The sequence below is a fragment of the Maniola jurtina genome, chromosome 1 (genome assembly GCF_905333055.1).
Source record: "Maniola jurtina chromosome 1, ilManJurt1.1, whole genome shotgun sequence".
Taxonomy (NCBI): Eukaryota; Metazoa; Arthropoda; class Insecta; order Lepidoptera; family Nymphalidae; genus Maniola; species Maniola jurtina.
In genome coordinates, this window is record NC_060029.1 from 17,235,922 (window position 1) to 17,302,698 (window position 66,777).

The 66,777-nt window shown below is 44.3% G+C and overlaps 4 protein-coding genes across 5 annotated transcripts; 3 read left to right on the forward strand and 1 right to left on the reverse strand.

Moving 5' to 3' along the window:
* Positions 1-28,482: 28,482 nt before the first annotated feature.
* On the reverse strand, positions 28,483-29,685 carry LOC123867429 (lipase member K-like). The gene has a single exon (XM_045909446.1). The coding sequence runs from the start codon at positions 29,683-29,685 to the stop codon at positions 28,483-28,485; it is 1,203 nt and encodes a 400-aa protein (XP_045765402.1).
* A 17,202-nt stretch (positions 29,686-46,887) lies between these two features.
* Positions 46,888-49,585, forward strand: LOC123880350 (dynein axonemal intermediate chain 2-like). 2 transcript variants are annotated; one of them, XM_045928487.1, is made up of 7 exons: positions 46,888-47,504; positions 47,599-47,746; positions 47,820-48,557; positions 48,736-48,914; positions 48,983-49,115; positions 49,181-49,285; positions 49,352-49,585. In XM_045928487.1, exons 1-7 carry the CDS (start codon positions 47,308-47,310, stop codon positions 49,547-49,549), a joined length of 1,698 nt encoding a protein of 565 aa, XP_045784443.1. In that variant the 5' UTR covers positions 46,888-47,307; the 3' UTR covers positions 49,550-49,585. The 2 variants fall into 2 exon arrangements, with proteins under 2 accessions (XP_045784443.1, XP_045784511.1); XM_045928555.1 differs by lacking the exon at positions 49,181-49,285 and having other exon boundaries at positions 46,889-47,504.
* A 651-nt stretch (positions 49,586-50,236) lies between these two features.
* Positions 50,237-56,497, forward strand: LOC123867442 (F-box/WD repeat-containing protein 5-like). The gene is made up of 9 exons (XM_045909484.1): positions 50,237-50,450; positions 52,039-52,202; positions 52,306-52,489; positions 52,556-52,698; positions 52,776-52,849; positions 52,949-53,078; positions 55,549-55,704; positions 55,869-56,058; positions 56,481-56,497. Exons 1-9 carry the CDS (start codon positions 50,237-50,239, stop codon positions 56,495-56,497), a joined length of 1,272 nt encoding a protein of 423 aa, XP_045765440.1.
* A 560-nt stretch (positions 56,498-57,057) lies between these two features.
* LOC123867449 (atherin-like) lies at positions 57,058-59,634 on the forward strand. Its single transcript, XM_045909497.1, has 2 exons — positions 57,058-57,441; positions 58,151-59,634. Exons 1-2 carry the CDS (start codon positions 57,058-57,060, stop codon positions 59,501-59,503), a joined length of 1,737 nt encoding a protein of 578 aa, XP_045765453.1. The 3' UTR covers positions 59,504-59,634.
* The last annotated feature ends 7,143 nt before the right edge of the window (positions 59,635-66,777 follow it).

A 66,777-nucleotide genomic window follows, 5' to 3' on the forward strand; every position in this document is an offset into this window, starting at 1 on the left:
ACGGTTCTCTCGCAGTCAGGTAATGGGTTATGCAAGGAACTAGTATATGCTTACGTTTTATCCCGGGGAAAAATGAAAGGATTTTGAAAACTGAAATACATTGAGTCAAAGTTGCGAGCAAAGCAAGACAGCAATGAAGTATAGTTACGTGACAGGTCGACACTACGGCAATCGGAGTGGGGCGCCCCGCACCCCCGCACAGCGCCCACGCGCGGGCACGTGCGGGCGTGCGGGGCGTCCACCCGCCTCATATCCCCATTGCCATCTCGGCCAGTCGCGAACTAAACTTATATCAACTTTACATCCTGATTGATAACATAGACTCGTGAACAAGTGAGCGAGGCTGTCGAGGCAAGAAGCCAGTGTGGAGCGGGATTATTGCTCATTACCGGTCGTTAATTACTGCACCCTCGCACCCCCCCGCGAGTGCAGTGGGGGGGAGGAGCTCACTCTCAACTAAATCCTTCGCTGGTACAGCTCGTTAATTTCCCTCAACGAAGCTTAGTGCTTCACTTTTTTTAATTGTTAAATTTTCATTATGTTGCCAGGCGGAATGGATCGTTCTTTTCTAATTTTTAAATAATTATGGAATTAATTAAAAATAATAATTGATACTACATCCCGCGACTTCGTTCGCGTGGATGTAGGTTTTTTAAAAATCCGTGAGAATTACTCAACGAACGAAAAAAAACTTATCTAAGCTAATTCTGTACAAATGTCAAAATCAAAGTCAGGCTGCATTTGTCGTTCACACTACGCTGAACATACGCTGTGGCTGTAGCTACGTAGTCCGTAGCCAGGCTGCGCCCGGGGCGCCTACGACTCTACGCAGCTACGCGACGCTCTACGATTATTTATTACTAACGACTCGCCCTGGTTTCGCACGGGTAGATTAATACAATTTTGGTAGGGATCTCTAATTTTTTTGAATATAAAGTATAGCCTATCTTACTTAGGAATAATGAAGCTATCTAATGGTGAAAGAATTTTAAAAATCGTTTCAGTAGTTCCAGAGATTACCGCATATATATAAACTTTACCTCTTCATAGTATTAGATTGAAGACTGCGCCTCGTAGACATAATAAATAATAATAATAAATAAATCGGTCGCCGGAGTCAACGACTACGTAAGTATAGTTGTGTTATCGGTCTGATGTGACAGACAAGTGGAATGTAATGGCTGCAAAGCAAACGCTGGCTCGCAGTCAGCGGCTAATATGAGGTGAAAATGCACGCAAACTCATTTTCCCTACAAAATACAGTAAAATTCGCCAACACCAATTTGAATTAGATAGGTACAAATTGGAGGAAGTTACAAGTTTTATAAATCAGTTAAGGGTGTGCGCGGGGTGCGGGCGGGGCGGGGCGGGGCGCGGGAGGGGGGCGTGCAAAATTGCCATCTCCATGTACATTAATATTTCCCCAAATCTGTTTGTGTTCCTGCGATTTGCATTTATATTGAAACGAGAGCTGCTCGTTTCGGTTCAACCGAATCCATTTACAGTCCAGGCTTTTGCGTGGAACTGCCTCCGCAGAGCCGCTAATGACTCGTCTATCCGACCCCTGCCTAGCCTCTCCTAAGAGCTCTTCCGTTCAAACATTACGTGAATAATATAATATGTATTAGGTATGGTTAAATGTAATCAGACGAATATTATGCAAACTAATGTATAGCCGCTTAGATGTATAAAATAATTGTCTATAAGTTGGCGCTAAAAACTAGAACTTCAATTCACGAGGTGTCTATTCTGCTTATCATATTGTGGCGTTGGTACGGCTGGGATTTCCTCGAACAAAAGAACAATCTATAAACATAAATAAAAAATAATGTTTAATTAATGATTAAACGAACTTACCTGTAAGTGAAGTTCTATCATAATTATACGAAGGCTTCGTACGAAGAGATTATATAGACTAGGTAGTATACGCGTGCATAGTGGATACCGTTCACTTTATTGAGATTTATGAAATATATTTATTAAAATAGGGTAGGTTGATATACTATTGCCTTAACGCCCGGACGTCGCCTACTCATTTAGTTTAGAGTTTAGCTAATAATTATTATTTGTCGCCTCATATTTTACGATAAGGGTAAACGCGTAGCGTGAGGGTGGGAGGGTTATTATAATCTCTTCGTACGAAGCCTTCGTATAATTATGATAGAACTTCACTTACAGGTAAGTTCGTTTAATCATTAATTATACTTCATGCTTCGTACTCGAGATTATATAGACTAGGTAGACTTTTAGAGATAAGATTCGTAAAATATGAGAAAGCGTGTTGTTAAAAGAAAATTTTGATTTAAATGTTACAAATTATCTACTATATTTTTAACAAATAACTATAAAGAGTATTCCTCTAATCATAAACAATAACTATTGAGTTAATATAAGAATCCATTAACAATTTATATTTCTTTTGAGTCATTTATAATAGACCTGCTAAAACAATAAATGTTTGGGCCTTAATAGGCCGAATGTAAAAGCTAGTAAGTATGGGAACTTGAGTTCCAGCCTGCAGTTTCCATAATTTGATGCACTCACTGACAGACCTAATCTTTGCGCAGCATGTCGGAAAAAAACATAGAAGTATCAATTCCGCTTTGGCTCAAGGAAACTTGATAAAGTTTGTGAAAAAATTGTTTTTTTTTTTTTTTTAACTAATGAACAATAATTGTTCTGCAGTTTTCCAGAGTGATTTAGTAATTTTTTTTTTTTTTTTTTTTTAGTAAATCTAGTATGTACCGTTATTCCCGGACTAAACTGTGATTTCTTTTTAAGATGCAGGAATGACTAAGAAGGGTTGGTTTATTCCAAGCATCTAGGGTTTTAATAAAATCTAGTATATTTATTTGATATCTGATAGATATACGTTACAAACTTTTATTGTTGATAAAGTTTGCACCTTTTGTGCAGTAATGAGTGCTAAAAAAGTAACTAATTTTTAAGAAATCGTTTCAAGATTTATGATTTAATTAATGTATAAGTTACCTAGGTAATTTAAGACCAATGACGTATCCCATGTGTCGTCATACTTTGGCCGCGTTGATCAAGAACGACAAACATCCTTAAAAAAATCTTTTAACATCGTCGTTCAACGCTATAGCTGACCGATATGAATTTAATGTCCCATATCGAAAAAACTAAGAAAAAAATAGTTACCAAAGCTTTAATATCGGGCATTGGTACTTCAGACATATTCAAATTATTCTGATTACAATAAAGGAGCCACTTTTTGTAGCATTCTTCATATTGTTTATAAGTGTTTTCTGACAGAGAGCTCCTAACGATATCCAAAGATGGACCTGGAACACTTCTCCGAATGGATAAGACTCCTGCCACCAGGTAGAGTTGCCTACGTGGAGGCTACTGCAATCTTTGGATAAGATGGATTAATCCATTGTCAGCCATAAACATTAAAACGTTTCTAACACTAAAATATTTTTAAACAGTGGATGTCATGGCTGGGTAGGCCAGTCTATAACAATCATTATACCTTTGGAATTATCATAAATAATTTAACATGACGATTTAAAAAACCATAGTAAATGGAGGAAATGCATAAAAATAAAGATTAAACCATGAAATAGTAAAAGCTGCGTACGCACGTGGATCACTGTGCCATGAGACGTATCTCTGACATTTATTATTCAACAATCGACTTGTAAATAAATCTATATTTGGAGAATCAAGCTTAAATATAATTTAAGCTTTAAGCGTAGGTAATCTACAAGTTGCCATTCAATATTTGGATGCACACTTACGTCTAGACTCTTGGTCTGGTTTAGAGTTCTCCGAAGAGCTAATAAATGAAGTAAAAACATACAATTTTCGGTTTTCACACCATTGCCACAGCTGGTTTGTATTATTTTGTATTAACATTTGTCAAATGTGTAAACCCATTGGATTAACGTATGAAATTGCTGTGGTTGTTATCAATTAGGAAGTGTAACCTGTGTGTAAACAGTTTTTCGGCAAATATTTTTAGACGAAGGAAGGGAGCTAAAATTTCCAAAAAATGAATTTATGCATTACATTCATTGTCATTCCATAAGCCACTAGCTCTTTGATCTCCACAGGCAAGGCCACCCAGTCGTTGAGACATCAGAAAAAAATTATCCAGGTAATTGTTTAATATTAATTTTACATACTGGCTGGCCAGTAGTACGATCCCACCATTCAAACTCATGTTTTGATGTACTTTGTATATTCATGAAATTTTCAAAATAACTTAGGTACTTACACCTATTAAAAAGTTTTGTATTAAGCCAACCGTACTGAACAGCAGAGCAAGCAGATATACCAATAAACGAAAAAACTGGCAAACACTCTAATTTACGTTTGATTTTCGAAATTTTTATAATTTCTGATTTGATTCTATTAAGTTTTGTGACTTGAAAATTTTCTATGTCTACTATATAATATCCTGAGAACTTTTAACATGGATTAAAATTACTTTTCTCATTATTTATAATGAAAAATAGACTCATAAACAAGTTTCTGGTTTGTTGTAAGTTTCGATGACGTTTCATAGTCGTATCCAATAAGACAAATATCGTCTAAGTATAAAGTAGACATGTGTTAGCATGTTTTCAATAACTACTCCCGTTTTCATAACTTTATAGAACACAAAAGGAGCAATAATATTTTAAGCCAAAAGGCCTTAAATTCATAAATAGAATCATTAAACGGGAACTTGAGATAACTTTGATTATCCTCATGTATCTTAAGTTAAAAAATACACGTCTTTTAAGTCTATTGTGCACATCAAACTATTATTTTTCATATTAATTTTAGAAAAGTTCTTAATTCTTTCAGCTTGAAATGATTCGTATCTGTTTTGTTTAATGATTTTAAATTATAAATAAAGCACCTCTATCCATTAATTATGTAGGTATTAAAAGAATGTTACCTACTGAGCTTTACATTTTGAAATAGCGCCTAAGCTATTAAATCATTTACTAATAGCATCATAAAATGTACTCTTTGTTTGCTATAATATACATTATACACGGTTGCTAAGAGGTACTCTTTGGACTGGTATTCGTGAAAAAGGAATTTTGTAATCCTTGACGTACCACAGGGCTTGAACCACAGGGTCGTTAGTGATCATATAGACCATACCTTAAATAGATTTTTTAGCCAGCAGGTTTTACCATGTTTATCGACGTTTATAGCTCGCTGCAGTGCTACTGCTTCGAGTAGTCTTGCCGACTGTGTTTGACTTGCCGATTTGAGGCCATCGCTGGTTCTTGTGGGTGTCACTGGCCTGCGAGCCGGGCCTTGACCCTTCTAGTATGAACTGGCAGAATTTGGAAATATCTTGGGTACTGGAGATCAGTTCCTGATCTATTTATGGCTTTTGCCGACTTCGACTCTCGAAAGGTCCTCGCCGTAAAGAAGGCTGTTCCTGGAGCTCTTTCTTTACTCCGCACATAAGATAATTTCTCCTTGCAAGGGCGCTTTCTTTGCCGTAAAGCGCCGCGCCCGTTCATAGTTTGAGCAAAGTAGTATATCTCTGTTTTAAGGATAACAGTGTGATTCATAATTACAACTAATAGCCGAAGACATATTAGCTTGATTGTCTTTTATTGCTTTATCGCGTTGTTACAGTATATGAAACAGTTGCTTTTATCTCTGCGTTTAATATTGGCGGATAGCTATCAACTTGGAAGTTTCAGAAGTTAAATATTTTTCATTTAGCTACTTACACTAAGCTTACACTGTTATTTTATTAGACTCACAGTGGTGCAATACTGGAATTTAATACAGAAATCTTTTTGTACTTCCTTGCCATATTTTTTATCTACCTATCAATGGTTCTATACGAAGAATATCTAGATACCAATAATATCCACAACTCACTATCAAGTCAAGAGTTTTCAGCTGTAAGTATTCCGAATAGAATATTCCGAAGAATCAGTTTTTATTCATAAGTTCTTTAGAAGAACCAGATTTTAGCGGAAGTTTGGATAGAACCGCACTTGAAGTACCCGGGCTTGAATTTGGGTTTATTTCCGGCTCTTGTTCGTTAAACTCCGTTTAAGATCCTTAAACTCCGTTTAAGATCGGCGTGACGTCATCATTCTTTTATTCTATTACTTCTTTACTTTATTATTCTTGTATTCTACTATTCATAATTTTAATAGATAATTACTTCTTCTCGTACTGTCCGCATAGTAAGTCATATAGTTTAAATAGACTTCTACTTAAGTGAATCATATGCAGTGAGAAGCAGTCCCAATACAAAAGCAAGTACTGCCCACAAACTAACCAATAAACAGTAAGAAACAGTCCCAATGCAAAAGCAAGTACTGTCCACAATACTGTGTGTTTCGTAAGAAAACACATTCACTAAGGTTTATTAATAAACAGTAAGAAACAGTCCCAATGCAAAAGCAAGTACTGCCCACAATACTGTGTGTTTCGTATGAAAACACGTTCAATCAAGTTTATTAGTTATCACGAGTAAAATAATCAGTAAGAAACAGTCCCAATGCAAAAGCAAGTACTGTCCACAATACTGTGTGTTGCGTAAAAAACATATTCACTCAGGTTTATTATTTATCACGAGTAAAATAAACAGTAAGAAACAGTCCCAATGCAAAAACAAGTACTGTCCACAATACTGTGTGTTTCGTAAAAAAGAAACATATTCATCTAAGTTTATTAGTTATCACGAGTAAAATAAACAGTAAGAAACAGTCCCAATGCAAAAACAAGTACTGTCCACAATACTGTGTGTTTCGTAAAAAAGAAACATATTCATCTAAGTTTATTAGTTATCACGAGTAAAATAAACAGTAAGAAACAGCCCCAATGCGAAAAAGCAAGAACTGTCCACAATACTGTGTCCCTGCTCAAGGGTTAGTACTTATTCACAAAATTAACCGTCTCGTGTAATTATTGAAGAATCAGTCACAACGTAGGTACTGCCTACGATACTAATTTCTCGAGTTCGTATCATCCATCAATCGTAATATCCAACCTTACCTTGATAATCCAACGGTGCATTTTAGCATGTATGTGAAATCTACGATGAGCCAAATCACCATCGAGTATTAAAAATTAATACGCTCGTAGGGTCGACGCTGTTTTCGTCGTAATTTCCTTCCTAACTTTTTGATTTTTTCTTTAATACTTTCACATTTATCACCATTATGTTTAAACTATATAAAAATGATACTTCGTTACCTTTTTTACAGTTTAAATATCACTTTAAATAACACTTTCACAGTAAGCTAGGCGAAGGCGTAGTGGAACGGTAGCGCACTAAAAAGCGAATGAGTAGGCGACGTCCGGGCGTTAAGGCAATAGTATATCAACCTACCCTATTTTAATAAATATATTTCATAAATCTCAATAAAGTGAACGGTATCCACTATGCACGCGTATACTACCTAGTCTATATAATCTCGAGTACGAAGCATGAAGTATAATATATGTATGTATGAAAGATCTTCAAGATCATCATTTGGGAACGGCTCGGCTTTTGCTTTGGATTGACCGAACAACGAATTTGGCTGTTTTTTTTTTTGGAAAAGTCGAAATGAATCATATCTCAATACACTTCTTATTTATTTTTTTGTTAAAAACCCATGAGAAGCCGGGGCGAGTCACTAGTAGTATGATTAATAATGAGATCAGCGCGCTTTGCGGCGCGCAGTACATCCCTAAATAATAGTGAAAGGCAGAGCAGAAACAACGGCTAATATGCAGAAATGAGTAATCGCCGGCCACGAGCCCGCAGAACCTCCCCTCCGCGCGGACCCCCGCTAACCCCCGCTAACCTCCGCTAACCCCCGCCGACCCCTGCCCCCGGGATCAAAACTACGTCATTCACGTTTGTAGTTGTTTTGTATTTGGAGGTCGGTGAAATCTGGAAAACCACAGACATAGATATTAGTTTCTAGAATATGTCTGCAAAATTTCATGGACTTTGGTTGCTTAATATTCAAATGAAATTGGAACTACGATTGTATGAAACGAGTGACGGAGAGAGCCCTCTTAAGAGGGCTCTCTCCGTCACTCGTTTCCACTCGTTTCATACAATCGTAGTTCCAATTTCATTTGAATATTAAGCAACCTAAGTCCATGAAATTTTGCAGACATATTCTAGAAACTAATATCTATGTCTGTGGTTTTCCAGATTTCTGTTAAAATATTCGGTTTCAAAGTTACGCGGTCTTAAAAATTTTCATACAAATCTTGGAGCCCCTGTAATTTTAAAACTACATATTTTTGGAAAAATCTAAAACACCACAGACACAGATATTAGTTTCTAGAATATGTCTGCAAAATTTCATGGGCTTTGGTTGCTTAATATTCAAATGAAATCGGAACTACGATTGTATGAAACGAGTGGAAACGAGTGACGGAGAGAGCCCTGTTAAAAGTGTTCAAAAGTGCTCAAAGTGTAATAAACGATTTGCTTCCAGATATTTCTAAAGACAGATAGGTAGGTACCTATATAAGCATACGAAGATTTCGATTTTATTGCGAGGTGTGAAAAGCAGAGTATACAACTTGGAGATAATGCTGTCTTAGTCTTGGGCACCTTTAAACCCCGCGCTTCACTCAGGATTCTAGATGTAACACCCTCGCTACGCTCGGGAGTTACTCTAAAATCCCTCGTTCGCTTGGAATTTATCCAGGTGCCCGTGACGTAAGACATTACATTATCCCCATGTTTCATAATCTACTATTAATTTCTGTCTACTTTTTTTTTATGTAGAGTTCTACATAAAAAAAAAGTAGGCAGAAATTTTCTACGCGTAATCTCGAAGTACTATTTATTTATCGTAAATAACAGTCGTTATTGACAATGCAATTTAGGAAACCAAAGAGATTTAAAAACTTAAAACTATGCAGACGAAATTACGTGCATTGGCTAGTTGAAAATGAATGAAAATGGCCACAAAATACAAAACATAAAAAGCTCCAGTGTTTCGTATTTAATGCGCAGCCGCGCAATGTACCTACTCGTAATATACTTCCGTCGGCGCTGTACGAGAGCCGCCGCGCGCCGCCTCGCGCCAACTCACTGACTGACGGAATCATGCGGACAGTGACACCAATATAATTGAACGGACAACGACAATACCACGTTATTTCTGTTTTAACCCATATTTTAAAGCGTTCATTTTATTCATTCTGGAGTACTGCTGGCGTAGTTCTGTGACACTTCTATGGCTAATCTTTGCTGATTCCACATCGCGTCAAATCAAAACGCAAACTTGTGCAAAGCATCGAGATGAGCAGAGCCGAGTATTTGATGCCAAGTATTTCCTCGGCTCTGTTGGGTTCAGATTTTTCATCCACCAAGGTGGATGAAAAATCACACTTTAATGTCCAAATAAATTAATAAATCTAAACACCTTGTTCGTCCATAGCAGCACTCCAGGCAGAAATCGATGGTACTGAATACATTACACCTTAGGTTCATTTAACTCTAACGTAGTGTTTTCGACGGTCGAATTTTATCAATTCGGTTGTAGAGACACAAACATACATACTAGCCAAGCAGGCACGAGAGATACGAACTCATCAAGAAGAGCTAAATTGCCGGAAGAAGATGCGTTTTGGCCGCAGTCCTGGCTAAATACTCTGCGCCCGAAGGTGAGCGGGAGTCGCGAATGCCGTGGAACTTTGTCTCGCGAGGATACGAAGCCAATCTTCGCTAGTCTAAAACACACTCGAAGAAGAAGATAAAGAAGTTCCTACATTTAGTCAGTTTCAACAGCGTAATCTTGATAGTTTACACTGAGTACTTTTTAAACAAATAGCGTAATATTATGGAGCGAGAAATTACAAAATCAAAATGTATGAAAGTATAATATAAATACTAATCGGTATAATGATTGAGTTATTATAAATGAACAAAGCAAAGTAACAACACCGGAGAGGAATGTAGGCGGCGGCGGCGCCGGGGACGAACTTTTATACACAATTTATAACTTTGCGTAATTTCTTACTTTGTACAAATTCCTTATTCATAAAGACGACCACTTAAGTTACGTAATTTATTTAATTTGTACAATCTTTTGAAATTAACAATTTGTTGTGAATTACAATTACGTCATTATTTTTTGTGCACGCTTTCTGCTCTACGCGTCAGTGACACACACTCGATAGCTCTAAGAGAACTTGTTAACATTTCTAAACTCAATTAAAGGAGGCTGAAATCTGTTTCGTACACATTTACAGAAAGTGTCATAAGCGAGTCCTGATAATCATTTGTATAAAAGTAACATAATAATAATTAATATTAAGTCAAAAGTAGCTTTTGTTTGCGACATCGTAGAATTAGGTTCATAAAATCCCGTGCGTGTGTCCAAAATTCGTCCTTAGCGAATGCTTACGTTACAGCTATTGATGGATACAGTGGAGGCATACAAATTGCTGACACTCGGACCTACCTGAATGTAGAGGCGTACAGTTTATTACTAATACCTAACAGAGGTTATCATGACGTAGTCCGAGAGGCAGTGGTTTAGGTTTAGCGCTGACGGTTCGGACTTAAAGCCTCCGAGTCGTAAAAGAGCTCTTAGGCAAAGAGCTCCATTACAGCGGCAGTTTAGCGCGAGATGGTCTAAGGCGCGATTTACACAGATCTGGCGAGTACTGGCGAGTGGCGGGACCTTCAAAAGAAGAGTGAAAAGGCACTCTAGGCAGGCGTGCTCCACCTTAAGCTGCATTGTCACCTACTTCGATGTAGGTTTGGTAAAAGAAAGAACATGCTGCTTCGCTATCGGTAAACTAAGGATTTCTTGGATATTATATTACTTCCATAGACTTGCACAAGGCGTTAGGTATAGAAAGAAGATGTGACGCCAGCACTGCCACGGAGCTACGTATGTAGGCCACAGTTTCGCTCCTCGCAGCTTCTGTACGAACCGCACCTAAGGTGAGGATGGTTAAGATTCGCGGTCGAACTCGCTCTAGGTAGGTATATTCTGTTTTACTACTTCATTAAACTGGAGCTCTGAAAGGTTGAAAGTCTGCGTTTACTGCCGATAACACCGAGCCGGAAACTTTGAAATTTCCTAAACACAAATTTGTATCACCCTCGAACGGAGTTTCACAACGAAAGCCACGAACACATTACTTATTGTGTAAAACTTACCTTCTTTTTACTTCACGATAAATACTGAGCTGGACTTTGTCATACTTATTAAATGTAGCAATAATGCCTAGCGCTTGTGAGCATGCAGGTATGTCGAGCAAATCGTAGTCGATTTTCTCTTAACATATTATTGCTAATATAGGTTCTGAATTGCTAATATAGGCATTGATATTTCAAAACCGACAATGATAATTTACACAGATTAAAATAAATTAGTTTTCACAGAATACAATACAAGTGGAACCTCCGCAACTCCCACGCTGTGTCGGTCTGTGCGGTATTTATGTTAACAGCTAGGACGATAACAATCACTTTGATAGCAACAACGCTTACCCACTCTTTGTTGTCTCAAGTTTATATTCAATTACTTTGATCGATTGTGTAATTAATCAGAATTCTTAAAAATTATCTGACTACAAACTAAATACGAAGCAAAAACAATTTTGAAGAAAATACTTAATATTCTTTAAGTTTATTGGCAACAGCTGGCCCCTATTACTTTATTCAATTTTCAACTTAATAGTCACAATTTTACACGCACGAGTGGCAAAGCTAACTCCATTCATGGAAAATGTCTTCGAATATTCCTTTTGCTCTTGCTCTACATAAAATTGGACATATCTCCCAAATAAATGAAACATTGATCAAAAACAATTCTACAGCCACGCTGAAATTCTTATATACCAGCTATTTCATTACAAGCTCTACACCTACTTTGCATTGTAATGAGCGGCGACAGTGCACAGAAACTCGTCTGTTTGCTTTCCGACGTGTCCCGCCTCGCGGCTCGCGGCTCGCGCGAACACGAGCGGTGAGCCTATCCGAGTGTAGGCTGCGGGAATGCGGACAGAATTACGCGCTATCGCGTGTATTCAGTTCATATTGTGGTGAGTGAGAGCCGAGCTTAGAGGCGAGGGGTTAACATCCGTTTCCACTAAAACGGAGACAGGTAGAGGTGCGAGAGGTAGCACGAGATGGTGCTTTCACTGAAGCGTAATGAGGGACGCTCTACGAACCACAAGCTTAATTTGCTCCAGTCCCCCAAAATAGACAAATCTGTGCGGTAAAGCAACATGCAGCAGGCAATATGCACCACTTTTGTGACGCTCTCTACTCATGCGAACTTCGGTGGAAATGCATCCTAAGGAGAGGGGAGGTGTAGCGAAGTACCTTTGAGTTGCAAATATCACTCCCACTCTAACCAGTGCGAATGAAATACTTGTGCTTTTGCAAGTAAGCTCACCTCGCTGCCTCGTCGTCTCGTCACCTCGTCGCCTCGTCGCCTCGTCGCCTCGTCGCCTGTCGCCTCGTCGCCTCGTCACCTCGTCGCCTCGTCGCCTCGTCGCCTTGTCGCCTCGTCGCCTCGTCACCTCGTCGCCTCGTCGCCGGGCTGCCTTGTCGCCTCTTAAACGTTACACCACTCCGCCCCCAAAACATTTCAGCCAAAGTGTAAGTATGCGAGTCAGATGATCTAGTTAACATTCCGTTACTTCGGCCATTTATATGAGGTTCCAACTCGTAGCTTTGAGGTGCTCGTCTAAAATACTGAACGCTCAACTCAAGCGCTAGCTGCAAACCTTTACACTGTGTAACTCAAAAACCTTTAATATTATTTAAGAAACTTAAACCATTGACATGAAATGAGAACGTATAAAACATTATCTTACTCGCGGACTGGGACTATTCCAAGTCCGTCACCTTATCTAAAAATTTATAATAATATCTGTCCAAACCTATAGTGTTAAACATCTCCAAAACTTTAGGATTACATGTCTTTGAACAATCTTCAGTATATCTATGTTTTTCTTTGTGATGTCTTAACAATCGTATATCAGTAACACTTGTTTGTTTTGCATGCGCCATTGTACCATATTGTACCAATCAGTCCAATCTATTTTTAGTCGCGAATGAAAGAGTCCCAAGTGAACCTTATTGTAGTGAGCAATATGTAACTTAACGACGTAATCTATCACCTGTGCCCACTGTCCAGCCGTGGGCGTCTGTTGGTTGACGGTGATGAAGATGATGAATTGCTTTTATTGGTGACAATTTGTAAATTGTACCATTCACACTGCACTTATTTTAGAAAGTGACACAACCATTGAAATAAAATGTAGTACGTAGGCAGATATCGCTGCACGCTGCGGCGCGGGCGCTGCGGCGGCGCGGGCGCTGCGGCGCGGGCGCTGCGGCGCGGGCGCTGCGGCGCGGGCGCTGCGGCGCGGGCGCTGCGGCGCGGGCGCTGCGGCGCGGGCGCTGCGGCGCGGGCGCTGCGGCGCTGCGGACCTTCCACGAGCTGACTGACCTTGAGTGACACAATATGTGGTAAGTAACGTACGTAGCGACTCCGCGGTGTTGTAATGAACTTGCCTTTCATCGTGCCCTACTAAATAATGAAATACATCATTAAAATACTAAGTCTGAAGCGACGCGTGAGGAGAATTTCTGCGCGGCAGGACGTAACACTGACCGCGCGCATACGTGTGTACGATTTTCAACACATCATCAACTTGGCTCTACGGATTTATGTTACGAGTATGTAAACGTCCGTATACAATTGTTTGAATTACTACTGCAAGGAGACAAGTTGGACAAGTTTTCGTCGGGCGTTGTGTTTATCCAAGGTTTTAACTTTAATAATCCACCTGCTTCACTTTGCGGGCGGACTCGGCACGAAAGCTCACTCTTTGAGACCGCTTTTAATAAGTTTGAACTTGTCCACGCTCTCCGCCGACCGAAAGTGTAAGATGTGCGCTCACGCGGCGTGGACACTGACAACCACAACTCGGCAAAAATCAACTCACAAACTTGCTGTTTTGAGCATTAGTATTCATACAAGTATATCTCACTATAGAAAGGGCTGGCCAATTTTAAAAGTTTATGCGCTAAGCCGCATATCACGAACTGGTGACCTCGTCCGATTTAATTGGATAAACTTTACCTTTACAGTGAAAATTGTCCTCGCATAGTCCGGTGAATGGCCTGTTGGCCTGTGCAGTGTGCAGGATTCTACGTTACGCTATGAATACACCACAGACCTATAGTATATTTACATTAGTATCCAGGATTAAGATATATGCTGTACAGAAGCATGCGGGTATCGATGATAACTGATAACCCTTGAAGTGCGCTGTCAACCCACACACGAGTGCAGCGTCAAGTCTGTGTCGGGAGATGGTACAAGTAGAGCAATAGAGAGGTATTGTCTACTGCGGAAGCCATCGAACTAGCGAGTTAGCCGACGCGCGATAGACAAATCTTTACTTTTTGGGGACGTGTAGGGGGTGCCGAAGGCTGCCAACGGGCCCCCATCACTCCGTCCTCTGCTGTTCGTCTGTCTGTATGTCAACGGCCTGTATTTAGTGAACCGTAATGTTTCGGCTACATTAAGGTTAACGTCCTACGCTATAATTATCGCGATAATCAAAGCGGTAAACTGAGTGGTCACGCTTGAACGGTTAACCTCTATTGGGATTAAAATCGTCTAATGCCAAATGGCATCGCGAACGGCGCTGGATGGTAACGCTTCGTGTGCGAATCCGACTCGCAATTCACCGATGTTTTTATAGCTTGCATAAATTAGCGTACGATAATAATATGACGTCCTCGATGGCTGGAGAGGAGGTCGTTTAAAACGATATTGCAAAATTAACCTTACCTAACCCGTATGCCTATTTATAGGCATCTACTTACTTAAACTTTATGATTCGGTACCAATACGTTTAAAAGCTTAAAGATGCGACGGGTTGACTTTTCACAAAATTGCGTAGATGTCCCGCTAGTTTGAAAGCCTCGTTGGCAACAAGCAACAATACCTCAAGGTGGCTGCCGCGTCGCCACGCACCCACACGTGACCTGGTTGTAGGCACGCACCTGTTACCGCACGACGACGACCGCGGCTCCGAGGCTCCGAGGGGCGATTGCGGTGATCACGTCTTTGTTCCTGCGGCTTTTGCATTGCGAGGGATTGCTTTGTCACGGAACAAAGGCGCAGAGCAATATCACATCGCACGACAACTGTACGAGTGACTACTACACCACGCAATGATAAAGGCTCGACTCGACGACCTCTTTAGTGTCAACGGTTCGACGACAACTCTCAGGTCTGCCGAGAGGTGTTTGGAAATATTACAATATAAATGCAGAACAGATTTTATTGAAAGTTAAGTGGTGAGGAGCTAGAAACCTACTATAATATCAGCCTAAGAAAATCTCTACCATATATAAATAGAACCCTCAGCAGTAAAGAATTAGACGCTCGGACAAGTGGTAAGTGTCGTTATTTTAAAGGGTAGATTGAAGAACAGAGATCTAGAGGACGTAGCTTTACGAAAAGGCCATTAGGATATTATGCCCTGTCTATACTGCACCATTGTCCGATCGACTCAGACTAGAGAGAGAGTAGAGACTCATTCCACAGCAGCTGTCCGCGTTGGTCTCCAGTACCGAGGATAGATTCAAACAGAACCTCATATCACATACTGTGTGAAGAGGTGAGAGAGAGAGAGAGAGAGAGTACCTACTTATTTAAATATATAAATCATAGGTATACTCGTTAATTGACTTTTGGAACGATTAATTCGCAAAATAAGTGCATAATAAGTTTGAAGCGATTTCCATAGATAATGAGGTTTTATAATCTGTTTGTTTCCGATATAATATAAATTATGTTAATTCGAGGCGTAATGAGTGCGGGATTAAAATTTGCACAACAATTCGTTTTCCGCTCTCGGCGGCCGCGGGTCCGCCTCACTACCGAGCACCGACCACGGGTGGCAGCCTGCGCCTCCTGCGCGGGAGACCGGGGGTTCGATACCTCTAACTTTTTGGAGTCATTTATGTGTTCAACCAATTATACGTAAATAGGTATCTAGATATAGTATCTATAATCATCTCAGAGGTACGTAGAGTCTGGCAATCAGCACTTGGCAGACTATGGCCTAAACCCTTCTCATTGTGAGCGCAGACCACGTTTTCAAAGTAGGAATCAGAAACGTTCCTGCAGACTGTTCAGTTTTTCGTTCATTAGGTAAGTATCTACTTTCCTAGATGCGGATCGGTAGTGTATTTTCAACAGATTTAATAATAATTGTTGTTAGTAGTCATCTACAAATGTATACAATAAACAAACTAATAATCAAGTTACTAATAATATAATTTATTAATATTTTAGACTGGATCCAAATATTTCTGAGAATTCTTAAATGAATAATTTATAATACTGTTTATGAACTAAACATGACTTACTAACTTAGATTGATTTGGTTTTCAAAGTTTTAATTGCTCGGGGTTTATTATTTATTTGAAAAAGCCTGTTTTATCGGTTTTCATGTAAAGTTGTTAAAAATGTGAAAGTTATCGGCGGAAAAATGTGTTAACAAGCCACGTCACAAAAGCGCTGCACCGATTGTTATAATTAAATGGTTTTCAAATCCAATCATGGCCGCCAAGCACCTCGTTATTTTTGGGCCGCCAGGTCGGGATTTGTTTTAGCTAAAACCGTACCGCATCACCAGTTTATCAGTTTATTACTTTTCCGTATGTTTAAACCAATGAGAAATAATGTTGTCCTCGATAGTAAATTAGTATAATTAATTACACGTAACTTCACGATACTGAAGTAAAACGTAAGTACCTAATATCTATATCAGGGTTCCGTACCTCAAAAGGTAAAACAAAACCCTTATAGGATCACTTTGTTGTCTGTGTGTCTGCCTGTCTGGCCGTCCGTCTGTCCGTCGTGTCTGTCAAGAAAACCTATAGGTACTTCCCGTTGACCTAGCATCATGAAATTTGGCAAGTAGGTAGATCTTATAGCACAAGTAAAGGAATAAATCCGAAAACCGTGAATTTGTGGTTACATCATTAAAAAAAATTAAAATGACGTTTCAATTTTCAAAGTAAGATAACTAGACCAAGTTTAGTATGATACCCATATGAAAGAGCTTTACCTGTACGTTCTAAAACAGATTTTTATTTATTTTTATGCATAATAGTTTTTGATTTATCATGCAAAATGTCGGAAAAAATATCCGTACTCGGCTTTTTTTTCCGTCATTTTAATAATGTTTTTGTAATAGGTAATCGCAAGATTACGCATAAAACATAGACTCGACCAAAACCGCTCTGATACTGTTGTTTGTCTCATAAAGGTAGATTCGGTGTCAAAAAACTGTCAAAAAGCAACCTCAGCATCCCAGCTATCGGCCACTGTGTCGGCCGCGTGTGCTCAGTGACCGCTGTGCGCGCACTGGTGAGTGGTCACCGAGGCAGCGAGCCGGCGACATTTACATAGTCAAATATTTGCCGCCCACAAAAACGTCCATTAAGCCGGGGGCCAAATAAATAAATTACAATATTCAAACAATGCTAACTAATGAATTTTTCTTATCAGCCCTCAGCTTTTCTTTAACGATTGTAAATGAACTGGCCGGGTTACCGAGACTGAGCAAATATTTATTTTTTAAGCTGCTTCTATATTTTGACTCTTATATATTGTTTAGACGTAGGTATGTGTAAGTAGGTACTATAAAGTGCTCCACGCTAGTTGTAATACTGAAGATGTGAGAGAAGACCATAATTTATTGGCATGACAATGATATTGCGGTGACTTATATTTATACATACAATTAAATAAAGTTCACTGCGATTATATTTTCATCCGTTATTATTTCCAAAAATGAAACACTACGGCCAAAGCTTAAATAAACTGTCGCAGTTATTATTTTCATTATTATGCCGAGATAAAACGAGCGATTTATATTCCAGCAAAATATAATTTATACAGCGGCGTCGCGTCGGCCGACTCCGATATATTATATATTTTGATTCACAACTCTGTTAATGCGATTGTTTATGGATTAACTCGCGATCGATGCAAATGGGCCAATTCGTTTCAAAGTCAAATTGTGAGAGTTTCACATCATTTTAGATCTGATTGCAGCCAAACGCTAGTCTATAAATTAAAAAAAAAAAAACTGGAACCTATTCATTATCTTTTTATTTTTCTTACCCGCCTTGAAAAAAACTCCAAGACAGACAATGAAATGCACCTAACTATGGTAAGTATAGCTGATGCCCGCGACTTGGTTCTCGAGGGTATAGGTAAAAATCCCGTGGGAATTCATTGATTTTCAGGAATAAAAAGTAGTATATGTGGTAATCCAGGGTATAATATATCTCTATTCCAAATTTCAGCCAAATCCGTCTAGTAATTTTTGGGTGAAATAGTACCTAACAAACATCCTTACATCCATCCATATTTACGAACTTTTGCGTTTATAATATTAGTAGGATTGTTAATATTCTCTTCTTTATTATTTGAGGATATCTACAGAAACCTTAACTACTTGATATCCGCGATTTCGTCGCCATGAATTAAGGTTTTTAAAACTTTCCGGTAACAATTTCCGGTATACCTAACTCTATGTCACTGTCGAGCGCTTTAACTATATCCATCCATGAAAAAAAGCACGCTGATTAATATTGACTACTACACGTGATCAAAAGACAAATCAACAGACCAATAAACAAACTAACAAACATACTTTCGCATTTCGCATTTATAACTTAGAATAAGAAGTAATTAAACTTAAACGGAAGAAGGAAAAAGCAAAGGAATGTAATTATTATAATTATGTCATCGATGTCACAAATGTTATTATTTGTTTGCGCTGTAGAAGCAAAGCAAAAAGAAGAAGAAGAAGATACACATTTTGGCGGCAGTTGTTTTGTTTCAGAGAGAAGTTTATTCTATTATCTTTCGCGGAGCTATAGGTGAAACTATTTTGAATTTTTGCATTTTAAAACGGTGTGCCGGTTTTGAAATGATGATCATTATGCGTCTCGTTATTTTCGCGGCACTTTGTGAAGACGCCTAAAATGTGGATCGCGGCGCGGACCGCGTAATTATCCGGTCCGCGCCGCTCCGCGCCGCCCCGCGCCGCGCCGCTTCCGCCCGCGCGCGTGCCGGTAATTGCCGCTGCAGCCGAACTAGAGCACAGAGCTGCAGGCCTGCCGCCGCACTTGACGGTTACGGCGTGTGACCAGCTGTAGCAAGAATAGCATTGTAGCTCATCACAACAACCCACCACCTCCCCTGGAACCGCCAACTTCGCGGAATGGGCCGAAAAACGGGAAGGCGCCCGTTCGGTACTTGCTCTTGGAGGATTTCTCCTCCCTTTCTCCCTATAAATTATTTTGTCTGTACTTCCGTGTCGCTATAAATGTCTCCCCTTGCTGGGGCCGACGTCTCGGTTACAGAAGATTCCCGCAGCCTGTCGTGGTCTCTCCCGCTATCGCGATCCGCTTCTTCTCCCGCATCCTCCTCCCTATCTGCCCTTTCGCTCCCTCCTCCGCATTCGTCTCATCTTCCTCCTCGCTTCCTCCCTCCTCCTCCTTTTGGATACAAATATTATATTGAAAGTGAATACGATACTCGCAATACTCGCAGCAATTCCCGCTAATTGCGCGAACACGTGCCAACAGCGCGCCGCCGCCACCGATCAGCGCGAGGCCTCAAATGTAACTCGATTACTTGTAACAGGAGCAGCTCGTATCGCGGGAGCTCGGAGCGCCGCAGACCAGCACGATGTAAGTGAGGCCGAGACCTCTTGAGCTACTTTGATTTTGCTCAGACTTAAAGAAACAATTTATGCCTGCGACATGACGCTGTCAACTCTGTCCTCTGCAGATCTCCCGCGTTAGTATAAAACTTTATCATAGGTTGTACTTGAAACATTTAGTAGAATTATTTAATTTTTATCGCTTTAAATTCGGCCTCAGGCTTCTTAACCAAAGTTTAAAAAATCCATTAAAAGTATGCTCCTGGCAAAAGCATATTACACAATCGAAGATTATGTAAATGATAAAAAAGCATGGATTTGACTCGCTCCAGCAATGCGCGGGTCTGCAATTGCTTGTATAGTATAGAATATTATTGTAAATTGAACAACTGAAAAGAGCAACCGCCGAGTTTCTTGCTGGTTCTTCTCGGTAGGAACGGCATTCCGAACCGGTGGTAAATTATTTGACGATTCAAAAGCACTTGTAAAAGTTTATTTGAATAAAAATCTATTCTATTCTATTCTATTCTATTCTAACGAGTCACGCTCTTAAAAGTTTTAGTAAAGCGTTCTTCTCTGGTATCAATGTTCTCCGGAAATGTTTAGTTTTTGGCTCTTTTCCTATCTTTCATGTTTCTGTAGTCTGTGCGTGTAACACATCCTAATTACTGCGAGATGATACGCCCGGCTACAGGCGCCGCGCTGCGACCTCTACGATGATTGCAATTTCCCTCCCGCGCCCCCCGGGGAGCGCCTCGGGGTTGCTATTTCTTCCAGCTCTCCGAAACTTATGTACGTAATATTGCTGTTCATATCCAATCAACTAAATAATAATTGTTCTGTAAATGAACAAAATTGTACAATTGTACATAATTATAAAATACTATATAAGTACTTACGCACATAAACTATATTACACACTTTGCCCTTCTCTACCCCTCCCTTCCCCTTTGCTGACGAAGGAAGACGCGTAACTACCAGCCCTCGAATAATAACTAACTTGTAATTGAATCAGTGAGGGCCGTGGCCGCCATTGGCGCATCTGTCCGCATTAAATACAGTTCCACTTACTTCAAATGCTTTCCTATTTGGGGTTTATGTTTTTTTCTAGGCACTGTAGAGTACTTCATAAGTGAGTCACTAACTTTCTCTTTTTACAATTTTGGTTCGCGAGCGCTTTTGGAGTTGATGATTAGGTATATTTTACAGTTATCTTTCAGTGCAGCAATAACGATGTGACGTCACAGCTCCGTGCGTCACGCGCGCATACCTGTTGCAGTAGCATTTGCTATAATCCGTGTGGTTGTTATTGTAGTAAGTAGATCTTCCTGCACATGATGGACTTCTGCAAGTAACGCCTGCTTCTGTGTGATATTTTACTTGTAACATGCGACAAGGCGGTCTTACAAATGGAAACATTATGTTTTATGGAAATTATCATACGGTTCGACAGCCATGAAATCACGTGGTACATATTTATTCACTTCGATAAACAAGCATGAACGGAACGTGTATCATCTTATCTCTTGAAGCCGAACTGCAATACGAACATGACGTGGTAGATAAAGAGGTCATCACACTCAAGCATCATGTCACGTTTACATAATGTTGTCGCTAAAGAAGCGTTAAGTAAACACTTAGCGTGTGTAGTGGTTGTGTAGTCGCTCTGCGCCGCGGCTGCATATTCATGACGGCTCGCGCTAAACTTGCATAATGTGCGGCCGCTGCTGCGAGGCGCAGACACGCGCCGCTGCTGGTACATCTCGGACACACACCGAGCGGGACACAGGCGAAGCGTTGCATCTGCCCGAACCGTAGGGTACAGCGCAGTAGTTGCAAAGTGAGACATCAGAAGCAAAAGCTGGTAGATAGTGTTTTGAAGCTGAAATAGCTGTGAGTGAGGAACAGGTACATTGGTCTTGGGTTGATCGCTCACACTCCAGGAGATGCACTGTGCTAATCTGTACCTGAGACTTTTTTGAAAAGAATATTAGCTTGTCATGTTTAATTTTTTTAAGTTGAATTTCAGTCCACTCTTGATCGTTCATGTATTTCAGCTTAAAGTTAAGCTACGAATATGTCCAGTGACAGTAATTATCTCGAGACAACAAAGACGTAGCTACTGTTAAACTTCGGCAAGTCATCGAACCCGGGAGCTGCGTGGGCGAGTGATACTCCGCACACACGTCGCCTGCTCATCAGCCGCACCACATTTGCACGAGAATCCCCCGGACACGTAGAACAGCGGACGGCGCGACCCCACTCAGCTTGAAAATATACACATCCCCTGTCGAGACATAATCAAGGTGACTTCTGTAGTTATACCACAGTTATACCTAACCTCCTCAAAAAACTTCCTTTGTATGTGGCCCGTGTGTATGTTCATTGGATCAACATACAGGTAATACAAAACACACTTAAAATATAAAACTTAAAAACTAACTTAACTTAAACATGGTGTTGTGTACCGTCATAAGAAATGCGCAAAACATTAACATTTTTAAACGAAAAATGAAAAGCTGGCTTGTCGAGGAGTCTTTCTATAGTTATAATGAATTCCTACTTAGAAAGATTGAAAACAAAATTGATTATTAATATTTATTATTGTATTTTATTCTATATTTTTAAGAAAAATTTGTGACATTTTATGATAAAAAATAATTTGAATTATTGGATTGACGTATAATGTATATTATCAAGAATAAATGACTATGACTATGTACCTACTATATATATATATATGTTACGGGCAACGTGATTAATTGGGCATTATTAATAAGGACCGGCCATTATTAATAATGCCCAAGAGCGATGGGCCAAGTGATTAATTTATCACTTTGACCGGCCATTATTAATAATGCCCGACGGCCCGTGGTCCATGTAATAAATCAGTGTTTGAGATATCTTGAATTTATCACTTGGACCGGGCTGTATGAATAATTCCCTACTTGTAGCTGGGCAATGTGATAAAATGGACCGCGGCCGTTGGCAGGGGCGCGTACGTGCGGGAGGAGGGCCTTAGATTAGGTTAGGTTAGGTTAGCTCCTCTTCCATTGGCAGAGGAGGCTCGAGTCACCCACTGCTGGTCATAAGATTATCGAAGCTATCCATCCCATCCTCGAGGATTGGACAAAGAGGAAGCATGGACCACTCACGTCCCACCTTGTACAGGTTCTTACGGGGCACGGGTGCTTTGGAAGATACCTGTGCAGGAGAGAGCCCACAGAGGAAAGCCACCAGTGCGGTAGTGTCTCAGACACGGCACAACATACGCTGGCAGAGTGCCAGGCGTGGACGGAGCTTCGCCAGTCACTGGTGGATATTATGGGCAGGAGCTCTCATTGCCCGCCGTGACTAAATCCATGGTGGACAGTGAGAGGGCCTGGCAAGCGATGGTCTCCTTCAGCGAGGAAGTAATGACGCAGAAGGAGGCAGCGGAGCGGCTGAGAGAGGAAGCCGAAATCTTTCATCCCATGCGCTGCAAGAGAATCGGGCGAAGGCGAGCTGCACACGACCGTCGCTTGCCCCCTTGAGTATACGTAGGTCCTCGAGTTGAAAGGCCAGCCCTTGTTTCCGGCGAGCCTTAAACGGTGTTGGGTCCCTTTTAGTCCCAGAGCTGGGCCTGCCTTGGCGGGCGCCTAGATTCTTTCATTTAATAAACAAAAACACTACAGTTCACCTATTTTATTACTTTGCCCAAGATAGGGTGGGCATTATTCATAATGGCCGGGAAAAGTGATTAATTATGCTGTTTTAATCACATTGCCCAATTGAGTCGGGCATAATTAATACAGACCGGCCATTATTAATAATGCCCGGACTTATCAAATTGCCCGTAACATATATATATATACATCCCACCAAAAACATTTCATGTAAAAAAGGTTGCCAAGACTCACAAGTTCATAATGTTAAAAAGTTATGAGATCTCTAGTAGAGCCAAGCCCCTAGCTGAGCTTAGATTTTTGCTGCCCATGGGACCTATCCCAAGTCCAAAGTATATAGCTCTCAAGTGCTCTTGACTGTATCACATTTATAACAATAAATAACAAGTAACTCTACTTACAAGCTCTGATTCTACAAACTCTACATCTTGGTTAAAAAAAGGACGGCTTGGCCGTTTAATGTTCGTGGAATTTTTATCTGATATAACATTTAAGCCCGGAATAGCATCTCGTAATACAATACTAATTAGTAATTGTCGCACAAATTATTCTTATGGCCTTAAAATATGTTATGTCATGTAATAGTTTTACGAACATTAACGGCCAAGCCGTATTTTTTTTAACCAAGATTCAGAGTTTATCTTAAACTTATTTTATTTAACTACCTATTTAATTTATTATTAATATAATATATTATTTATATAATAGAAGTTAGACTGCTAGCTTTTTGCCTCAGTAAAACTGACTAAATTGAAAGCCATGAAATAAAATATTGGTGACATTAGCGATAATATAAAATACTAGCTGATGCCCGCAGCTTCGCCCGCGTGGATTGGTCAGATCCCCTGCAGCATCAGGATTGAGGAGTTGGACTCCAAATTTTTTATGAAACAATGTCGCAAAGTTCCTCTATCGATTAAAAAAGAAATGACGCAAATCGGTTCAGAAATCTCGGAGATTTCGGTGTACATAGATAGAAAAACACAACTCCCTTTTTGAAAGTCGGTTAAAAAAGTAGCCTATTTTACGCCCTGGTCAATCCTCTACTTGCCTGTGAAAATCCCGTCAAAATCGGTTCAGCCGTTCCAAAGATTAGCCTTTTCAAACAGACAGACAGACAGACAGACAGACAGACAGACAGACAGACAGACAGACAGACAGACAGACAGACAGACAGACAGACAGACAGACAGACAGACAGACAGACAGACAGACAGACAGACAGACAGACAGACAGACAGACAGACAGACAGACAGACAGACAGACAGACAGACAGACAGACAGACAAAAATTTTAAAAACGTGTGATTCAGTTATGGTGTCGTTCAAATAACCATATGAGCTTAATATGAGGTAGTTATTTCGAAATTACAGACAGACACTCCAATTTTATTTATTAGTATAGATTCAAATAACCATATGAGCTTAATATGAGGTAGTTATTTCGAAATTACAGACAGACACTCCAATTTTATTTATTAGTATAGATTTGGCCTGAAGTTATAGTCCAGTAATTTGGTAATATGAGATGGAAAGTTTTCAGAAGGTTATGCAAATTGGTGGTTTCATAGATTTCGATGTGCTCTTTCCGAATTTTTATTTTGCCACCTCGTACCTTTGCCGCTCGCGCCGCCATCTTGGAAAAATGGCGCCCAAAAATAGTTTTTTCACGATAACTTATTTCCCACTCATTTTACGATAAAAATGGCTATGTAACAATTAAACTAGAGACAATTTACTACAATTTGTGTAGTCACCTTTTTTTGTAGACTCAATAGTTTCAGCGTCGTACGAGCGCCACAAAGCCCACTCCAACACTCGTTTTGGCTAAATAACTCATTTCCACACCACCATGTGGTAGAGTGAGTGGCGTGATTTTTTTATGGTATCTCCAGGAGACGGTAGTCACCTTCAATTTTAGCCATCAGTTCGTCCAGAGAATACTAACACTCTTCAGAATTCTGCTCGAGATAAGAGTAAATATACTGCATCGCAGTTTCGATCTCACGTGCATATGAGCCTTTTTTTGGGTTTTAAACTCAAAAGATGCCCATGGGACCTTATTACTAAGCCTCCGCTGTAATCCGTTTGCTTGTCCGTCCGGCCGTCTGTCTGTCAGCGCGCTGTATCTCATGAACCGTAATAGGTAGAAAGTTGAAATTTTTACAGAATGTGTATTTTTATTGCCGTTATAATAAAAATTAATAAAAATTTCAAAATGGCCGTCATGAAAAAAAATGTAATGTTTTTGGTTGGGAATATTATAATAGGTATTTAGTCGTTTCGAAGAGAAATCATATTACTTAGTAAGAATATTGATTTAGCAACCTATAGTGAACGTACAGGTTTTGTCATTTCGTATAATATTATCCGCAGCTAAGTGTGCTAAAATGAAAGCTTTCTACAATTGCCTGCTCCGACTGTATCGGAGCTTCCCACCAGGCGCTCGCCAGCTGAAGCAATAAACGTTTTCCAGCAATGCGCGGCCGCGGCGCTCGAGTCTGGTTAATGTAACGTTAAAACGAAGTAAAGAATGAAATTAAAACCGCGCTCGTCCGCACCTCATCCCGGTACAGCGTTTAATATCTCCCCCCCCCCCCCCCCTCCGCCCCCGTCGTCCGTGATATTTACTATTTCTTTGAATGCGAAATTACCTTTTCATTTTTTAATTTCTAGAGCGGTGGTTATGAAATTTAATAGAACGAGTTTTCCGCAAAACTTTTTTCATAAACGTCTCGGTGTTTTGGTTACTTCGTCCGAACGGTAAAGCTCAGAGTATAGGCTACATCCAGCACACTTTGCCGGGGAAGGGAAATCTCTTCGCCCTTCTGTCCGTCACCAACAGACGCACGGACTCGGCCTCATCTGAACTTGCAGCTCCGCACTGCATCACTTCGGCCGACATTCCTGTTTACACTCTTCTTTTCCTTGTTTTTCTTTTTCCTTTCTTCTCTCACAGTCTGCATATTATACGAACGCACTTCAACCGGCGGTTTTTTTTTCTGCATTTTCGTAATCCTCTCACGAAAAGTACCAAATAACCAAAACTACAAGTAAATGGTTATTGGTGTTGGCTTGTGTTTAGGTAGTATTATAATAGCGCTAAGTTTTTGCTCGCGTTCTAATAACACCCTGTATATAATAAAAAAAATTCAAAAGAAAAATAAAACCGACTTCAAAAACCAAAAACACTAAAAAGTAGAAAATAATTTTTGTTTAGCTACACATGTAATGTACCTAGGTATGAAGTCGAGCGAGCATATTAAAACAAAATTAGAAATCCAAGAGTGAAGCTCGCCCGACTTCATACCTAGGTACATTACATGTGTAGCTAAACAAAAATTATTTTCTACTTTTTAGTGTTTTTGGTTTTTGAAGTCGGTTTTATTTTTCTTTTGAAAATTTTTTATTTCACAATTTTTAGTGGCCCCACTGTACTATAATATGCTATGCCCAGTTAAAACCCTACTGTTTACTAAGCTATTACAGTGATCGCGAGCAATTTGCTCTTATCCATTGAGGAGTTCTGTTCTCCATCTCCAAAGATATTCATCAGATCTTCACCAAATTTATATGGGACCACCTGCACAGTATACCCTTTCAAACAAAAAAAAATTTTCCAAATCGGTCCAGGGGTCTTTGAGTAATCGGGGAACATATCTACATAAAAAAAAAAAAAAAGATCCCGACGAATTGAGAACCTCCTCCTTTTTTGGAAGTCGGTTAAAGAGGTTTAAAGATCGTACAGTTGCGGTCGGAGCCATGTTCAAGATTGATTGATGTATCGATCGTTCCTTGCAGCGAGACGCGCTCGTCGCTGACGCTGACGGACGCCGCGGCGGCGGGGCGAGGGGGCGAGGGGGCGGGGTCCACTTGATGTTGAGCGATGAGCGCATCAGTCAGCGCCGCCGCTAACGACGGCGGACGGGCTCGCGCAGGCCGATCACTTGCGGAGGTGCGATTTATGGCGATGACGTCACATCAGTCAGGATTTCCTTATTTACTTTATAATAATGATGGGCGTCACGACGTCGCTACAAACTGGTTGCCTGAAGCTAAAATTGCTTTATCTCAGCTCTGATGGTCTTTGATGCTCTAAAACCCCAAACTAACCGGCTCGTTGGAAAGCCTGGAGCACCGCAAATACCTGAGCTCTCTTTGCGTGATCCATCGCCTTTATAATGGGGAGTGCTCTGAAGAGCTGTTTGACCACATTCTCCTTTTTCATGGCTCATGAACCTTAACAGAATGGCGGCTAGCATTTTCGCGGGAAAATCTATACTAGTAAATAAAATTGAAGTGTCTATCTGTAATTTCGAAATAACTACCTCATATTAAGCTCATATGGTTATTTGAACGTTGAATCACACGTTTTTAAAATTTTTGTCTGTCTGTCAGTATGTTTGAACGGGCTAATCTTCGGAACGGCTGACCCGATTTTGACGGGATTTTCACAGACAAGTAGAGGATTGACCAGGGAATAACATAGGCTGCTTTTTTAACAGACTTTCAAAACGGGAGTTGTGTTTTTCTATTGGATTGGAAATTTGGATTCCAACTCCTCAATCCTGATGCTGCAGAGGACCTTACTAGCAAAACTGATGGGATTTAGAAACTGTCGGTTGTAAATTGATAATTAATATTGAAGGTATTGGTACCAAGGAACGACTTTGTCGTTGACCCCGAGGTCCCAACTCCTTAATCCTGATGCTGTAAGAAATTGAATTCCTAAATCCTGGTGATCCCTCGGGATTTTTAAAGGATCATCCGTATAAATGTTTTTACGTGGTACAGAAACACGTCGCACCCCGGGGACGGGCTGTTACGGAGAGGCTACTGTTGTCCTGGGAAATCAAAAGTTCCCACGGGATTTTTAGCAATCTAAATCCACGCAGGCGAAGCTGCGGGCATCAGCTTGTAAATAAGTATTTAAATGCATTTTTATAGCACAATCGAATAAAAAATTTGTGATTTTTTGGTATTTTATTACTTATCACCTTAGACGCTTAGAGTCACAGACACTTTTCAAATACTCTATAATTGTATGTGTGTATTTTATGACTACACAAAAACAGACTCACTAATCAGGTTTAAAGTATTTTTAGATTCTCTTCAATAGTTAAACACTTTAAGGCGTGCTGTATTGGGATAAGTACTGGTTAATTTTTGGATACAAAGTGTCATTTATATTTCTGCTGAAAACTACGTCGAAATGGTTCCAAGCCGGATCGTCTACGACGTACAGCTCGCGCAGGTCGGGCAGCCGCGCCGCCAGCCAGCGCGAGTCCGCCGCCGGCACGATGGTGTCGCCGCGCCCCTGCAGCAGCACCGTGGGCACCCTCACCGCGCCCAGCTCGTACGCGGGGGGGCGCGCGCTGCCGTACCTCTTCAGGTTTTCTCGCTCACCGAAGTCATACTTTTGAAATAGCCCAGACCCGATCGCCTGTCCGTACCTGGCCAGCGTGCGCACAGAGGTTCCGTCGGGGAAGTGTTCGAACAGGGCTTCGATCGTCTCCGCCGCCACGGAGCCGGGGTGCGGCGCGTCGAACCATTCGAGCGCAGCTCTACACGGGCCGTCCCGGAACAAGCGAAACCTGCAGAACCGTCCGGCCAGCGCGCGCACCGCGGACGCGATCCACGACACTTCGTACACGCCGAGCGCGCTCAGCGCGGCCTCCAGCTGCGCGCTGATCTCCAGCAGCCGGCCGAACGGGGACGTGATGTGCGCCAGCGCGACGGGCGGCGCGGCGGCGAGCAGCACGCCGAGCTTGCTCGCGTACTGCGGCCGCTCCGACAGCATCATGAACGCGACGCTGGCGCCCTGAGAGAAGCCCACGTAGTTCAGCTTCTCCGCGCCGGTCGCCGCGAGGATGTAGTCGACCGCGGCTGGGACGTCGTAGCGCGCGATCTTGTCCGCCGAGAACCGCCAGAAGGCCTCGTCCGCGCTCGGGTCGAGGCTGCGGTGGCGCGAGGCGAGCGCGGCTCCGCGCACGCTGCCGACCCACGTGTCGTAGCAGGCGTCGGGCAGCAGGAAGGCGAGCCCGGCTCGCGGCCCGGCCGCCAGCCACGCCTCCGCGCTAAGCAGCACGCCGGTCATCAGGTACACCGGCGTGCGCCGCGCGCGCGCGCCGCAGCGCCGGCCGCGCCGCACGCGGAACACGGTGAGCAGGTAGCCGTCCTCCGTCGGCACGGTGTGCTCCTCGGCGGAGTACCCGTGGCGCGCCGCGACGCTGGTGAAGTTGTTCCGCTGCGGCCCCGCGGGGCACAGCGCGGCGGCGAGCAGCGCGCACAGCGCCGCGCCGCGCAGCCGGGAGTACGACAGCGCTGACATGCCACCGCACAGTGTAGGTGTGTGTATAATAATCACGTCACATTTTATCCAAAAATTTGATATTTAAAAGCTAAAGAGCTGGTGGGAAGATGCAGAATGTGCTTCGTACGCGCTCAAAGTTACGATCATTGAGATACTACTAGATTTCAGTACAACATTACTGCCCGGCTAAGTCATAGGAATGTTATGACGTACTTTAACTTTATGTAACAGGTCAGTAATTAGGCATTGTGGAGCGAGTCGAGTGGTGTGAAAATTAATTTTTCATCCCATCTATTCGAAAAGGACGACTTGGTTCGCCTTTAAGTGCATCCAAAGGTGGTGTTTTTTTTAATGAGTACTAAGTGCGCGGAAATAGTATATTTAATTACAAGTGTGGAAAGGCTGTCATTGCAAAGAGTTCCGCCAAATGTCTACCCGAGCCAAGGCGTAGCCGAAGGCGAGGGTTGACAGTCGGAACAAGTTGCAATGACGGTTCCGCACGTGTACTGAACGACTATTTTTAATATAGTTGCGAAAAAAATAAGCAATTTAATAAAATAATAAAAACACAATAAACTCGACTAACTTAATTTAATTTAAAACAACTTTATTGTTAATAGATAGAAAAAACTATGGTCGAAATTACTCATTTTGTGCAACAAACAACTAAACTCGCAAAAATAAATTTCTGAAAATGGCGCCAACCGTAGAATATCAGCAGAGTTTTTTTTTTCTTCACCCATTCTGGTAGGCAAAGGGAACTATGCCCATACAGCCAAGTCTTCAGTAGAAGTTTTTTATTGATATGAAATGAAAATGAAAATTGATAAGATGAAATAAAATGAAACCTAAAAGATAATTGCCGCGCACTTACGAGTATAAGTGCGCGGCAATTAAATTATCTTTTTAATACAGTTGCCCAAAAAGTGGCGTATTGCAGGGACGTATAGCGTTCGGGATGTGGGCTATTACATACTCGTGCTTTTTCTTTACCTTTCCCGCACTCGTGCTTTTTCTTTCCCAACTGTCAAAATATTAAAAAGAAAAACCAACCATGAAGTTTTTACTAAAAAAATTCATAGAAGTTTTTATGATTCATGCAAATACGTATTTCTAATAAGAAGCTACTAATTTGTTTCAATATCAGATTTAATGATTTGATTGAATGAGTTAGGTTAGGTTTCATTTTATTTCATCTTATCAATTTTTATTTTCATTTCATATCAATAAAAAACTTCTACTGAAGACTTGGCTGTATGGGCATAGTTCCCTTTGCCTACCAGAATGGGTGAAGAAAAAAAAAACTCTGCTGATATTCTACGGTTGGCGCCATTTTTCAAAATTTATTTTTGCGAGTTTAGTTGTTTGTTGCACAAAATGAGTAATTTCGACCATAGTTTTTTATAAAGTTGTTTTAAATTAAATTAAATTAAGTTAGTTGAGTTTATTGTGTTTTTATTATTTTATTAAATTGCTTCATTTTTTCGCAACTGTATTAAAAATAGTCGTTCAGTACACGTGCGGAACCGTCATTGCAACTCGTTCCGACTGTCAACCCTCGCCTTCAGCTACGCCTCGGCTCGGGTAGACATTTATCGGAACTCTTTGCAATGACAGCCTTTCCGCACTTGTAATGAAATATACTATTGACGCGCACTTTTTGAAATAAAAAAACTTAGTGTTATAATATGGTCGTTTATCATACAACTGAGAACATCAACGGTCAACACCGCAACTAACAACTATATGCTTCATTAGGCCACAAATGACCGCGCGAAGCAGTTGGACGGTAACGCCATCTATCCGCGTTTTCGGAAACTAAACATTCATGACTACGAATTTTATAAAAACATACAATGGTTTTGTTTTGCAAGTGTGAATATAAGTTTTTAGTTGTTTTATTATTAGATATTATGTACTATTTAATTTCAATTTACTTGTTACTCTATGTTTTATTAAATAATAGCATTAGATACAATAAAATATGAGGCGCCTTCTATTTCCTCATAGAGGGTGATGAAAAGTAGAGTGAGTAGAGAGTAGTAGAGACTACTACCTATCACTCGGCCGCAAAATATTTTTTGGCTCGGGCGACGTACTTTGAATCCCTCGCTTCGCTCTGGATTCAAAAAAGCGCTATATAATTCATTTTAAATTTATGATATCATTCATGAATTTATAACTTCTCAGTTTTTACTTTTGTATGTCCCCGGCTGAGATACACTAGCACTGAGGCTTCGGCGCAGTCGGGTTTCTTTTTATTTAATATTCCATTTTTGTAAATAAAAGCAATCAAGGGACCAAAAAGATGTGACGAAATTACATCACAATAAATGAAGCACCATCTCCCACTCCAACAGCTCTCACGCTATAATATAATGTTTTGTCATTATTATCTTTATCTGCATGATAATTGAATAAATGCAAAAATATCATACTAGCTGATTATAGCAATTTCGTCCGCGTGGATTTCAATTTTTAAAAATCTTTGATTTTCCGGAAAAAGAGTAGGGTAATAGACGAGAGGAGAAGACGTAATGACGCTCTACAAAATGTCCGAATTAATATTTTATACATATTATAAACATAGTCAGTAGGAAGCGGTATCGCAATGTTATGAGGTTCGGAATATACTTAGTCCTCGCGGTTATGACTATGTAGTTATGTGCCTAGATGTACACGTGTCGTCACGTGTATCCGCCGAGAGCTCGCGCGAACCCTTCGCGCTATACGAGGCAGGAGTCGTAGAGGAACGTAGAGGTGATCGAGCGGTTTATTAGGGATCCGCAGTGAAACAAGAAACGCTTATAGTTTCGGTAAATCCGTTCCATAGATTTAAAATTTTGGTTTTCTGTGATCCGTTCGTTTCTAATCTAATTTAATAAAGAAAATATTAGAGCTCTAAAAATAGGCAAAGCTATAAAAATTATGCTATTTAAATTTTGAAAAAAAAAAAGGTCTAGTGCGAAACGACGAACTTATGTCGTTGACATTCCATCTACACGCACGAAACGTTGTGCGTCTTCATTCCTCATACGCATGGCTAAGGTTTGGAATACTCTTCCGCGATCTTTATTTCCTACCAATTACAATCCGGGTATCTTTAAAACAAGAGTGAATAGGCACCTTCTAGGTAAACGCGTCTCATCTTAGACCACATCATCACTTTCCATCAGGTGTGATTGTGGTCAAGCGCTTACCTATAGTGAATAAAATAAAAAAAAACGAAATCATATCTCCACTGTGCTTTTTAGGGTTCCGTACCTCAAGTACACACACACGACGGACGTCCGTCCGTTCGTCGTGTCTGTCAAGAAACCTATAGGGTACTTCCCGTTGACCTAGAATTATGAAGTTTAGTAGGTAGGTAGGTCTCATAGCACAAGTAGGTATCACACTATCACACTAATATTATAAAGGCGAAAGTTTGTATGTGTGTGTGTGTGTGTGTGTGTGTGTGTGTGTGTGTGTGTGTATGTTTGTTACTCCTTCACGCAAAAACTACTGGACGGATTTGGCTGAAATTCGGAATGGAGATAGATAATACCCTGGATTAGCACATAGGCTACTTTTTATCCCGGAAAACCAAAGAGTTCCCACGGGATTTCAAAAAACCTTAATCCACGCGAACGAAGTCGCGGGCATCAGCTAGTAGAGAAATAAATCTGAAAACCGCGAATTTATGGTTACATCACTTTAAAAAAAAAATTCAATTTTCAAAATAAAATAACTATACCAAGTGGGGTATCATATGAAAGGGTTACCTGTACATCCTAAAACAGATTTTTATTTATTTTTATGTATAATGGTAATCGTGCAAAATGTTGGAAAAAATACTTGTGTAAGGAACCCTCAGTGCGCGAGTCTGACACGCACTTGGCCGGTTTTTTATGTTGTAACCATAGACCTACGATTTTTCGATGGTTTTCGGATTTTCCCATTGTTGAGCTGTAAGCCCTACCTACCTGCCGAACATAATTCTAAGACAACGGGAAGTGCCCTCTAGGTTTCTTGACAGACAGATCAGGCAGACAGACGAACGGACAGACGACAGTAGGACGGGAGATAATAATATTACTTATCCAACATCATGCGGTGGATGTCGCGTCTCGAATAAACAATGAAATGAGATAAAAAATTCACAGCAAAAATATCTTTGTTTCTGATAATAAATAATTAATCTTCTTTTCAGTTTCCGGTAAGATGAGTTTTAGGTATAATTAAAACGCTACCGTATGTTGTGACTTGTGACTCGCGCTTGACTGAGCAGATGAAATATTTACAGATATTTTATGGAATCTAGATTGTAACGTAGCGGGCTAGCTCAGGGGAGTCCTGCCTTGCCTCGCTACGTACATGGAGGAGCAGGGGTCGAACCTACCTCCCGTCAGTTGTCCCTAACTGGGTTGAGGGAAGGTAAATTAAACACGAACGGTATACACTAACGCCCTTCGGCGTTTATTGGATTCTTACAGTCTTAAATCTTAAACCTAGGTACCTATCCTACACGGGTTCTAATTATTCTAACAACACTCGGCCGCCGGCGGCCGGCAGACTACGCACTACGGAGGGAAACGCGAGGGGGGAGCGGGGATATCGGCGGAGCTGACGAGAGGTCTCGTCAACACCTCCTGTCTCGTTCGCTGGTATCACCACCCACCAGTCGTAAGCGTCTGACCACGTTCCGACTTTGGTGGCGAGCGGTGCTCCCAGTCGAACTGCCGGCTCGGTGGCCGGCGCGGCGTATTTATTAGCGAACGGCAGGAGGCGGTCGGAGTGGGGCGAAGCGTCGCAGGCCGCGTCGATTGACCGTCCTCGTAGAATGTTCGCGAAGTTTCGCTGATGCCTCCGAGCGTCCGGTCACGTAGGCCACGGTGACTCATCCAAGATGCGCTGGCGACTGCCTCGTTATATCCCCCTCCCCCGTCGGAGGATTTTTACCTGTAAAAATCACAGAGTTAGGTATCTTGTTACTTTCAGTGGCTGTACGGCCGGTTCGGTACTTAGGTATGATCTCATTATACCATACGATACGATTACGATATTCATTATACCTTACGATACGATTCTGATACGACTTTGGTCCATTTTAGGAATGGAATTTTTTCATATCTTTTACGTGTGCCGTACATATTTTCCCGCCTTCGAGGCATTTTAGTAAAAATATTACGGGTGACTTTTGTTCTATGACCTTATATGGTCCTGAGAACTTCGGTGCTAATTTGGCGCAAAACTGTTTGCTAGCGTTTGATAACGGGTAGTCTCTTTTCAAAACGAGTTCGTTTATACTCGGTTTCCATTCGCGTCGATACTTGTCGTAATGGTTTTTTTGTTGACTTGATGCGGTGTCTTGGTTATTTCTGACTATTTGATAGATTTCTTCTAGTTTTTGTTTTTCTTTTAACGCGGGAGTGGGAAATTGATTGTCATCGTGTATGTTTCTTAATTCCCTGCCGAATAACAAGAATGCTGGGGTGTATTTTGTCGATTCTTGGATCGATGTATTTAATGCGAAATTGAATTCGGTTAAATATTCATCCCATTTCTTGTGGTTTTTTTCTATAAACGCTGCTATCATGGTTTCGAGTGTTCTATTCACTCTCTCGGTCGGGTTACACTGTGGTGTGTACGGAGCTGTCAGTTTTTGTTCTATTCCATATTTTCGTAGTGTATCTTTAAACTGCTTGCTAATAAATATTTTTGCGTTATCACTTAGTAGTGTTTTTATTCCCCCATATCTCATTAAGATGCACTCCTTAAGAGCATTTACTACTGTGTTCGCGGTTGCGGTTCTTAAGGGTTTTATTTCTGACCATTTGGTGAACTTGTCGTGAAAAACGATGATCCACTGGTACCCTTTCGAGGATCGTGGGAGCGGTCCGATCAAGTCGGTTGTGACCACTTGCCACGGTTCTTCCGCATTTTTAATGTGCATTAGGCCAGGTTTTTTTTCTTGTGAACTTTTGTGTTTTTGACACGTTTCACACCGGTTTACGTATTTTGCCACATCTCTGAAGATACCTGGCCAATAATAACGCGAAGCAATTTTATTGAATGTTTTTGATGTACCTAAATGGCCCGCGTTCGGTTCGTCGTGATTTTGACGTAATATTTTTTCCTTATCTGCGTTAGTTACGCATAATTTCCATTCGGTTGCCGGGTCCAATTTTCCTCCGTAACGTGGGTTAATTATTTTTCTGTACAATTTTCCTTCGCGTATGCAGTAGTCGGTTTCTGATTCCGGATTCTTAGTTACGCTATCGTATTTTTTTGTGTACCAGTCTTTTTTCTCCACTGTTGTGGTGTATACCGGGTTTCTTGATAGTTCGTCCGCTATCACATTTTGTTTTCCTGGTCTGTATACTATATCGAAATTGTATTGTTGTAGTTCTAATGCCCATCTCGCTAGCCTACCAGATGGGTTTTTTAAGGTGTTTAACCATTTGAGAGCTTGATGGTCGGTTATTATGGTAAAGTGGTATCCTTCTAAGAACGGTCTCATCTTTCTTATTCCCCATACTACCGCAAGGCATTCCTTCTCCGTGGTTGAGTATCTTGTTTCTGGAGGTTGTAGTGCTCGACTTGCGTACATTACTACCTTTTGCTGTCCGTCCTCCTCCTGCATTAAGACGGCTCCGAGGCCTGTGTCGCTTGCATCTGTTTGGAGTACGAATGGTTTCGAGAAGTCGGCTCTGGTTAAGATCGGGTCTTCTATGAGTAATTTTTTTATTTTTTCGAAGCATTCTTGTTGTTCTTTTCCCCAGTTGAATTTTTCGTCTTTCCTTAGAAGTTTTACCAATGGTGACGTAAGTTCTGCGTAGTTGGGAATGAATTTTCTATACCACGATGTCATTCCTATAAACCGCCTTATGTCCTTTATGCTCTCCGGTGCCCTGAGTTGCTTTATCGCCTGTATTTTCCCTTCATCCATCTTCAGACCTTCCTTTGTTATCACGTGACCTAGGTATTCTACTTGGTGTTGGCAAAACTCACATTTTTCTTTGTTTATTCTGAGACCTGCGTCGGTGATTCGTTTAAATATTTCTTTTAAGTGCTTTATGTGTTCGTCAAATGTTTTGCTGCAGACTATTATGTCGTCTAGATATACGTAGGCGTTTGGTTCTAATTCTGGGCCTATCACTCTATCTAATAATCTCTGAAATGTTGCACCACTTGAATGTAGTCCGAATGGCATAACTCTGAACTGGAATAGTCCTCTTCCTGGTACCGTGAACGCCGTTATTGGTTTGCTTGTCTCGTCTAGTGGGACGTTCCAGTAGCCATTCTTTAGGTCGAATTTTGAAAAATATTTTCCTTTACTTAGCTTTTCTAGTGTGTCGTCTATTTGGGGTATCGGGTAGGCGTCTTTTTCGGTAATTTCGTTTATTCTTCTGAAGTCTATGCAAAATCGGTATTGGCCATTATCCTTTTTGGCCATCACTATTGGTGAGCTATACGGGCTGCTTGATCTCTCGATGATTCCATCTGCCAACATTTGATTTACGTGTTCGTTAATTTTTTCTTGCATTTTCGGGTTTCTCGGGTAGTATTTTTGCTTTACTGGTTCTTTATGTTTTAGCTTTATTACGTGTTTTACCCAGGTATTTCCTTTTGGACTTCTTTCAGCTTTTTCGAACTCTTCTTTCAGAACGGTCTGTAGTATGGTTTTTTGTTCGGTGGTAAGGGTGTTTGTCTTGTTCCCTTTTGCTTCCGGGTTTATTGTCTCTGTGTGCTCACATGTCGCCTGTTTCCAGTCTATTGTAAGTCCTATTCGTGTGAGCAGGTCCATCCCCATTATCATTACTGTTGTTGATGGGAGATAGATGACTTGGTGCGTTAGGACTCTTCCGTTTAATTCTAACTCAATGTTTACGGCTGTATCTGTCGTTACCTTGGACCCGTCTGCTAATTTTATTGTTGTTTCTTTCCTTACTGTTCCTTTATTGTGTTTTCTTACGTGTTCCATGATTTCCTTGTTGATGTAGGTATTTGTTGACCCTGTATCAACTAACGCGTTGAACGGTTTTCCGTATATTTTTATCTTGGTAAATATCCTGTTGTCCTTTCCCACTTGTATGTTTGTTGTATATGCTTGTTTAACTCTGTTCGTTTTGCCTGTTTCTTTACAGCAGTTCTTTGTCAATTTTCCTAGAAGACCGCATCTGCTGCAGAATATGACCTGTTTATTCCGACATTCCTGGGATTTGTGGTTTTTCTTCCCACATTTCCAGCAGCAGGTATTCGGATCGTAATCTTGGTTGACCAGTTTTCCATTCCTTTTATGGTCTTCCTGTTTCGGATTTTCTGTCGCCTTGTCGGTTTGTTCTGTTCGGGTTTCTCTGTGTTGATAATTTGACTTTGTGTACCTTTCTTTGTATCGGTCTGTGTTTATCTTTTCGTAGTCCCTTGCTAGCTGAATAAGTTCCGTAATTGTATCAAAGTCTCTTCTCTTTATATAGTATTGGTAATTAGACTTCATATTGTCGTATATTCTTTCCAGTTGTTGTTCCGGTGTCAGCTTTCCGTATCTTCTAATGTGCGTTTGTATATCGGTTAAATATTGTACGAAGTTTTCCCAAGGTCGTTGTCGTCTATTTATGATTGTTTCTAAAAGGTTTTTCTCGTAATTCCTCGGGTAATAATATAGTTTAAAGTTTTCTGTGAAATCTTCCCAGGTTTTCCAATACTGGTTGTTGTTTCTGTACCATAGTGACGCTTTTCCGTTAAGACATCTGGGTATTAGATGTATTATTTTGTCTTTATTGACCTTTAACGTATCTGCTAGTTCCTCTATTCTTTCCAGAAATTCGGTGGCGTCCCCTGTTGTATCGTAATGGATCTTCCAGCGGGATATGGCCTTATCAAATTCCTTCATTTCCTCTTCGTTCCCCATTGTGCAGTCTTTGAACGTTTCTTCCTCGGTTTTGATTATCTGTGATAATTGCTTACGCAATTCGTCGACTGTACTCGTGGGTGTAACCGGTATATTTCTATTTTCTAGTTCTTCGATTAATTTTTGTTTATTTAGCGCGTATATCCAGGCCGTGGGCATCCTCTTCTTTAACTACTATGGTTTACTTATTTCTATCTTGTTTAAGAATTTCTATATTAAATAATATGGTTTATGCTAACTAAATCACGGGTTATTATTTTATCTTCTACGGTAACGGACAGAGCGGTACCGGTAACGATAACTTTCGATACCGGTGACAACGGTAAAATATGACTATAATTACAGAGAATGACGGTTAACTAGTTTATTTCTTAATCTTTCTTTTGAACGGTAACGGATTATTATATCGTACGGGTGAAATGGTAACGGATTATTATATGAAACGGTAACGGTAACGGATTTTTAGTTTATATCTATATTTCAACGGATGAGCGGACGGTACTTTATCTATATATCTCCTCTTTTAGACTTTATACTTTATATTTTATCGGTAACGGAATATTATGACTATATATATCGATAATTTTTCCCCCTCGTTTTATTAATTCGGTCGGATGCTTATCCTCAGATTTATCTTCTCGGGACCCCCGAGCCGACTAATCCTGGATAAGCATATAACTCGCGCCTTTAATTGTCGGATTTCTAGGTTTTCACTATTATATTTCGGTCGGATACTCACACTTACAGTCGAACTCGAACTGTACGAGTCAACTTTTTGCAAGAGTTTATATCCGTTAACGCGTTTTTTGATTTTTCTAATTTTCCCCCTTGTGTGTCTGTGTTGTGTGGTATTTTGTTACGATGTGGAGCTGATCTTGGATTTATCTTCTCGGAGCCCCCGAGCCAACTAATCCTGGATAAGCATCCAATTCCCGCGATTCTATTCTTGTGAGTGTTTATTGAGTTTCGCGGTCGAATATTCACCCTTACAGTCGAACTCGAACTGTACGGGCCGACTTTGTGCAAGGGTTTATATTCGTTAATGCTTTCAAATCACTCGAATTTAAATAAAAGTGTTACCTGTGTGTTTTCCCTGTCTCCTCTCGGATCGGATGCCACTGCGATGTAGCAGGGCGTATCTTTAATTTTTACGGAATACTATTCGGAAACGGATACGACCGGGTCTATGCGACGCGCGCGAATCCCGGACGGCCGGGTGGGTTTTTCGGTTGGGCGCCAATGTAACGTAGCGGGCTAGCTCAGGGGAGTCCTGCCTTGCCTCGCTACGTACATGGAGGAGCAGGGGTCGAACCTACCTCCCGTCAGTTGTCCCTAACTGGGTTGAGGGAAGGTAAATTAAACACGAACGGTATACACTAACGCCCTTCGGCGTTTATTGGATTCTTACAGTCTTAAATCTTAAACCTAGGTACCTATCCTACACGGGTTCTAATTATTCTAACAACACTCGGCCGCCGGCGGCCGGCAGACTACGCACTACGGAGGGAAACGCGAGGGGGGAGCGGGGATATCGGCGGAGCTGACGAGAGGTCTCGTCAACACCTCCTGTCTCGTTCGCTGGTATCACCACCCACCAGTCGTAAGCGTCTGACCACGTTCCGACTTTGGTGGCGAGCGGTGCTCCCAGTCGAACTGCCGGCTCGGTGGCCGGCGCGGCGTATTTATTAGCGAACGGCAGGAGGCGGTCGGAGTGGGGCGAAGCGTCGCAGGCCGCGTCGATTGACCGTCCTCGTAGAATGTTCGCGAAGTTTCGCTGATGCCTACGAGCGGCCGGTCACGTAGGCCACGGTGACTCATCCAAGATGCGCTGGCGACTGCCTCGTTATAAGATTTATAGTATTACTAGCTGATGCCCGCAGCTACGCCCGCGTGGATTTAGGATGCATGTATTATACATATAAACCTTCCTCTTGAATCACTCTATCTATTAAAAAAAATTGCATCAAAATCCGTTACGTAGTTTTAAAGATCTAAGCATATATAGGGACAGACAGACAGGGAAGCGACTTTGTTTTATACTATGTAGTGATGAGCATACTAGCTCATGCCCGCGACTCCGTTCGGGTGAACTACACTAATTTTTTTACCCACTAATGGGATAAATTTTCATAAATACTTTGTTAGCGGATGTCTTCGTCATATTTTTTTTTAAATAGCTATCTGCATGCCTTTCATTCGAACCGTCCAGTAGTTTGAGCTGTGCGTTGACGGTTGATTGAGCTAGTCAATCGGTCACCTTTTCTAGTGATTACATCTTTGTCTTTGACCTTTTCCTTTTATATATTTAGATTTCTTTTCTACGAGCTCTCGCGAAAACCCATAGACTTATGCCATCGACCACATAAACCACATAAACACATTTGTATAATTCATCAAAGGCTCGGGAAGTTGTGCCTTCAAATCCTTTCACCGAAACGTTTCTGTTTTTCTTTATAAATTATATATTTATATGTCGAAGGTAAAAGCTTTTTCCCATTGTTTACCGAAGTTATTCAAATCTTATAAGAAAAGTGAGTTTAATCATTTTCGTAAAGGCAACGTCGAACTCGTCGGAAGATAAATCATTTTCGGATCAAAGAGACCGCAGCTCGCAGGGAAATGTTAACAAAAATAAGTAGCATATCAAGTTAAATCACTTCGTACGGATAGGTTTACACCGCAATAATCCACAGTTTAGGATGTATCGAAATCAGAAAGGATATCCACGCTGTTGTATTCGGCGGCCGCAGCGCGCAGCGCGCCGCGCCGGCGAGGGGCGATGCCTTATTCGTTGCGAGAAAAACTTAGAACTAAACATGTGTACTTATACGTGCATAAATACTAACTAGTACAAAACCACTGTCAGCTTGCAAAATATAGCCTCAGAGTAAATGTAGATAAACCACCGACCGCGCGCGGCCTGCAGGGCGTCGCCGGGGGTCGCTCTGAGGGTCACAACACATGTGCTCCGAGGATTATCATTAATGGGGACCCAACCACGGGAGCGGCCCCGGCCTTCCTGATTATCTTGTTATATTACGATTAACTAGCTACCTAGATGTGTGTTACGTGGAACAATAGGCTTCTGCTGATTTCAGGTTCTGATCATTTTCTACCGGAACACTATTCTTCCATCTTTTATACTTTCTGAGATAGACACCTATAACATTTGTATCGATTGTGGATCACCACAAAAAAAATTAAAGTGACGTGTTCATAAACAAATATAATTCTAAATTGAGTGTTCATAAACAAATTAATTCTAAATTAAAATGAGTCTCGCGTGCGAATCCGAAGGAGTCTCGCGTGCGAATCCGAAGCGGTCGGACGTGTCGAGAGCACGGAGCCGGTGGCCAATGGCCTCTTATTTGTAATGGCGGCCGATGAAAATAATATTTTGAGATGCGGAAATTGTAAAATAATTTTAAATGAACTACTTTGTTACCTACAAAACAAATTAGAAATTATGGACCATGTTGGGCTTATCCAGTTGGTTGTTGAAAGTTTCGAGGAAGAGGAAATACGACGTGCTAAATCGTTGCTCCAGCTGGCTGTGCCTTCGGCAAAGCGCATGACGCAACGTAAAAATAAAGGTAAAGCGAGCAGGGATGTGGAGGATATGATAAACTTGTTTAATTCGGTTGATCCAGAATTACTACCGATTTTTGTAGCTCGAGATTTGCAAAAGCTCCCACCAATAACTTTTGATCATATTGATGCGACGAGACTCCTTAAAGATCTGATGGTGTTAAAAAAGGAGCTTGATCATGTAAAAGTCAACTATGTGGCAAAGGAGGAGCTCCAGAATTTAATCGCTGAGCAAAATTACGTGAATAAAAAGAGAGGTGGGTGTCTGGTAAATAATTTTGTAATGTGCGATAGTGGCCCTATGGGATTGACACAGAATACGAGCGGCTCTTTTCATGAATTTATCGAACAAAAGACGGATCAGCTGGCGGAGGAGTCAATGACCGCGAGAGATAACGACAATAGTTCCAAGGTCTCACAAGGCCAAGTTCATATATCTGTCTCGCCTGAACTTACTTCGAATGTGTATATGGATCTCACTTGCACGCCGCGCACGTGTAATGGGAGGCCTACCGCGGTTTCGAACAAACCGGTTCGAATAGGGGAGTTGCAGTCGCCCGCGCAAGATGTCCCGCTTCAATGCAGCGCGCCCACTGTTAGCGGCGATCTCACTCTAAATTATCACGTGGAGAGGCCCACTGCGGTTTCGAACGAAATGGATACACGAGGCAGCGTAACGAAGACGGTGCAGCAAGATGTCCCATTTCTACTAAGTACGCATTCTCATAGCGATCTCGCTCTAAGTAAACGCGCAGACATGCCTAATGAACATAAAACTAACTCGTGCATGTGCACACCGAATAAGGTGGGGACGCGCACTTTCGCGGACATCATAAAAATGAAAAATAACTCCAATCAGACGGATGGACAGTGGACTAAGGTTACATATGGCAAAAGTAAATCTAAATATAGGTTTGTGGGCAATCAAGGCAAGGGAGTAACAGACTCTCAAGGAAGTTTTAAAGCCGCGGAAATTAAAGTACCTTTTTATATTTATAATGTAGACAAAGGTGCGTCGATAGAGGACATCACGAAGCACATCCATAAAAAGACTAATACAATGGTTGAACTATCAAAAATGAGTATGAAACAGCCTAAACAATACGAAGCATATAAGTTTGATATTCCTCTACGCAAGTTGTCATTATTTATGGATGCGAATATGTGGCCCGAGGGGGTAGCTTTTAGAAGATATATATATTTTAGGCCTAAAAATATTAATGCAGTGCAGGCAAGTGCAATGGAGGTTAATTCACCCGCACTTAATGGAAGATAAGTCCTTGTATACAAAAATAGTTAGCTTCAACTGTAAGGGGATCAAGAGGTCTCGTGAATGTGTGAATTCACTCTGTAAGTCAGCAGACGTAATAGCCCTCCAAGAAACTTGGCTGCTGCCAGATGAAATACCTATTCTTGGAGAAATAGATAGTGATTTCATGTATACCGGCAAATCATCGATGAATATCTCTATTGGCCCAGTGAGAGGTAGGCCGTATGGGGGTGTGGCGTTGCTATGGCGAAAAAGTGTCTTCACGTCAGTATCCGTTGTGCCGTGTAATAATAGTCGCATTACTGCTATAAAAGGGGTAATCGAGAATCGTGTGTTTCTATTTATGTGTGTGTATATGCCTACTGACTCGCATGTGAATATTGTGGAGTTTAATGAATGCTTAGGTGAGCTTGTAGCTATGATAGATATGTGCGGCATTGAGTCTGTATACATGTTAGGTGATTTTAATGCGCATCTTGGCGAGCTATTCGGTAGGGAGCTATTAAATTTTTGCTCAGACCAACATTGGATATGCGCTGATGTTGCCAAGCTTGGACGGGACAGCGATACCTACACCTTTGTTAGTGATGCGCATGGGTGTCGGCGATGGCTCGATCATTGTTTGGTGACGGAGGCAGCTTGGATATCGATTAGGGATGTCAAGGTGCGCTATGATGTGTTCTGGTCGGATCATTTTCCCCTGGAGATAAGTTGTAATTTTGGTGTAACAAGAATTAAGTCCGTTTACAATACGGTTGTGAGGCACACAATGGTATCCGATCAGAACAGTAACATTGGAATCAAGTGGGGGGAAAAAACCCAGGTTGACATGTACACCGAAATGTGTTCTAGTTTACTGAAGAAAGTAGATTTTCCCAGCGAGCTAAGTATATGTTGTGACAAAATGTGTACAGATGAAACTCATAGGTTAGTTATTGACGAGCTGTACCAAAGAATTGTTCAGGTGCTACAGAAGGCAGCAATCGCGAGCAATCAGCCTGGAAGGGTCAGCAAAGGTAGACGGGTAGCGGGATGGAACAGGTATGTCAAAGAAACTCATAGGGAAGCTCGTGAGAAATTTCTGATTTGGAAACAACATGGTATGCCTTTGAGGGGTAAAATGTATAACGATATGAGGGAAAGTAGGAGTAAATTCAAAAATAAGTTAAAATTTTGTCAAAATCATAAAGAGCAGCTACAGATGGACGCGTTAGCAGAGAAACATAAGCAGAAGAATTTTAATAAATTTTGGAAGGAAACAAGAAAATTGAATCCTAGTGGTGGCCTCCCCGTGAGCGTTGAAGGTGAGACGAATGCAGGGCGCATAGCTAATTTATTTAAAGAACATTTTAGAGTATGCTCTACCCAAACTCGGGCGTCGCTGTCTCGGGGATGTACACAAGTTTTGAACTCTTCTCTCTCGTTCAGTGCAAAAGAGGTGAAGAGTGTCATAAAGAACTTATCGAGGGGAAAGTCGCCGGGGCACGATGGGCTGAGTGTGGAGCACCTTATATACGCGGGACATCACATCTATCGTGTACTTGCCATGCTTTATACGTTCTGCATTCGTCACTCCTATCTTCCAGAAGACTTAATGGAAAGCGTAGTGGTTCCTGTAGTTAAGAATAAAACAGGCGATATTTCAGATAAAAGTAACTATAGACCTATATCGCTAGCTGCGATATTAGGAAAAGTGTTTGATGGTCTGCTAGATCGTCAACTTAGTGAATATGTCGAGCTAAATGATGCACAATTTGGCTTTAGACAAAATCTGTCCACGGAAAGTGCTATACTGGCACTCAAGCAGACCGTCAAATACTACACGGACAGGAAAACACCTGTGTACGCTGCCTTTCTTGACCTTTCCAAGGCGTTTGATCTAGTCTGCTATGATAAGCTCTGGGAGAAGCTTCGGAGCTTAAATGTGCCGTCAGAGATAGTAAGCATTTTAAAATATTGGTACAGCTCTCAAAAAAACAAGGTGAGGTGGGCTAATTCTTACTCAGAGTCGTATCGTCTAGAGTGTGGCGTTAGGCAAGGCGGTTTAACATCTCCTACTTTGTTTAACATATACATAAACCAGCTGATTGATGAGCTCAGCGGAACTGGAATCGGCTGCTCTATTGATGGAACTATGATCAATAATCTAAGCTATGCAGACGATATGGTATTGCTGAGTCCATCAATTAGCGCACTCAGAAAGCTCCTCAAGATATGCGAGACCTATGCTGCGTCACATGGACTCGTATACAATGTGAAGAAGAGTGAGCTCCTGATATTTAAGAGCAAGGGAAACACTGTAGTCGATGTCCCACCCGTAACCCTTAACGGAGTTGCACTTAAGAGAGTGACTGAGTTTAAATATTTGGGGCACATTGTGACAGACGATATGTCTGATGTTAGAGACATTGAGAGGGAGCGTAGGGCGTTGGCGGTCCGATGCAATACTCTAGCCCGCAGGTTTGCACGGTGTAATAGGGAGGTAAAGCTTACTTTATTTAAAGCGTACTGCCAAACATTTTACACGTGCAGCCTGTGGGTGACGTATACCCATAGGGCCTACAGCGACCTACGTGTGCAGTACAACAATGGGTTCAGGGTACTGATGGGGCTGCCGCGCTGGTGCAGTGCATCACAGATGTTCGCAGAGGCTCATACAGACGACTTTTACGCAATCATGAGAAAAAGAGCTGCATCTGTGATGAGCAGAGTGCGCGGGAGCTCCAACAGTATTTTGAACACATTGGCTGCAAAGTGGGAAAACCCCTTTATGAAGCACTGGGTGTACATACATATGAACACCCAGTGGTCTCGAAGCTACATGAACTGAGCCTAATTTGACAATTAATAATAATGTAATTTAGTTTAGTTGAATTTAATTTGATTTAATTTATTTTAATTTGATTTAATTTGGTCTGATTTGATTTAATTTAATTTAATCTGGTTTGATTTAATTTAATCTGATTTCATTTGACTTGATTTGATTTAATTTAATTTAATTTAATCACTAACATAGTTCATAAGACCCTGTTACTACTAACACTATATGGATGAATGGAATAGTCCGAAATAAATGTTTATTATTATTATAATTAGTATTTTCAATTTTCGAAGTAAGATAACTATACCAAGTGGGGTATCATGGGTATCATAAATATACCAAGTGAGGTATCATGGGTATCATAACTATACCAAGTGGGGTATCATGGGTATCATAATATGAAAGGGCTTTAGCTGTACCTTGTTAAACTGGTTTTAATTTTTTTTTATGCACACCTGATAATATAATTTTTGATCTATCGTACAAAATGTAGGAAAAAATTCCCGAGTCCGTGTACGGAACCCCTGGTGCGCGAGTCTGACTCACACTTGGCCGGTATTTTTCATATTATATGGGAGCCCCCTGAAAATAATTTAATTGAAATTTTAACTCAATATTTGCTTTCGGGTCAACATTCTACACCAAATACCAAAATTCAGGTTTGTTTATGAGCTAGAGACTTGTGATTCGCGGACAGACAGACGAACGGACGCACAGACAGACGGACAGCAGAATGACATTAATGGGGCTCCACTTTTACCCTTAGGGTACGGAACCCTAATGAAACGGGCCGAATTGAGAACCTCCTCCTTTTTGGAAGTCGGTTTCAAAGATTATATTTTATTTTTACTTTTCATATTACTGACACTGACATCAAGTTTTTCTGTTTGTTTGCGTCTTTGTATGTTATCGATCTCGTTCTCGAACAGGAAGATTTCACATCAAATACAAGTCTTAACAATACAAAAGTGTTTCGGGAGTGTGTGCCGTAACTAGCGTACCTCCCCGAGCGTATCTACCGTAGCGTACCTCCCCGAGCGTATCTACCGTAGCGTACCCGAGCTGAGGATGGACATCGTGTACACGTACACCAAGAAGCGCAGCTCGTTCGGCCGCCAGCCGCTGTTCTGCGAGCAGGGCCCCGAGCTGTGCGACAGCCTCGCCGCCGCGCCGCCGCTGCAGCGCGACTACGTGCTGCGCAACCCCGTGCACCAGCCCGCGCAGCACGCGCCGCGCTACTCCGAGCACGTCGTCAACACCGTCAGGTGCGTGCCGACACTCGACAGCCCGGCCGCCGCTTATAATATATAATTCCACGCGTAAGTTGTAACGTAACGAAATTTTTCCGATTTTCTTAAGAGCCGAGTACACGACGACCGGAGCGAATCACGCGGAAGGAGGCTGGCCGAAGGACGTCAACGTCCTCGACCCCGAGGCCACTCAGCGCTATCGGAGGAAGGTCGAGAAGGACGACCCTTACGTTCACTGCGTCATGTCGCTGTCGTCGGTGAGTGCAGCACGTCACGTGGCGTGGAGCCTCGTCGACGGCTTCCGATCGAACGTTCGTTCCGTGCTTTCAGCGGATGGAGCACTACATCATGCAGAACAACGCGATCGACATGTACCGCGCGTACTACGCCGAGATGTGCGCCGCGCCGCCCGTGGAGCGCGGCGCGTGTCGCACCGTCAACGTGTACCGCGACGCGGCGCCGCGCGCCCGCGCCGTGCGCGCGCTCAGCTGGCAGCCCGACGGCGGCGCGCGCTTCGCCGTCGCGTATGCCGCCGTGGACTTCCATCTGGCGCCGCGCGCGCCGCTCAACGCGTGCGTGTGGGACGTGGAGCGCGCCGCCGCGCCCGCCGCCACGCTGCTGCCGCCCGCGCCGCTGCTCGCGCTGCAGTTCAACCCGCGCGACGGCGACGTGCTGGCGGGCGGGCTGGCCAGCGGACAGGTGGGCGTGTGGGACTGGCGGCGCGGCGGTGCGCCCGTGGTGCTGTGCGCGCCGCACGTGGCGCACCGCGGGCCGGTGCGCAGCGTGCTGTTCGTCAACTCCAAGTCCGGCCGGGAGTTCTTCTCGGGGGCGTCCGACGGCGTGTGCAAGTGGTGGGACATGCGCGACATGGGCGCGCCTACCGACGAGATGATCATGGACGTGGTCGAGTCATCGTCCGACGCGCAGAGCGCGGCCCGCGCCCACGGCGTCAGCGTCATGGAGTACGAGCCCACGATCCCGACGCGCTTCATGGTCGGCACCGAGGACGGCCTCGTCATCGGCGGCAACCGCAAGGGCAAGACGCCCGCGGAGAAGTTGCCGTTAAAGGTACAGTGGTACGAGGCGTCCCAACCTCACACTGCGCATCGTATAAAGACAACATGTCAGCCGGGCTCGTGTGATCATAGTCTGCGACGTGCGCAACCCGAGACGTTGGCACGACTCGTGTCGCGATCGCCCGAGCCGTGCACGTAGCACGCTACATGTCTCAAGTTTCGTTCCACAGTTGGACGCACACCTGGGGCCCGTGTGGTCGCTGGAGCGCAACCCTGGCTTCCTGAAGAACTTCCTGACGGTGGGCGACTGGACCGTGCGCGTGTTCAGCGAGGAGTGCCGCGAGTCCGCCGTGCTGTGGTCGCCGCCGCTGCGCCACCGCGTCACCGCCGCCGCCTGGAGCCCCACGAGGTGAGCCTCGCGCGTGCGCGCCGCACGGTGCCACGCGCGAGGCTCGACTCGGCGCCGGCGTGTTGCAGGCTGTCGCTGCTGCTGGCGCTGCAGGACGACGGGCGGCTGGCGGCGTGGGACCTGCTGCGGCGCCAGCACGCGCCCGCGCTCGCCGTGCGCGTGTGCCCCGAGCCGCTGCTGCGCGTGCAGTTCCACGAGGGGGTGAGTGCGACGACGCGCGCGGTGCGGCCGCGTGGGTCGCCGGCCTGCAGTGTCGTGTGTCGCAGGGCGCGCTGGCGGCGTGCGGCAGCGGCGCCGGCCACGTGTACCTGGTGGAGCTGGCGCCGAGCCTGGCGCGCTCCGACAAGAACGACAAGGCGCTGCTCACCGCGGTACGTGCACGCCCCCCCTCCGCCCGCCCGCCGCACGGCGCCGTGGGCTGACCGTGTCTGTCGCAGGTGCTGGAGCGCGAGAGCAAGCGGGAGCGCATCCTAGAGACGCGGCTGCGCGAGATCCGGCTGCGGCAGAAGCAGGCGGAGGAGGGCAGCCTGGCGGCGTCGGCGTCGTCCGTGGAGCGCACGGCCGGCGACCGCGACCTCGCGGACGCGGGCGCCGAGTACGCAGCGCTGGTCAAAAAGGAGCTCGCCACCATGTAGCCGCCGCGCCGCACTTCAATCAATTTTAACATCAAATTGTTGCATTGTCATAAGGTTCTGTACCAAAATAATAAAACAATTCACTACCTAAAAATCGTTCTGCTCATCAGATGCTTATATTAATAGCTAACGAATTCTAATGTTACCGGCTTCATATTTAGGATAACGTCAATAAATGCCCAACCATTACAATTAAAGAACTTTTAAAATAGATACTGTCCTACATGTCTGTGAAAATTTACTACCAACTCATTACCTACGAAGGTCCGAGACACAGCTCGCCGACAGAGTACAGACTGACGGACGGACAGTGGAGGCTCAGGAATAGGGTTCCGCAGTAAAAATGGTTTCATTATGTTTTTATTTCCTCAGTAATAATAAATAATTACTAATTATTACCTAATCAGTTATTAGCTAGGTATTTATTGTGTTTGAGGAAATCCTTGAGATTGTAGTTGTACAACTGAATAGTACCGTAACGTACCGTAACTCAAACACGTACCGTGTGTACCTATATACAGTATATACCCACGCCGCGCTCGCGAGCGATGCGGCTCTCGGCAGTGCGGCCGGCGCGGCGGCGGCTAAAAATAACGCGCTCGTGCGCCGCTTAGGTACAGCTAAAAGTAGACAGTAAAACACTCGCACGGACACTCGGCCGGCGAGCCCGGGGCGACGCGCGCGGCGATGACGTGCGACGCGGAGTGGAGCGGCGCGGACGGCGGCGCGGCCGTCGTGCTGCGCTGCGTGTTCGCGCTGCTGGCGCCGCGCGAGCTGTGGCGCTGCGGCGCCGTGTGCCGCGCGTGGCGCCGCGCCGCGCTCGACGACGCGCTGTGGCGCCGCGCGCTGCGCCCGCGCGCCGCGCCGCGCACGCTGCGCGCCCTCGCCGACGCCACCCGCGGTAACGACAGCTTCACTTTACGTTCCCACCATTCACAAGTAAACGAACAACTCAGAAAGAGAATATTGCAGTATTATTATAACTATATTTATATTTTTATATAATTATATTTTTTTTTTTTTTTGTGTTGTTTGTGTGTGAATTTTGATGATTGGGGTTTTATATTCACGTTTTCTGAATTTCTCCTTCCTCCTTGATTAAGGTGAAATTGCTCTGAAAATGTCTCGAACTTCGTTTTTCTCAATTTCCCTGAGCTGTGGTCACAACTCAGAAGTTCGTATTGTATTGCAATTCATCAATCCATTCCATGTGTTATTTAGATTGGGTGTATTTCTTATAAACTATATCCAGGCACAGTATCCAGGTAATAACTGATTTGGTATTGATCATGTTTTCATACTTATTGAAAGTTCGAATAGATTTTCCCTGTGTAGAAGATCGCTGACGCATATTCAAACGGTGTCCCATGTCTTTGGGACAAAAAACGTAATTCGCTGCTCTGTGTTTTAATTGTTGAAAAAGCTTCCAGAATGAAAATTGGTCATTTTGTACTCTGTAAGTACAGCCTTTGAATTAAGTACAACTACTGAGTTTCTTGTCGGCTTCTCATTAAATCCTCATTTCATCAGCGATTGAGTTTTCTAGGACCATTCTCAATAAAGTACCACAGTAGTAGGTGGTATGGAGTATTGTCTTATATAGTTCTTTGTCAGATTGCGTCCTCTGTACTAAAATTGAAGTCAACAGGCACTCAAGGACTATCAATATAAAAAAAAGATGTATGAATCTACAAAATCAAAGATTTTGTTCAGGAAAGGGTTTGATTTCATGGTCGGTTTGTTTCCAAGTATTTGTTGAGTAAAGAGTAAATGTCAGTAAATTATTGTCAAATTATTGTATATGTACTTAGTTACTTCGAAATTACAAACAGACTGGATGTTAAATGTGATTTGAACATGTTTGTGTTTGTGAATGAACGAAAAAGTGAATATTTCGATTGAAGTTTTTTTATTAGAAAGTTTGGAGTTTGTTTTATAATTATTTTCACTATGTAAACATTAAACATATAGTGAAAATAATAAAATTATAAAACAAAAACATGTACTTGAATAAAGCGTATTTTATGCAAAATTTTAAAATATCTTTTTTATTTATTTAATTAGGAAAACATACAGCTTAACATATTATATGGGTTCCTAGCCTATTTAGACAAACACACTAAGCCACTTTAGCTTACACACAAAGGACTTACCACAATTCCCGATCGGGCATATTATTTTGGCGCGCTTACAAAATGCCGAAAAATAAAATAGCTTAAGTTTGTTGCTATAATTTCTCATTAAGTGAATTTGATAATAAATTCTGGCATAAATCGTTCTCGTTTTAACTGAAACTGAAGTGTAAGCAAAGTCAAAGTGCGCTCTATAGATTTCAACCTAATATTCCCTTCCCTGAGATAATACAGAATAATATTATACTCTCAAAATATGTAAAATCGGCTTTATACGAACTCGTTCTTTCTTCTAACTGGTATGCCGGGCACGAATTGTAATAAAACTAACACGTACCTATATTTTATAATCAACAGAGAGCCCGGAGTGGTCGTGGCGCGAGGAGTACCGACTGTCGCGGCGGCGCTGGACCCAGCGCGCGCGGCTGGCGGCGCGCGGCGCGGGCGCGGCGCTACGCTGCGCGGCGCTCAGCGCGCGCGGCGACTGTGTGGCGCTCGTCGACGAGGACGCGCAGCTCACGGCACGTTCCCTTCTCGTTCACGGCGTCTTTTCCCGACCGGTGTACGTCCGTCGGTCGCGTCGAACACGAAACGCATTCATTAGTATCGCAAATGCGATTCCAGATTTATGAGACGACTCGTCCGGACGGCGGCGGCGCGGAGTGGAGCGAGCGCTGGAGCGGCGCGCCGAGCGCGGAGTGGCGCGACGTGGCGCAGGCGCAGTGGGCGCCGCGCCGACGCGCGCTGCTGCTGGCCGCGCCGCTCGCGCTCGTCGACCGCCACGAGATCCTGCTCCTCGGGTTCGATGGTAACGGCAGGCCCGACGCCGCGCAGCCGCCCTCGCGCCCGTGCTAACGCGCCGCTCGTGTTGCAGAGGCGTGGCGCGCGCGCGTGCTGTGCCGCGGCGGCGGCGCGCGCGCGTGCTGGCTGGGCGACGCGGCCTTCCTGTCGCTGCAGCTGCACCTGCTGGCGCCCGCCACCGCCGCCACCACGGTGTGGCTCAACTCCGCCGACCAGGTGACCGCACACTCGCCTCGCGCACGGACGTGGTTAGAGGTCCACTCGGAGAGCTGACCGGCGTTGTGTGTCGGCAGGAGACGCAGTCGGAGCACGCGGGCGTGACGGCGCCGCTGCTGCGCGTGTACAATGAAGCCGCCGCACATATATCGTAAGAAATTATTGCAAAATGTTGAAATAGACAAATGGCTTTCACTAAAGACGCAGGACGGGCGGTGACTCTGAACGTATCATTGTTGTGTGTCGACAGTCACATCCTCGTGGCAGACGCGCCCGACGACGGAGAAGACGAGCTGCCGGAGGAAGAGGACGAGGACGAGGACGAGTCGTGGACGAGTCGGCGCGAGCCGGGAGCGGCGTACTGCCGCGCGCTGCGCCCGGTGGGTGTGGCGGCGATAGTGATACCGACTCGGTGTCTCCTGTAGTGCGCCAAGTCGAGTGCTTAGCTCCGCTGGTGACCAGGCCTCGTTCCATTTTCATTAACGCACTTGGAAAGTGATGCCTGAGCAGTCACGTTGTATTGAGCGAGCGGAGGAGCTCTACGCCTCTACTTGGCCATCGATCCTTTGTCGGTCTTGGGCTTGTGAGAGCTTCATAACTTCTGAATGAAATGGAAGTGGACTGATCTAGTGTAATGTTGCTATCTCACTCGGTCAATTGCTGCAGTCCACCACGCTGACCTTCAAATGTGTGCGAATTCTGCCAATCCGCATTGGATGGAGGATTGGCACAATTCACACACATTTAACTCAGTCGTTAATATTGTATGGCATTATAGCATGGGGTTCATGTGGATCAACTTTATTAGACAAACTCAATAAGGCTCAAAAACTAAATCTCAAAATCATTTTAAGAAAAAATCGTCGATTTCGAATTGTTTCTACCTCATTAAAGCGAATAACTTAAAACGAAAATGGCATCCAGGTCTAAAGTGCTGGGTGGGTGTGTGCAGGCGGCGGGCGCGCGGCGGCGCTGGCTGCTGGCGGCGGGCGGCGCGGCGGGCGCGCGGCGCGGCGTGGCCACGGCGCTGCAGCTGTGGGCGCTGCCCGCTGCGCTGCCGCTGCCGCCGCTGCGCGCGGGCGAGGCGCTGGCCGCGCGCGTGCAGCGTCGCCGCGCGCAGCGCGCGCTCTCGCCCGCGCCCGACGCGCCGCCGCCCGACGAGGCCGCCGTGCGCGCGCTGTGCACGCCGCCCGCGCGCGTTTGCGCTCTGCACCATCAGATATTCGGCATCGTGCTCCATCCTAAGTAAACTTACCACATTAAAATATATATATTTTTAGTAATTCCATAATAATTTCACCGAATTAGAAATGATTTCAAAATAACAATAATGCTAATCTCGCCTCCGATCCATTTGACTGTGACTAGTCCAAAGTGAGCTTCCTGCTTACTTCTAACCTCCTTTACTCCTGGCGTTTATGGTCGGCGTCAGGTAAAAAAAACTCAGAGTGGAAGGGATGTCTGCGCAGGCACTGACTACCGACAGTTACGGAAGTCAACTATGACTGACGAAGCAATAGCGCGGCAGTATAAACAACAGTACGGGACCGCGCTCTACTTCCTACCAACAAATAGAACGAAGAATCACTCTCACAGCCAATAGTGCGTTGGAACAGACATAACCTACTTCACAACCCTGGGAGATAATAAAAATAATCCCACCAAAAACATTTCATGTAAAATGTTGCCAAGACTCACAAGTTCATAATGCTGTTAAAAAGTTATGAGATCTCTAGTAGAGCCAAGCCCCTAGCTGAGCTTAGATTTGTGCTGGCCATGGGACCTATCCCAAGTCCAAAGTATATAGCTTTTAAATGCTCTTGACTATATCACATTTATAACAATAAATAACAAATAACTCTACTTACAAGCTCTGATTCTACAAACCCTACATCTTCGTTAAAAAAGTACGGCTAGAGTGGGTAACGATAGAGATCGTTACCTCTTTTTTTAAAAGCTTTTATTAAACTTGCAATGTACTCGTATGTAGCTATGTTTGTTCGGGTGGAATCTTGCAACTCAATTTTGAAGCAGATATACCAAATTTCAGTCTTTTAGGACTTCAGGAAACACAGATAGTTGGTACGTTTGATAAATCTGCCACGGACATCTTATCCTGAAAACTTTAGTATTCGAGCAACAGATTTTACAGATATGCATCTCATATACGAGGGGATTGTTCATAATTCTTGAAATTCCTACTTAATGCCAAATTTCAGCCTTCTAGGACTTCAGAAAGTAGCCTAGAAGTTTTGACTGTCAATAAATCTGAAACTATAAAAGCTAGACAATTGATACTCAATGCGTTTAATAAATCTGCCAAGGACATCTTATCCTAAAATATCAGCATTCTAGCGACAGAATTTACAGATTTGCTTTTCCCATAAGAGGCGTAGAGGGGGGAAATTTCCAATTTCTTAATTTTTCTGTAGTTTGTATGCAATTTCTAGTCAACATACCAAATTTCAGTCTTCTAGGACTTCGAGAAATACCTTAGAGGAGGTTTTGAGTAGAGGTTTTGATGATCATCAGTGAGGGACGAAATCGGCGTATTTTAGGTATCAATATATCTGTAACCATAAAAGCTAGATATTTGATACTTGGTATATTTGGTAAATTTGCTGAGGACACCTTATACTGAAAATTTCAGCTTTCTAGCGTCATCCAGACCGAAGTTATGACGGGTCGAAAATACGGCGAAACACTTCGAGAAAAAGGTACGTAGCGCCCCGGCCGCCGTTTGGCTCGTCTTGGCGGGGGCACTACCGTGCCCCCTGATCCATCACTCGGGGAAGCCTGAACGTTACGGTTCGCGCTCACTACCTCTTGTTCACCGCGTGTCGTGTGCAGCGGGCGCTGCGTGTGGGCGACGACCGCGGGCGGCGCGTGCTGCGCGTCGCTGCCGGCGCTGCGGCCGCTGCTGCGCCTGGCGCCGCCGCCCGCGCCGCGCGCCGCGCTGCCGCCGCACTACGTCACTCCCGCCGTCGACGACGACTACTTTATAACGTAACGTATTTTTTTAACTAATTTTTGTTAGTGCTAAAAAAGCACAGTGGAGACGTGATGCGTTCAAATAAGTGAGGAGACGCGGTGGGAGGTGGGTGACGTTACGATCCAGCTGGGATGAAACTAGTCAGTCAGCCAGTAATGTAGCGTGTGTGCGTGTGCAGCCCCCCGGGGAGCGGGGCGACGCGCGCGTGCCTGTGGACGGCGCGCGCTGCGCTGCCCGCGCCCGCACTGCACGCCGCCGCGCCCGCGCACGCCGCGCTGCTGCTGCCGCGCCCGCCGCGCGCGCCGCACGCGCCGCACGCGCCGCACGCGCCGCACGCACTGCTGCTGCTCACCACCAACGAGCTGCAAGTACGTAGTGTGTGTGTATGTGTTACGTGGGTACTGCTGCGGATTCAGGATTCAATACCCTGTGGGAACTTTTCGGAGGTTTAGGATAGAAGTATCGTCAAAATTGGTTTAACAGATCGGCCATGAAAAGCTAGAAGCACAAATAGACACACACACTTTCGCTAATAAGTATGAATATGAATAAGCTTCGTCAACAAAGTTTATGTGCGCACTGAGGAACGCGCCACGCCACGCGTGTGTGTGTTCCGCCTCAGTGTGCGGCCGACGAGGGGCCACACACACACACACACACACACGCACACGCACACGCACACGCACACGCACACACAGCTGATGGATTTGATAACTTGAATGAGATGTATGCGTTTAGGAGGTGGTACAGTATAGTAATTGCGTTAAAACATAAACATAAATGTTCGCAGGTGTGGCAAGCTTCTGATGACTAGGAGACATTCCCAGTTCCTGTAAGTGTACTGTAAACAGGTATGAAATACATTCTTTATTCAATATTAAATTGTTTTATTGTCCTAACATGTACCTATAATTTATACTTATCATAACCAAGGACCGACACGTTAGTGCTTAGGTAACTACTGTAGGGATTTTCATTGGCTTTTCAAAAAGAGATTTAAACTGATTTTGCGAGAAGGTATACCTAAAAAGTGCTCCATCAGTAGAAGTATAATATCTTTTAAGATTAATGCATAACTAACTAAACCTTGCGATCGGTTCGATCTAATGCTCTAACTGTCTGTTATGTTCGAGAACCAGGTGAACCTATGTGCCAGGTACACGATACATGCGACGCTGGATCAGGTTGCTAGTGAAAAACGTCAATGAGAATCATTTAAAATTTATCGCGACCATCTAGAGCAGACGCATAGCCCTCTAGTCTCTAGCGCGACGCGTGTCACTTTGTTTGCGACGTCGCACGGCACGACACACTCGGCACTCGGCACACGGCACCCGGCACACGGCACACGGCACACGGCACACGGCATGGCGCTCCTGCACGCGCCTCGCGTCGCGCGGCGCTGCGGCGACGTTGCGGCGCTCGTGAGGCACATCAACAGTCTCGACTCGTACATCGGTACTCGGAGCTCGATGCACAGTCGAGGGAGCATTTCCCAGTCCGAGACAGCTTCGTCCCTCTTGCAGATGAGACGAGCGCTGTCGGACAGGGCGCGTGCGCCGTGCGCGGCGGCCGAGGCGGCGCCCTGCGCGCCCTGCGCCCGCGCGCCGCGCCCGCCCTGCCGCCGCCCCGCGCCGCCCGCCGCGCGCGGCGTGCGCGTCACGTGCTGCGCGCCGCCGCGGGGCGCGCGCCCGCCCTGCGCGCCGCCCGCCGCGCCCTGCGCGCGCTCCTGCGCGCACGCCGCTGCACAGGTATAAGTGTATGAAATGTCAGAAGTAAAGTACCAGGAGGTTAGAAATTAGCGGGAGGCTCGCCGCAAACTAGACGAAAGGATTGAGATGAGATGGGCATTATTGCTCTTTATAAAATCATTTTCACTTGCTGTAAAAAAGAACATTTTACACCAAACTTTGTAGACCAAAGGACTTGATAACAAGTGTAAATTGAAAATTTATAACACTACAAGTGAAAGTTACAGTAACTAGAAAACTAACTTTCAAACGGCTGAACTGATTTTCTTGGATTATAGCTAAGAACACTCTCGAACAAGCCACCTTTCAAACAAAAAAAACTAAATTAAAATCGGTTCATTAGTTTAGGAGCTACGATGCCACAGACAGATACACAGATACACACGTCACACTTATAACACTCCTCTTTTGAGTCGGGGGTTAAAAACTGAGACTTATGTTTGAAATAAGTATATTAATTATGTTTGAAATAAGCTAGTAAGTTCCTACTACAATTAATTTTAAAAATGTTAAAAAAACTTCTGTTTCGACTGCTGTGGCCTGAGAGCGAAGTGACGCCCTTGGAAGTAAAAAAAGACCTCATTACCAATAGTTTTATATTGTACACAACACATTCAATGGGATGGTAAAGAATTTATAAACACAATGCTAGAATTTGTGAACACATCATAATTATTTATTATTATAATGTTATGTGTTGTCATTTCAGGCCAAACTAGCGCCAAACAGCTGCTCCGCTCCGAGTCGATGCGGGGATCAGCTGGACTGGGTGGCGCGGCGCCTCGCGGCGGCCGACAGCGCGCGTCGCGAGCTCTACGAGCGCGAAGTGGCCGCGCGCCGCCCGCCCCCCGCGCCCGCGCGCGCGCCCTACCGCCTGCACGACGAGCGCGAGTGCCTGCGCGCCACGGACGGCCAGCACTACGCCGTGTCGCCCGCCGCCCGCTGCGGGTCGGACCGCGCGCCGCCGCCGCCCCGCGCCGTGCACGTCGAGCCCTTCGACCGCTGCGAGCTGCGCCGCGCCGCGCACCTCGACCCGTGCGGACACCGCCCGAGGATCTTTCTCGACATAGACCGCACTACGGCTCCGAGCCCCGCCGCTCCCACCACGAACGTTCCTGCCGAGCGTCCGCCGCCACCCGCGGGCCTGACGACGCGGATCATGGAGACGCTCCGACGGAGCGCGCCCGCCTCGTGTCCGCGCCGTCCATGCGCGCCGCCCCGTGCGCCCGACGCTGGCCGGTGCGCGCGCTCGGCGTCACCCGCGTCCGTGCCGCCGCCCTGCACCGCGCCCTCCGTCACGGAGCGCCTGCGCCGCCGCCCGCGCAGCGAGGGCGCCCGGCCCTGCGACTCACGGCGCGAGTTCCACACGAGCACGGCGAGGCGCGGCTTGGGCGGCCCGTCTTCCCGGCCGGATACGAGTCAATCGATCGATGTGAAATCGAGTGAAAGTACCCTGGAGGCCATTTTGCGGGCGAGGGAGCGGCTCGAGGAGGCGGGTCGCGGCCGCGTGGTCGCCGCGGAGGGCGCCACAAGCGAGGCGCGTGGCGTGGGCGCCGGGGGACTCGAGCTGAAAATTCCGCCTTCAGCGGAGGCAATCCGCGTGCGGGTGTCGCTCGACTTCACCGCAGCGCAGGCGTCCTGCCTGCCCGCACCCTGCCTGCCCGGGCCCGCGCCATCCGCACTCGACTCGCGGTCCGCATCTACATTTTGCAGTTCCGATTCGTGGCTATCGATAAAAAATATACAGAAAAAGTTGTCGGGAGGGCGGAGCAGCGCTCAAGCCCCGCCCACGCCGCCGTGCCCGGCGCCAGCGCCGTGCTCGCAAAAGGAACATCATCCTGAATTGAAAAATAAAAAGAGAGAAACAGAATTGAAACGGACAAATTCCCCTTGCGCCCCGCCGCCGCCGCGCCAGCACCCGGCGAGCAGCGCGCGGGCGCCGCACGCGACGCGCGCGGGAGGGGGGCCGTGCGGCGCGGGCGCGGGAGGGGGCGCGCCGATACAAAACAAACCAAAATTTTCTTCAGTGCAAGATTTAATTATTCCTGCTAATTTATCTTAAAATGATAGCAATTATAATTATTGCCGTATGTCGCTTTAAATACACTAATTCCTGTAAAATTTCATTAAGTAAATTTTGAATGTTTTTTTTTAATTTTGATGAAAAGTGAATAAATTGACAGTGACGAATTATACAATTTATTATTTCTCTTACCTTAGCTTTATCATATATTTATACACCTCCAAAAATTTAAAAATACTTGTCTGTGTATCAGTCTGTTTGAACGGGCTCATCTTCGGAACGGCTGAACCTTTTTTGACGTGAGGAGGGAGAAAAATACACCGATACCTCCGAGATTTCTGATCCGATTTGAATAATTTTTTTAGCGGTAAAGCAACTTTGCTTCATTATTCCATAAATATTTGGAGTCCAACACCACGGCTAGCAAACAGCAAATGATGAGCACAAGTTCAATCATGCGAAGTCAGAAATTAAACTATGTAATGATTTTTAAAAATATAAGAACATCGGAAACACATCTCTCTGGCAAGATACTGAAAATGAATATTTTCCAATATGTACCATTTTTTTTCTAGCAATCTACTGAACTGAAAAAATCTAAAAAGTTTAAGAGTATTAGCCAAGCTGACAAATAAATAAACAAAATAAAAATAAATAGCAAAACTTCAATAAACGAATAAGATAATTATTATAACATGACGTAACGGACTCGAAGGAAAATACAAGTCTAAAACGGTAATTTTTAATTTTGTAAACTTGGCCACACAACACAAACATTAAGTTAATTGCGGTTAGAATAGTTGCGGTTAGGTTAGTTGCGGTTAGGTTAGTTGCGGTTAGGTTAGTTGCGGTTAGGTTAGTTGCGGTTAGGTTAGTTGCGGTTAGGTTAGTTGCGGTTAGGTTAGTTGCGGTTAGGTTAGTTGCGGTTAGGTTAGTTGCGGTTAGGTTAGTTGCGGTTAGGTTAGTTGCGGTTAGGTTAGTTGCGGTTAGGTTAGTTGCGGTTAGGTTAGTTGCGGTTAGGTTAGTTGCGGTTAGGTTAGTTGCGGTTAGGTTAGTTGCGGTTAGGTTAGTTGCGGTTAGGTTAGTTGCGGTTAGGTTAGTTGCGGTTAGGTTAGTTGCGGTTAGGTTAGTTGCGGTTAGGTTAGTTGCGGTTAGGTTAGTTGCGGTTAGGTTAGTTGCGGTTAGGTTAGTTGCGGTTAGGTTAGTTGCGGTTAGGTTAGGTTAGGTTAGGTTAGGTTAGGTTAGGTTAGGTTAGGTTAGGTTAGGTTAGGTTAGGTTAGGTTAGGTTAGGTTAGGTTAGGTTAGGTTAGGTTAGGTTAGGTTAGGTTAGGTTAGGTTAGGTTAGGTTAGGTTAGGTTAGGTTAGGTTAGGTTAGGTTAGGTTAGGTTAGGTTAGGTTAGGTTAGGTTAGGTTAGGTTAGGTTAGGTTAGGTTAGGTTAGGTTAGGTTAGGTTAGGTTAGGTTAGGTTAGGTTAGGTTAGGTTAGGTTAGGTTAGGTTAGGTTAGGTTAGGTTAGGTTAGGTTAGGTTAGGTTAGGTTAGGTTAGGTTAGGTTAGGTTAGGTTAGGTTAGGTTAGGTTAGGTTAGGTTAGGTTAGGTTAGGTTAGGTTAGGTTAGGTTAGGTTAGGTTAGGTTAGGTTAGGTTAGGTTAGGTTAGGTTAGGTTAGGTTAGGTTAGGTTAGGTTAGGTTAGGTTAGGTTAGGTTAGGTTAGGTTAGGTTAGGTTAGGTTAGGTTAGGTTAGGTTAGGTTAGGTTAGGTTAGGTTAGGTTAGGTTAGGTTAGGTTAGGTTAGGTTAGGTTAGGTTAGGTTAGGTTAGGTTAGGTTAGGTTAGGTTAGGTTAGGTTAGGTTAGGTTAGGTTAGGTTAGGTTAGGTTAGGTTAGGTTAGGTTAGGTTAGGTTAGGTTAGGTTAGGTTAGGTTAGGTTAGGTTAGGTTAGGTTAGGTTAGGTTAGGTTAGGTTAGGTTAGGTTAGGTTAGGTTAGGTTAGGTTAGGTTAGGTTAGGTTAGGTTAGGTTAGGTTAGGTTAGGTTAGGTTAGGTTAGGTTAGGTTAGGTTAGGTTAGGTTAGGTTAGGTTAGGTTAGGTTAGGTTAGGTTAGGTTAGGTTAGGTTAGGTTAGGTTAGGTTAGGTTAGGTTAGGTTAGGTTAGGTTAGGTTAGGTTAGGTTAGGTTAGGTTAGGTTAGGTTAGGTTAGGTTAGGTTAGGTTAGGTTAGGTTAGGTTAGGTTAGGTTAGGTTAGGTTAGGTTAGGTTAGGTTAGGTTAGGTTAGGTTAGGTTAGGTTAGGTTAGGTTAGGTTAGGTTAGGTTAGGTTAGGTTAGGTTAGGTTAGGTTAGGTTAGGTTAGGTTAGGTTAGGTTAGGTTAGGTTAGGTTAGGTTAGGTTAGGTTAGGTTAGGTTAGGTTAGGTTAGGTTAGGTTAGGTTAGGTTAGGTTAGGTTAGGTTAGGTTAGGTTAGGTTAGGTTAGGTTAGGTTAGGTTAGGTTAGGTTTTTTTTTTTTTTTTTTTTTTTTTTTTTTTTTTTTATTACATTGACCTCTGACGTTATCAGAGACTGTGACTGCTTTTCTGGTTTTGGCTACTCTTTCATTCCAGTTCTCGCTAACATTCTGCTCGTACTTTCATTCTTCATACTAGATCTTTCTTTCATGCGTCTTCTTTCACTCGATGGGTGGGTTCCCTTCCTATCCATCTTTCTACTTTCGGGGGTGTTTTCTTTTCTTTTATTTTTATTTTATTTCTTTATTACACAAATCTAATTACATTCTTATATCTATTTACATCTATTTATATATACTATTATTTATATATACTATTTTATGATGAATAATTAACAATACGATATTGGGGACAGAGCGGATCTAATTTTTACACATGTTGGTTACTATATTCAATAATATACAAGGAACATTGTGTCTACATTAGTCCGCTCTGTTCCCAATCAGGTTACTGTTTCGCTTATTTACTTCTGTGCATATATCTTTACAATATTTAAAGAAAACATCCCTTTTTTTATTATCGTGTATGATATCCGCAATATTACCTATCGACAGTTGAATTTCGATCTCTTGTTCCAGCTTCATTCGTTTATACGCATGAACTGGACAGTCAAACAGGAGATGGGGAACAGACTCGGACACCCCGGGGTCGCAGATGCAGGACGGACTCTCCTTGCACTTGAAGCGATGCAAGTACTCGGAGAATCCGCCGTGCCCCGTCAACACCTGGGTGACGAGTCCGTCCACCTCCATTTTACTTACAACTCTGTAGGCCGCCACCGCATCAGGAAGAAATATTTTGGTGACGCCGGCCGTTTCACCGGCTCGGTACCGGTCGTTCCATTCATCAAGCGATCGCATACGAATGCTTCGCTTGATGAATGAGACGGGGCAGCTGTCGTAGTCAAATTTGCGTTTAGACTTCAGAGCAGCCTCCTTGGCCAGATTGTCGGCACGCTCATTCCCCTCCAGTCCTGCATGGGCTTTGATCCAGAACAAGCTTATACGTTTGTTCTGGAGCAAAGCGTCTCGCAGGAACCCTCGCGCTTCTACCGCCAGGGGGTGGAGAGCCTTTGGATTTTGCAGCGTCTGCAATGCTGACAATGAATCGGAGTAAATTCCGACAGATCCGGCCAAGTTTGCTGCGGCCATCCGTGCCGCCCGGCATATCGCCAGAAGCTCCGCCTGGTAGACCGTGCAGTAAGACGGTAACGCAAGCTTGAGGGCTTTGGTTTCGGCGGCGTCACTCCATATGGATAGCGCCGCCCCCACCTTGCCCTCAATCTTGCTACCGTCCGTATAGATATTGAAGTCATTGTCATTATTGGCCATAAGTTGCTCCTGGTCCATCAGGCACTTGAACTCGAGGTCGAGATGACTGGCGGGATGCGGTGACCGAAGGGCCGAGGACATTCGCTCTACCTCCCGATCCCCTATCTCTCGCTGGGGCACCCCCTTCCTCGCCTCATACAGCGCCGCGGCTTCGCGGACGCGAAGGTCGAGTGGGAGTATCCCAGCGAGCAACAGGGCCGCGTTCAGGGAGACAGTGCGATATGCCCTACAGAGCTTCTGTGCGAAGCCTCGCTGGACCACGTTCAGCTGCTTCCGGATTCCGAGCCTGTCCACAGCAGGCGCCCATACGCTGGCGGCATACAGAACTACAGGTTCGACCACCGCTACATAGATAGTACGGATTACTTCGGGGTGGAGACCCCAGCTGACCTTAGCTGCTCGTGCCAACTGATGGTAGAAGGCTACCGCGCGCTTGCAGACACTCGCGACGTGGGCGTTGAATGTGAGTTTTCGGTCAATGACAACACCCAACAGTTTGATTTCGTTCGACAAGGCAACGTCGACCCCGCCCATGCGTAGACGCGGGTCGTCGTACTTTAATTTGCGCGTCATAACCATTGCATTGGTCTTATGAGGCGCAAATCGAAGTTTATTTGCCGCTCCCCACATTCTCACACGTTCAAGGGCGGCGTTGGCCTGCCGTTCGATTTCGAGGGCCGTGTCGCCCTCGAACACCAACACCACATCGTCAGCGAATGCCTGCACGTACGCGCCACTAGTTTCCAAGTCCCGGAGCAGTGGGTCTAAAAGTAAGTTCCATAATATTGGTCCGCCAATAGATCCCTGCACGCAACCCTTCTCGGTAGCTATTGCGTACTCCTCCCCACAGTACCTGACTTTGACGCTCCTGTCATTTAGATAGCTGCTCAAAAGCCGTCGGATGTTTATGGGGCATTTTTCCTCCGCCAGCCTGACCTTTATTTTGGGCCACCAAGCGTTATCAAATGCGCCCTCTATATCCAGTGATATCAGAACGACAATCTTCTTGCTGTCTAGTTTATGTCTGATATGTTTCACTAAGGTGTAGAGGGCGTCTTCGGTGCTCCGTTGGGGCATAAAGCCAAATTGGCGTGTGCTAAGCCTAGGCGCTATATGAAATTGTAGTCTAGTGACAAGCATCTTTTCCAAGACCTTTCCAAGTACCGGAAGGAGGCCTATAGGACGATACGATTTTGGGGTCGTGTAGGTGGCCTTTCCGGGCTTCCGAAGGAAGATTACTGTGGCCTCCTTCCAGGCCCCGGGAAAGTGGTGGATTGCCAGGCACCGGTTGAAAAGGCACAAGAAGAGGTCCGGGTTGAGGTTTATCGCATGCAGGCATATGTCGGCGGTGAAGCCGTCCGCTCCAGGGGCTTTCTTCGGGTCGAAAGAACGACTCGCCAGCTTTAACTCTAAATGAGTGAAAGGGGGGTCCCCCTGGTCCGAGGAAGTCTCGCTATCCGTGAGCTCCGCCAGGGCCCTCACCCGTCGGTGCTCCTCGGAGTCTTGCTCTTCGGAGTCCTTGGGGTAAAAGGTCTCGGCCATAAGTCGGGCGGAGCTCTTGGCATCAATTTCCGTGTTTTCTACCACCAGCGGTGGATCTTCCTCCCGCTTGGCCGTCCTGCCCAACACCCTATATATACCTCCCCAGAGAGACTCTCGGTCCTGTTTCCCGCAAAATTCCTTCCAGGACCTAGTTTGAGCCTCTTTTTCTTTGGTCTCGTACTTTGTCCTGGCCTCCAGGTATTCTTCGACCACTTTCGACCGTCGAATCGGTGCCGCACACCGGATCCTCCTCTTCCTGGTGGCCACCTCGCGCTTCAGCGTCGACAGCTCCTCAGACCACCACGGCAACGTGAGTGTGTCCTTCCTCCTAATTTTGGGAATTGCACACTCACTCGCTTCAGTTAACGCCTGTATAAGTTTGTGTATGATGTAATCTAATTGTGTAGCTGTGATAGTGTCTTGGATGTTTGTGACTGTAATGTTTTGGGATTGCAAAATTTGACCCAGTTTCTCACGAAACTGGGTCCAATTGGCTTTCCGTGTGTTATATGATCGTGTTGTGTGCTTGATATAGTTGTGTCTTGTGCGTTTTAGGTGTAACTTAAACGATATGCCGTTGTGGTCCGAGGTAGTTAAGTCTTCGCGCACGCGCCAGCCGTCCACCAGGTCCAGGAGGTCGGGTGACGCCGTTGTGATATCGACGAAGCTGGTGTATCTTCGCTCACCTCTTACGACGTCAAACGTGGGAATTTCCCCTTTGTTAAGGATAACAAGACCCAGGTCCTCCAGAGTCCCATGCAGTTCTTCTCCCCGGCGATCCGTCACGGGACTACCCCACCAAATGTTTTTGGCATTGCAGTCACCCGCGACTATCCATTTTTGTGCTCCCAACTCAAGCCGGATTTTGCGGAGGTGCGCCAGGTAGAGGTCCATCTCTAGGTCAGGCTCGAAGTAGAACGATACCAGGGCTATCTCCCAGGCGCTGGTTCGGATCCCCACCACCGCGATGTTGTTCGTGGTGAGTTTTGGGTACTGTATGACGTGGAGGTCCGCATTAAAAACAATTACTGCAGCCTTTACCGTACCCTCCCCGTTGTCAACGTTCTGGAAGACCCTGATCCCGCTCCGACCCGAGACCCTGCCATCTCTACCAACATATGGCTCCTGTACTAGCGCTATGTGCGCCCCGCATTTCCCCGACTCGAGTAGCAGCTCTGTGAACGCCAATTTCTTTCTCTGGAGATTCGCCTGGAGGAGATGAAGTGCCACCGTATCCACGTGCGCAACCTTAGCAATACGCCACTGTGGAGCGGGCCAGTTCGTCCCATCTCCGCCTAATCGGGCAGTCGCTGCTGAAAGCGTTGTGCTCTCTATTATCGAGCTTCGCTCTCAAGCAGTTCCTGCACGAGGGCGGGGTGGCCGCGGCCCACTCCGCACACTTGGTCTTAAGGTGCGGTCCTCCGCAGTGGCTGCACCCATCCTCAGTTTCCTTACAAAATTTCTTACTGTGGCCGTAGCCCAGGCATCTCGAGCACTGGATCAGTGGAGACTGGTCCTCCGCTCTGACCCTCTGGAGATCTATGTGGACATTGCCCTTTACCGTGATCTGCCTCCAGATGGCAGGCGAGGCGCTCAGTACCACATCGGCCATGTGCGGATTGCGGGTTCTTTTTCTGTACTTGACTGAGATCCGGTCGTCCCCGTCGTTGAGGTTTCCAAAAATTTCCCTATTCTGGTTCCTCAAGGCTTTTGTTATGTCCTCATCAGTGTTTACAGTTAGGACTCCCTTGAGGACCAGAAGCGGGTCCCTATTTTTCACCTCCTCGACGGTGAGATCGGTTCCCTTCACCCTCAGTCTTTCCTTTACCTTGTCTCTGTCTTCCTTCTTTTCAAAACTCATTATGATCTTCCTATTTTTCGCCTTTCTCACCCTATCAACTCTGATCCATTCTTCTTTAGCGTCAACTGCTTCCCTTATTTTATCGAGT

Excerpts from the sequence above, each read along its gene's own strand:
- LOC123867429 (XM_045909446.1), bottom strand. The coding sequence starts at position 29,685 with ATGTCAGCGCTGTCGTACTCCCGGCTGCGCGGCGCGGCGCTGTGCGCG.
- LOC123880350 (XM_045928487.1), top strand. The coding sequence starts at position 47,308 with ATGGACATCGTGTACACGTACACCAAGAAGCGCAGCTCGTTCGGCCGC. Across the intron at positions 47,505-47,598 it reads CACGTCGTCAACACCGTCAG|AGCCGAGTACACGACGACCG; the intron begins GTGCGTGCCGAC and ends GATTTTCTTAAG. Across the intron at positions 48,915-48,982 it reads GCCGCCTGGAGCCCCACGAG|GCTGTCGCTGCTGCTGGCGC; the intron begins GTGAGCCTCGCG and ends GGCGTGTTGCAG.
- LOC123867442 (XM_045909484.1), top strand. The coding sequence starts at position 50,237 with ATGACGTGCGACGCGGAGTGGAGCGGCGCGGACGGCGGCGCGGCCGTC. Across the intron at positions 52,490-52,555 it reads CCTGCTCCTCGGGTTCGATG|AGGCGTGGCGCGCGCGCGTG; the intron begins GTAACGGCAGGC and ends CTCGTGTTGCAG. Across the intron at positions 55,705-55,868 it reads GACGACGACTACTTTATAAC|CCCCCCGGGGAGCGGGGCGA; the intron begins GTAACGTATTTT and ends GTGCGTGTGCAG.
- LOC123867449 (XM_045909497.1), top strand. The coding sequence starts at position 57,058 with ATGGCGCTCCTGCACGCGCCTCGCGTCGCGCGGCGCTGCGGCGACGTT. Across the intron at positions 57,442-58,150 it reads GCGCGCACGCCGCTGCACAG|GCCAAACTAGCGCCAAACAG; the intron begins GTATAAGTGTAT and ends TTGTCATTTCAG.